The sequence below is a fragment of the Oncorhynchus masou genome, chromosome 11 (assembly GCF_036934945.1).
Source record: "Oncorhynchus masou masou isolate Uvic2021 chromosome 11, UVic_Omas_1.1, whole genome shotgun sequence".
NCBI classification, from domain to species: domain Eukaryota; kingdom Metazoa; phylum Chordata; class Actinopteri; order Salmoniformes; family Salmonidae; genus Oncorhynchus; species Oncorhynchus masou.
Genome location: NC_088222.1, coordinates 12,346,715 through 12,409,209, shown reverse-complemented (window position 1 = coordinate 12,409,209; position 62,495 = coordinate 12,346,715). Strand labels below are relative to the sequence as shown.

At 45.1% G+C, this 62,495-nt stretch overlaps 1 protein-coding gene across 1 annotated transcript; it reads right to left on the bottom strand.

The window, feature by feature from the left end:
* Positions 1 to 1,832: 1,832 nt before the first annotated feature.
* LOC135548118 (inactive tyrosine-protein kinase PRAG1-like) lies at positions 1,833 to 41,242 on the bottom strand. Its single transcript, XM_064977408.1, has 7 exons — positions 41,042 to 41,242; positions 37,111 to 37,467; positions 35,144 to 36,933; positions 14,530 to 14,696; positions 10,531 to 11,300; positions 6,548 to 6,817; positions 1,833 to 6,386 (listed from the first exon to the last, which is right to left on the bottom strand). The coding sequence occupies exons 2-7, from the start codon at positions 37,366 to 37,368 to the stop codon at positions 5,580 to 5,582; spliced, it is 4,062 nt and encodes a 1,353-aa protein (XP_064833480.1). The 5' UTR covers positions 37,369 to 37,467; positions 41,042 to 41,242; the 3' UTR covers positions 1,833 to 5,579.
* Positions 41,243 to 62,495: the final 21,253 nt, after the last annotated feature.

Sequence of the window (62,495 nt, the reverse complement as noted above, 5' to 3'; positions counted from 1 at the left end):
GAATGTTTAAAGATAACTATTCTGTAGAACTCTGGTATTTGCTGTGGAATGAGCCTCATGACCTGTGCTCATCGGAGGAAACAAAAGAAGAGGGGAGCATTCAATGTAGCTGCTGTCACTGGGGGGTTGTCTGTGGCACTCCACTCACTCACACCCCCTAACAGTGTTGTCTGTGGTACTCAGAGTTCCTGCTCCCCCAGACATGTAATTCCATTGGTCAGTGCACCATAGCAACACATTCCACCTATGACAAAGGAGCTGTGTTTTTGAGAGTGATATGAAGCAGAAAGCAACGGAGGATTGAAAGGCACACACACGCACAGTGTGTGTATTTGTTCCGAGACCCAAAACCTCCAGACTAATGTTCATCCCATTTCTGCTTCAAGTGCCTGTGCCCAAATCACTAAGGACTTAATGGTCCAAACAGTCACTAAGGTGACAGCACCTCTTCCCCCTCAGGATGTTAAAAAGATTTGGCATATGCCCTCAGATCCTCAAATAATTCTACAGCTGTACCATTGAGAGCATCTTGACTGGCTGCATCACTGCTTGGTATGGCAATAGCACCGCCCCTCGATCGCATGGCGCTACAGAGGGCGGTGCGGTCAGCCCAGACCATCTCTGGGGCTGAGCTCCCTGCTATCCAGGACCTCTATATCAGGCGGTGTAAAATAATTTGACTCCAGTCACCCAAGTCATAGACTGTTCTCTCTGCTGCTGCACAGCAAGTGGTACCAGTGCATCAAGTCTGACAACAACAGGCTCCTGAACAGTTTCTATCCCAAAGCCATAAGACTGCTAAATGGCTAACAAAATGGCTACACAGACTATCTGCACTGATCCTTCCATTTTATTTTTGTACTGTCTCTATGCACATTCTACACACACACACACACACAATCATCATGTACGCTGCTGCTACTCTGCTTATCATGCATCATGATGCCTAGTCACCTTACCCCTATACATATCTAACCCTACCACTCCAGTATCCCTGCACATTATAAATATGGTACTGGAACTGACTGTAAATAGCTTACTTACTTTCTCCTGTTCTTATTTCTAGTTCCTGTATTTGTTCTACTTAATTTTGTAATATGTTTTTAATATAGTACTGTTAGCATTGTTAGGAAAGAGCAGGCAAGAAAGGCATTTCACTGTACTAATGCACGTGACAAAAACATAACATGAGCTCTCCCACTCCAGGGTTAGATTGCAGTGGTCTTCCATGGAGTGAACTTGACTGGAATGTAAATAGCTAGACAGTAACCCCAGACAGACCTGTATTTCATCTGTAAAACTCTGTAGCATCTCTCACACTGCGGTACTGGGTTATATATTAGCTTTAAGCCAAGGACGAGACAGACAGGAATTTGATTTTGCAATGTGCTGCTGTGAACAATGTTGAAAAGGCAGAAACAGGGAGACATTTTTTTGTTCCATTGAACATTGACACCACCATGAAGGCATTTCATTTGCACAGAGTGCGCTGGTCCTCAAACGGTTTGTATGATCTCTGAATCTGGTCATTTGTTGTAGTTGTAAAATCCCCCAATTTGACTGAAAGCTCCTCCACATTGTGTAATGTACAAACAGGAATGTTAAACTATGTGGTGATGCTTTCACTGGAACTACTGTTTGGTACCACATTTACAACATGGGCTTTTACATGTCCTTATGGCTCTCTGACTAAGTCATTCTTCCATCCATTAGCAGATATCTTTAAAAGTGCAAACACCATCTCTCTCACACACACACACACACACACACACAGAAATTACATCCATTGATGCCGTTCACAAGCAAAAGACTGACGGAGCATGGTGTGCATGTGTGAAAACATATTTACAATTTATTGATGAATGCAGGTGAGGCTCACATTAATCAATGTGTTAGTGGTCACAGAGACCAGTATCTTTTCTATTCACATAATGATAACAGCAGTGGAATAGAACAGAATTTGGACTGTTTGCCTGCAGCCCCAGGCCATAATCAATGATTTATTCTTGGTGAAACAAGAATAAGTTGAAGCGTGTGTGTTCCAAATGGTACCCTTTTCCCTACACAGGGCTCTGGTCAGGAGTAGTGCACTACCCTACGCAGGCCTCTGGTCAGGAGTAGTGCACTACCCTACGCAGGCCTCTGGTCAGGAGTAGTGCACTACCCTACGCAGGCCTCTGGTCAGGAGTAGTGCACTACCCTACGCAGGCCTCTGGTCAGGAGTAGTGCACTACCCTACGCAGGCCTCTGGTCAGGAGTAGTGCACTACCCTACGCAGGCCTCTGGTCAGGAGTAGTGCACTACCCTACGCAGGCCTCTGGTCAGGAGTAGTGCACTACCCTACGCAGGCCTCTGGTCAGGAGTAGTGCACTACCCTACGCAGGCCTCTGGTCAGGAGTAGTGCACTACCCTACGCAGGGCTCTGGTCAGGAGTAGTGCACTACCCTACGCAGGGCTCTGGTCAGGAGTAGTGCACTACCCTACACAGGGCTCTGGTCAGGAGTAGTGCACTACCCTACACAGGCCTCTGGTCAGGAGTAGTGCACTACCCTACACAGGGCTCTGGTCAGGAGTAGTGCACTACCCTACACAGGCCTCTGGTCAGGAGTAGTGCACTACCCTACACAGGCCTCTGGTCAGGAGTAGTGCACTACCCTACACAGGCCTCTGGTCAGGAGTAGTGCACTACCCTACACAGGCCTCTGGTCAGGAGTAGTGCACTACCCTACACAGGCCTCTGGTCAGGAGTAGTGCACTACCCTACACAGGCCTCTGGTCAGGAGTAGTGCACTACCCTACACAGGGCTCTGGTCAGGAGTAGTGCACTACCCTACACAGGGCTCTGGTCAAGAGTAGTGCACGACCCTACACAGGGCTCTGGTCAGGAGTAGTGCACTACCCTACACAGGGCTCTGGTCAGGAGTAGTGCACTACCCTACACAGGGCTCTGGTCAGGAGTAGTGCACTACCCTACACAGGCCTCTGGTCAGGAGTAGTGCACTACCCTACACAGGGCTCTGGTCAGGAGTAGTGCACTACCCTACACAGGGCTCTGGTCAAGAGTAGTGCACGACCCTACACAGGGCTCTGGTCAGGAGTAGTGCACTACCCTACACAGGCCTCTGGTCAGGAGTAGTGCACTACCCTACACAGGCCTCTGGTCAGGAGTAGTGCACTACCCTACACAGGCCTCTGGTCAGGAGTAGTGCACTACCCTACATAGGCCTCTGGTCAGGAGTAGTGCACTACCCTACACAGGGCTCTGGTCAGGAGTAGTGCACTACCCTAAACAGGGCTCTGGTCAAGAGTAGTGCACGACCCTACACAGGGCTCTGGTCAGGAGTAGTGCACTACCCTACACAGGCCTCTGGTCAGGAGTAGTGCACTACCCTACACAGGGCTCTGGTCAGGAGTAGTGCACTACCCTACACAGGCCTCTGGTCAGGAGTAGTGCACTACCCTACACAGGCCTCTGGTCAGGAGTAGTGCACTACCCTACACAGGCCTCTGGTCAGGAGTAGTGCACTACCCTACACAGGGCTCTGGTCAGGAGTAGTGCACTACCCTACACAGGCCTCTGGTCAGGAGTAGTGCACTACCCTACACAGGGCTCTGGTCAGGAGTAGTGCACTACCCTACACAGGCCTCTGGTCAGGAGTAGTGCACTACCCTACACAGGGCTCTGGTCAAGAGTAGTGCACTATGAATGGAATAGGGCACTATTTAGGATGTAGAGAAAAACAGAAAATCCTTCCTCCAGTGACTACTATGGGTTAAACCGATTGGATATCATAGATACCTTTTCACTATGGATCTTATCCATTGCAATTATTAAGACCTGCTTGAGGTGGGGCTCGCTATTTGATCTACAACCTCTTTATGTACAAGTTCTGTCCGTCTCCAGACCATTCTGTGAAAATCCAGTTTCACGAATTACAGAGGGAGCATAGGGGTTAAGATTTACAATTAGGTTCTCAGTCACCATAACATGTATATGGAGAAGTAAAGGCACTGTAACAATTGATAATATCAAAAACAACAATTAAAGATGACATTAAAGACATGCTCCGGACTTTGGCAACTAAGAAAGTATGTTTTAAACCTCCCGCTTTGGGCTGGATGTGTCAATGAGTAGTTCATACAGAATTACTGTTATAACTCAATTAGCCACAAAATCCCGAGCTTGAAAGTGACTTTTATTGAAGCTGTTCCGGGCCATTTTTCCCACATAGCAATTTGAGTTATAGCCAATGAGTTTCAGCACTCTTGCATTTAAGTGACAGCTCGCAAGAGGCCTGCCCAGCATTATCCAATGAGGTTGCAGGGCAGGCCCAACAGCTCAGTGGACACAGCAGAGAGAGAGAGCAATGATGTGGTGCAAATACTGTATCTGCACATACGGTGACATAGTAAGCCATTTTCAGGGACCACTTTTAGCTCGTGAGCGCTACTTTCTGAACCACTGGCTAAAAGTATACAAAAGTACCGGAGTATCTCTTTAAAAAAGGTAAGTATTGGGGTAAGTGGGACCATAGCAGTGGTGGTACTGGCTGTCTTAGTATCGCTTAACTAATGATATGCATACTGTATTTTGTGGCATTAGGCAGTACACGTTTTAGATTGGTTCATGTCACATCATTTCCATGGTTACCATCCCATCTAGGCCAATCAAAACAGCTTTGGTTTCAAGATGGCCACCTTTCTAACCAATACATGTCCTCCTCGTGGATTAACAAGGAGAGATACAACACCAACCACTCTAAACTGAGCTGTAGACAAGGTAACCTTCAGGAACCAGTTCACTCAATTTCAACACACTGGTATGAATGTGTATGCACAATTCAATACACGCCAGTGTCAATGCCTGTGTGTAACATAAAACCAATGTGTGAAAGCAAATCAAAATTAGCTAGCTGCACAGGCACAATCAAACATTTGTCAAGAGTTGCTGGACATGGATAAATGAGGACGAGAGCCCTTGTTTGAAAGGGCAAGTAGTCCTATTGATAAGGACAACATAAAACATTAACACTTGAAACGTCTTGGCAGGTGTGTATACTGACTGTTCATCAATACTAAATAGGTAAGTAAATTGAGGTCTTCCTGCGTTAAGTCAACCCTCCATTCCATGCTTAGCTCTCACAGCTGCTGTGTCTGTGGTGGAACAGAGAGTGCTCGGATTCTGGCAAGAGAGACTCCTGTTCTGCCCATCGCTGGCCTGCTTGGGCTTTTGGGACGCTTCCTTGCCAGCGGGTTTGTGTCTTGGTCCATACAGTAAAGTAAAACAACAGCAGTCTTTAGACATACAGTATAAGTAGAAGCTGAATGGACAGGAAAGTAAGTGATGCCTTGTTACTTTCATGCATTTGAGTGAAGAGCAGACAGGTTCACATTGTGTCACTGTGTATCCTCCGAGACAGATACAGGGGAAACCCATGGCAGCTCATGGTCTCTACACACTAACACAGTCACCCCCAATCCCAAACCTATCCAATCATTTCAGATCTCCAGGAGTACCTAGGGGGTAGGCGTTTGGGGTTGATTTGGGATTCAGACAGTCTGTCTGGTCAGTGTGTCAGTCACTTGAGTGAGTAGAGCAGTTCAGCTGTATGACACAGAGACAGAGGATGAGCAGAGCTGAAGTACTGACAACACAGCCAGTCCTCTAACTCTGCGTTCCTCTCCGGCTCCAGAGACCTCTCTGCGAACTTCATCATCAGCAGCGCTCTCTTCACGTCCAACCAGTTGAGGAGGCCCTCGTGGCGGGGCCCTTCCCCGGGGCCCAGCCTGTCTCCCCACTGCTGTTGCTCCATCAGGTCTTTCCGGGGGCCCCACAGCAGGCTCTGCAGCACCCGCTTGGCCTCCTGAATGTGGATGCGTTTAATGGGGTCCGGCTGGAGGAGTAGCCGGGTTAGTCTCTGGAGTCCAGCGGAGTAGAGAGAGACTGGAGGGATGGGCGGCAGGTCCTCACAGCTGTAGTCCTGTTCTTTCAGTTTCGGGCTGACCTCAAACGGGTTCGGCTGGTGGAGGAGCTCATAGATTAGAATACCGGTTTGGAACTCGTCGAATTTCCGGTACTGGGCGGCTGAGACGATCTCCGGGGCCAGGCGGGCGTGGTTGCGTTTGAGGCGGGGGTCATTTTGGGCAGAGTCCTCAGTGTTCCGCTGCTTGGCCTTGGCGAAGCTGGAGATGACCAGGCGGGGGAGGTGCTTCTGGTCGTGTGGGGCATTGGGGTTGGCCTGCGGGGGGCGGCGGTGAGGGACCAGGAGGAGGTTCTCCAGACAAAGGTCTCGATGTGTCACCCCATGCTCCTTTAGATGGTCAAGACCGTCACACAGCTGCAGCAGGAGGAAGCAGACCCATCGCTCGTACACCTCCGGCTGGGCCTGTTGGGAAAACAAATACAAATGAGACGCTGGCAGGCAAAAGCAAAATTGCATCTTTCATTCCATGTCCACAATGGTGAACATCTCAACGTTCCACGCTGGGGGCCTTCCTCAAGATAAGATGCAATGAAATGAGATGTTTCAAACGGGCACAATCATACCTGGTGAACGGATGCCCACTCCTTGACAAAGTCTGCCGTAGTCTGCTGTGGCACCTCCCGGGTGATAACCACCACACGCTCCTTGTCCCCCTGCGTGGGGTTGGGACTGGGGGGCAGCGAGGCCTCATCAGCAGGGAGCATGCTCCGGGGCACGCAGGCTATGAAGTGGCCACAGTCCTGCTGGAGGTTGAAGTGGGGAGGGACGGTCTGCTGGACGGACAGGCTGTAGAGGTGACCCTGCTTGGCTTCTGAGGTCTGGCTCTTACAGATCTGGCGAGAGAAGAGGAGAGACACCATGGTTAGAATAGAAACACAGGTATAATCATGTGGAGGAAAATGTCTGCCTGGCTCTTAGATATCTGGAGGGGGCGGGTTAGAGCACAATGTACAGAGTGAGGAAATATTTCTTCCCTGGTTAAGTAAGAGACTAGAATATTATCCCCACTTGCTGTCAACAAGCTTTAAATCCTTCACTCATTTAGATCTTGTTTTCAATCCAGTAGTAGCAGACAGACAGTAATTTCATAAGTCTACCAGTCTAACTACAAGCAGCCATGGATGAGTTTCACCATGTTTAATACGAGTAAAGCCAAATACTGTGGTTATGTCGCAAATGACACCGTATTCCCTATAGAGTGCACTACTTTTGACCAGTCATACAGGCCCTAGTCAAAGGTAATGCACTATATTGGGAAGTGTGGCAGCCTGTCCATCTCTCCCACTTTTACAAACACAGCTGAGCCCTGATATGACACAGTCTATGTCCCAAACGGCACCCTTTCCCCCACTTAGTGCACTACTTTTGACGGGAGTCCTATAGGCCCTGGTCAAAAGTAGTACACTATAAAATGAATATAGTGATAATGAATACGGTTCCATTTGGAACGTAGCCATAATGATAATGAATATGGTTCCATTTGAGACGTAGCCATAGTGATAATGAATATGGTTCCATTTGAGACGTAGCCATAGTGATAATGAATATGGTTCCATTTGGGACGTAGCCATAGTGATAATGAATATGGTTCCATTTGAGACGTAGCCATAGTGATAATGAATATGGTTCATTTGAGACGTAGCCATAGTGATAATGAATATGGTTCCATTTGGGACGTAGCCATAGTGATAATGAATATGGTTCCATTTGAGACGTAGCCATAGTGATAATGAATATGGTTCCATTTGGGACGTAGCCATAGTGATAATGAATATGGTTCCATTTGGGAGCCATAGTGATAATGAATAGCCATAGTGATAATGAATAAGGTGCCATTTGGGACGTAGCCATAGTGATAATGAATATGGTTCCATTTGGGACGTAGCCATAGTGATAATGAATATGGTTCATTTGGGACGTAGCCATAGTGATAATGAATATGGTTCCATTTGGGATGTAGCCATAGTGATAATGAATATGGTTCATTTGAGATGTAGCCATAGTGATAATGAATATGGTTCATTTGAGACGTAGCCATAGTGATAATGAATATGGTTCTTTTGGGAAGTTGCCATAGTGATTTAACTGTAACACGACAGATTGATGATTTAATATGAGGACTGGATGATTTCATCACGCAGTCACATCACAGAGCTGCTGTCATGTGTGTTTGTGGGTAGTGTGTTTGTGTGAGAGAAAGAATGTGTGTGTAAGGATGGTTGTATGTAGGCCTTGACAACAGGGGTGTGTCTGGACTGTAAATCCTGGCTGGCATGAAAAGATTAATGGACCTAGAGGCATTAGGCAAGACTACAGAGCCTCAGGCAGCGAGGCCTCTTGACACACAGCTCTGGATTTACATGTTGCTTTTACACATTGCTAATGACTTTGGGACAAAGGTCAGTCAAAATGAATGCAGAGCACACCCTCTCTCTCTCTCTCTCTTCTCAGTACAGCAGGCTACAGTAACACCCTCCTCTCTCTCCTCAGTACAGCAGCCTACAGTACAGAACATGCCCTGGAGGAACACGAGAATGGTAGGACCTTCTATTCGATGTGAGAACAAACACAGGCTACGTCCCAAATTGCACCCTATTTCCTAGATGGTGCACTACGAGTCTATGGTCAAAAGTAGTACCCTATGTAGCGAATAGAATGCCATTTGGGACACACACCAACGTGGAGGGTCTGTGGCTCGGCTGAGGATCCCTTTGGTCTTCTGAGCAGTATAAGAGCTCGTTAAGGTTTTGGCTCGTTAAGATGTTGGCTTACTTCATTGTACAGGTTTTATTGTTTAACGAGGTAAGAGCATGACCTTGATTGAGGAGTAGAATGTACACCGTCCAATAAGAGTTTGGGAGTAAGGACCAATCAGGGAGTTTGAATTTGAGCTGCAGATTACAAAGACGTTCTTCTCACAGTAATTAGGGGAGATGCCTCTACTAGACATGTCTCTCATTGACTGACACATATTTCAACAGGTTTTTCCCCCCATTTGTTTAGTCTCCACACTTATTGCAATGTGAACATTAACCACCAGAGTCCTCTGACTTAGAATACGTGGACAACCACAAATACCTAGGTGTCTGGTTAGACTGTAAACTCTCCTTTCAGACTCACATTAAGCATCTCCAATCCAAAATTAAATCTAGAATTGGCTTCCTATATCGCAACAAAGCATGCTTCACTCATGCTGCCAAACATACCCTCGTAAAACTGACCATACTACCGATCCTCGACTTCGGTGATGTCATCTATAAAATAGCCTCCAACACTCTACTCAACAAACTGGATGCAGTCTATCAAAGTGCCATCCGTTTTGTCACCAAAGCCCCATACACTACCCACCATTGCGACCTGTACGCTCTCGTTGGTTGGCCCTCGCTTCATACTAGTCTCCAAACCCACTGCCTCCAGGTCATCTACAAGTCTCTGCTAGGTAAAGCTCCACCTTATATCAGCTCACTGGTCACCATAGCAGCACCCACTCATAGCACGCGCTCCAGCAGGTATATCTCACTGGTCATCCCCAAAGACAATTCCTCCTTTGGTCGTCTTTCCTTCCAGTTCTCTGCTGCCAATGACTGGAACGAACTGCAAAAATCTCTGAAGCTGGAGACTCATATCTCCCTCACTAGCTTTAAGCACCAGCTGTCAGAGCAGCTCACAGATCATTTATTTATTTTGCCCCCAGTATCTCTACTTGCACATTCATCTTCTGCACATCTACCATTCCAGTGTTTAAATTGCTATATTGTAATTACTTCGCCACCATGGCCTATTTATTGCCTTAACTCCCTTATCTTACCTCATTTGCACAAACTTTGTTTTCTTTTGTTCTACTGTATTATTGACTGTATGTTTTGTTTATTCCATGTGTAACTCTGTGTTGTTGTATGTGTTGAATTGCTACGCTTTATCTTGACCAGGTCGCAGTTGCAAATGAGAACTTGTTCTGAACTAGCTTACCTGGTTAAATAAAGGTGTTCTGAACTAGCCTACCTGGTTAAATAAAGGTGTTCTGAACTAGCTTACCTGGTTAAATAAAGGTGTTCTGAACTAGCTTACCTGGTTAAATAAAGGTGTTCTGAACTAGCTTACCTGGTTAAATAAAGGTGTTCTGAACTAGCTTACCTGGTTAAATAAAGGTGTTCTGAACTAGCTTACCTGGTTAAATAAAGGTGTTCTGAACTAGCTTACCTGGTTAAATAAAGGTGTTCTGAACTAGCCTACCTGGTTAAATAAAGGTGTTCTGAACTAGCCTACCTGGTTAAATAAAGGTGTTCTGAACTAGCCTACCTGGTTAAATAAAGGTGTTCTGAACTAGCTTACCTAGTTAAATAAAGGTGAAATAAATAAATAAATAAATAAAATAAATAAATAAATAAAAATATCAAAGCACTACATGACAGCCTTGGCCCCCAAAAAAATCAAGAAAACAGAGAGACAGGTCTCCATTGGGAAAGTGGTCTTCTAGCCTAAATGGGACTTCCTGGTTACATTAATAAAAGCTATAGAGATGAAAGGGAGCCAGTGTTCCAGTTACCTTGACTGCATAGGAGTTGGATGGGTCTGAGGCGCAGGCAGCAGAGTAGTAGACACCGTCTCCCGCATTACAGCTGGCCTTGTTACAGGTCAATTTGAACAGGGACCAGTTGCTCTCATCAAACCTCAGCGGGTTCTTCTGGCTGCGGGTGAAGTGGTCCTCACACTTCAGAGCCAGGCGGCGCAGCGATTCAGCATATAGGCCTCCCAGCTTGGAGTAGATCCCCTCTCTACTGTCTATGTTACTGAGCAGGGTCTGCAGCTGCAGGCCGGAGCCCTGGGTGGGTCCGGAGGCCGAGAGGTGGGGGGCGCTGAGCTGGGGGGAGGAGGAGGTGGTGATGCTGCCTCGGCTGTGACCCCCTAGTCGGCCCCGAACTTTCAGGGGTTCGTCCAGGGTCCGGGAGCGCAGGGGGTGTCCCAGAGGGGTGTGACAGCGCTCTAAGGACTCAGAGGAGGAATAAATGGCCCGAGGGTCCACAGGGGAGGATGGAAGGCTGGACAGGGATGGGACGTCAGGACGGGACACTTTACTCTCAGAGCCACCGTTGAAGGGGAAGCAGGGGTAGGCCCTGACTAAGGGTTTCCCGGCCATGTTGTCAGGGGCGGATACGGCGCGATTCACCATTTTCTTTTCGGGTAGGGGCGGTGGCTGCAGCTGGTTGGACAGGGTGTTGCTAGAGAACGGGTCAGCGTGAGGAGACCCTGGGGATGAGGCCATCGGGCTTCTGGGAAATGGCGAGGTGCACGACAGACGAGGGGCATCATGGGAACCTGCAGAGAGCGATGCAATACATCAGTATTCATGTTGAACATCACACTGACACGTAACACAGACACAAGAGAAGATATTACATTAAGAAAATGTTTTATATCCTGAAACACATGACTGGAGAACTACTAAAGGAATCAACACTTCTCTGCTCAAACAACTTCCCACACTTATATATATAAAAGAAGAAGCACAAATCAAATTGCCACAGCACAGATAAAACGTGTTCAAAATAATGCCCATCAGTCAGTTTAAGTGAACACACACACCATAAACAGGATTAGTATAGAACAGGTACAGTCGGTCACCGAGGGTTCAGGCTGATACAGACTGAGTGCAGAGGCAGTAATAAGCAGAGTGAGGAGATTACTAGCGACAGTTAAGTCAGTTACTGTTTAACTAGAAGACCTAGTGCCTCAGGTGCCTGTTCGGATTCTTATAAATGGGAGCGTTGTGTCCCAGTGCCTCTCTAGCCATAAAGCTATATTACCTCTTACCCACATAACTATAGTACATTACCTCTTACAAACATATAGTACATTACCCCTCACACATATAGTACATTACCCCCTACAAACATATAGTACATTACCCCCTACAAACATATAGTACATTACCCCCTACAAACATATAGTACATTACCCCCTACAAACATATAGTACATTACCCCTTACACATATAGTACATTACCCCTACAAACATATAGTACATTACCCCCTACAAGCATACAGTACATTACCCCTTACACATATAGTACATTACCCCCTACACATATAGTACATTACCCCCTACAGACATATAGTACATTACCCCCTACACATATAATACATTACCCCCTACAAACATATAGTACATTACCCCCTACAAACATATAGTACATTACCCCCTACAAACATATAGTACATTACCCCCTACAAACATATAGTACATTACCCCCTTACGCATATAGTACATTACCCCCTTACGCATATAGTACATTACCCCTTATGCATATAGTACATGACCCCTTACGCATATAGTACATTACCCCCTACACATATAGTACATTACCCCCTACAAACATATAGTACATTACCCCCTACAGACATATAGTACATTACCCCTTACACATATAGTACATTACCCCTCACCTGTAAACTATTATTAAGAGCTACTTACAAATCAGTGCATTCAATGAAGGTAGGTAAAACAACCACGTCAATCACTGAAGTAAAACTTTCTAAATAACCTTTGAAAATCACTGATAGTACCGATAAACAGTAAATACATTAGCATACCCTCTACCCATAAATCTACAGTACATTATCCACACCCCAACAGCATCTGACTGGGTGGCAGCAGCTCAGCAGGCTATTCGTAGTAGCTGCACCCATCCTGTCACCGTGGCCCTCCCTATAATGGCTTAGTCATATCAGTCAGCACACACACACACACACACACACACACACACACACACACACACACACACACACACACCCCATCTATTCAACGTTCCCTCGGAGGATGTAGTGACAAGTTTAGAGTGAGTTGGTGCACAATTTAAGGTTCAAGATGGTCACAGTGTCTGCCATGCTGTACCATTAGGAAATAGTGAATTAAAGAGTAGCCTATAAAGAATGTGAAACTCCACAGTCTTCCCCAGAGAGACAGATAATTGTGTGGTTGTTGACGGTAAAGGCTGCATAGATAGGCTGTGCTCCCAATGCGACACTAAATGAGTAGGTTTCCAGGGGGGAAATCTAAAGGAAAGATTGCATGCATGCATGGAGTGGCAAAAGCCCTTATTTTCCTAGTTATCACAGTCCCATAATTATCTCTTCAAACACTTCCCAGGAAGTGAGGCAATTACAGACTGTCTGGGAGTCACCGACTATGTCCCAATTCGCACCCTATTCCCTATGTAGTGCAATAGTTTTGAACAGAGCCGTATCGGGCCCTGGTCAAAAGAAGTGCACTAGATAGGGAATAGCGTGCCATTTGGGCCGCATCCACTGGGCTTTAGACCATATATGGAGAGATGAAGACGGGTGACGCCAAACCAAACGAAGGTGCGTCAGACCTCGGTCAGCAGCGTGCAGGGTCACACACACTCTTTGTGGAAAATGACACATCTCAAAACAAAGGCTGACAGACGTACACACACACACACACACACACAGTCTAAAAGAGGAAACTACTTATTTTACTATAACCTTTATAAACCTCATATCTGTTACTACGACCTCATATCGGGGCTGCAGGAAGCCTAGTGGTTAGAGCGTTGGGCCAGTAACCGAAAGTGTGCTAGATCAAATCCCCGAGCTGACGAGGTAAAACTCTGTCGCCTCTCTCAGCCTATTGCGGACAGTCTGAGCACTGATGGAAGGATTGTGCGTTCCTGGTGTAACTCGGGCAGTTGTTGTTGCCATCCTGTACCTGTCCCGCCGGTGTGATGTTCGGATGTACCGATCTTGTGCTGGTGTTACACGTGGTCTGCCACTGCGAGGATGATCAGCTGTCCATTCTGTCTCCCTGTAGCACTGACCTTGGCATCTCACAGTACGGACATTGCAATTTATTGCCCTGGCCACATCTGCAGTCCTCATGCCTCCTTGCAGCATGCCTGAGGCACGTTCACGCAGATGAGGGACCCTGGGCATCTTTCTTTTGGTGTTTTTCAGAGTCAGTAGAAAGGCCTCTTTAGTGTCCTAAGTTTTCATAACTGTGACCTTAATTGCCTACCGTCTGTAAGCTGTTAGTGTCGTAACCATTCCACAGGTGCATGTTCATTAATTCTTTATGGTTCATTGAACAAGCATGGAAAACAGTGTTTAAACCCTTTACAATGAAGATCTCACTTTCCACCTAGTTAGATGCTTCTAGTAGAACCATTTGACTGCCACAAATGGAAAATCAGGCAAATGTCAAACAACAACCAACCAATTCCTTCCTGTTGGTGGTGGTTGTTAAATGTAAGGCACAGTTTGTTTTTTCTGGTCAGGTCACATGGTGTAAGGGTACGTTTTTCCTTACCACATTTATCCCCCCCCCCCCGGACCAACTCTGGGGCACCAATACCAACAGCACCAGATATGATATGTGTAGTTGCTCTCAAAACAATGTTGTTTTCTCGCGGATCTCTTGGCCCTAGTTATATGTCCCGGCGGGTGGCTATAACAGTTACCAGAATCAGAGAGGGCTCTGTTGGAGTCTGCAGGCAAGCTGTTGAAGGAGGCTTTAACATTTACTCACCAGAATCAGAGAGGGCTCTGTTGGAGTCTCCAGGCAAGCTGTCGGTGGAGGCTGTAGGCAGGCTGCTGCTCCCCAGGCCACGGAGACTGTTGGTCAGGCTCTCGACAGAGCCCTGCTGGCTGCAGTGGTCCAGCTCCACACTGCTCTGGCTCATCTTACCAGACACCCTGCAGAGAGCGTAACAGAGGTTATTACTCTGGGGGAGGATGTTTGGTGCCTTATCTAATTTCCATAACCAGGAAGTTAACACAACAGCTTCCCACCATTAAAAACAAAGGACCACTGTTATGAAACCCGTCTGATGCTCACAAGGCTTACAAACACCTAACGAAATGTCTCTATTGCAGCTCTCAACAATAACAGACAGTGTTCGCTCTAACAACTTGTTAAACCGAACATGTTAGTTCTCGTGTAATTTCAGCGAACAGGGAGTGTGTGTGTGTGTGTGTGTGTGTGTGTGTGTGTGTTGTGCTGCCTGTCAGTTTTGCTTCAGGCTGAGAGACGGTTCTTCACAATCTATCATTGTCTCTGTGAGCCAAACATCTAGTTTCCCCTCCATCTCATCTAGATATCTCAACATATCTGGATGTAAATGAGATGGTTCAGCCACTACATGAGGTAAACTGCCTCCACTCTTCACAAGAACACATGAAATGTCAGATAGTCTCACTTCCTCTTCGGAGAGGAACACTCTTCTGGCTGAGTGAATGCTTGTAATTGCTGTGTTTCTTAAAGGAAAAATTCATCAAAAATCTTTTGGTATTTTGTTCATTCGTCCACTATCGATAGAGACAAAATGTTTTGGTATTTTGTTCATTCGTCCACTATCGATAGAGACAAAATGTTTTGGTATTTTGTTCATTCGTCCACTATCGATAGAGACAAAATGTTTTGGTATTCTGTTCATTCGTCCACTAATCGATAGAGACTAAATGTTTTGGTATTCTGTTCATTCGTCCACTAATCGATAGAGACAAAATGTTTTACAGGTCAGCAGTCAGGTTTTCAAGATATTGGACTTTCAAGAAGCAAAGTGTCACTTGTCAGATCATCATGAGATACATTTTGAGACTGTATCAACAGTGGACTAATGAAAAAAAATGACCAAAAAGATAGTTTGAGTGTAGTTTCCCTTTAAGATAAATAATAATAATAATAATAGTCTTCTCAGTGCCAAGTCATGAAAAAGAGACAATACATATACTTCCTGGAGCTAGGGAATAATAATGACGTTTTTGAAAATGTCTTCCACTTTTCCATTAGAGTAATTTCCCTGCCAACATCCTACACTGCACCCTAAACATATAGAGGAATCCATGTTTTGCTTTCCCATGCCATGATAACTCCTATCTGAATGAAAAGGAGCACCTGATACCCTCTGAGGGTAGTTTTCCTAATCATGGGGTACAATTAGGCTGAGTGACAGGCTAGGCAAATCTGAATCTCATTGCTATTCAATTGCTTCATTCTAGCTGGTTAATGGGTCAAACTGAGCATAGCCCCGGATCCTTCATCTCAGCTCAGATTGACTGTCTCTATTGCTCTATCCACTAGGTCTTTAAACTTCAATCACACCGTAAATCCCCTCAATAAACAGCAGTGCAGGTGTGTGTGTGTGTGTGTGTGTGTGTACCCTCATACATGAGCAGAGCAAAACCCACAACCATTTGTCAGACCAAACAAAGGCGTATGCTGATGAGACGGTGGAAATGAGACGGAGACATATGGTAATAGACAATGTTTTGTGTGTGTGTGTGTGTGTGTGTGTGTGTGTGTGTGTGTGTGGTCTCATTTGTATTGTAGGCTATAGCATAAATCACCTTCAAAAATAAAATTGCAGTGTATGGGGTAATCCATCTCCATTTGTTTGGAGCTCAGTACTTACAACTAATATGTAATAAGTAAACAACTGGAACTGTTGACACATATCATTTAAAGAAGCATCAGGGTTGAGGGGAGTGTGAGTTACGGGCTCACCAGCTTGATAAAAAAAACAACAAAATAATTCCTGAGTATATTTTTTCAAAACCTTGTTTCTTATCATTTATTTTTTTGACGGTCCTTTTTGACATTTATGAATGTGTTATTCAATGCGTTTATATGGGTTTTAGTTGTACATTTCTAAATATTTCCAATATTTGTTTTTTTCTTTTTTTTGATACCTAAAAGGGGTCCTAAAATTCAAAATCCAATAGCTAAATGATCCACAATGTCCTTTTTTTTTTTTTCATGTCAGCTTAGCACTCCCCCAACGTCTTAGACTCTAAAGAATGTTAAAGAGAATGGCTAGCTAGTACCTAGGTGACTTTAAAGTAGGCCGCAGTCTCCACCACCTCTCCTGTCTGATGGTCATGTGAATAATAGTTGATAAAAAAGGTTATTTTCCCAAACAATAACAATCTTTGAAACCTTGTTTATCATGGCATTGCTTCCATTAGATCTTCACGTAGATATCTTTCTGATAACTAGCCAGCGCCAGACTGTTTGAGTAATAGTGTACATTCACATCATCATCGCACGTTTGACATCAGATCAAGATAATATTAGCAGCTGTTTCATCTCTTTCAACCAGCACTATACTGTAACATACAGCATATACACTGAGTGTACAAAACATTAGGTACACCTTCCTAATATTGAGTTGCACTGCCTCAATTTGTTGGGGCATGGACTCTACAAGGTGTTGAAAGCGTTCCACAGGGATGCTGGCCCATGTTGACTCTAATTCCTCCCACAGTTGTGTCAAGTTGCCTGGATGTCCTTTGGGTGGTGGACCATTCTTGATACACACAGGAAACTGTTGAGCGTAAAAAACCCAGCAGTGTTGCAGTTCTTGACACAATCAAACCGGTGCGCCTGTCACCTACTACCAAACCACCTTCAAAGGCATCTTTTCTCCTGGCCATTCACCCTCTGAATGGCACACATTACACAATCCATGTCTCAATTGTCTCAAGGTTTAAAAATCCTTCTTTAACCGGTCTCCTCCCTTCATCTACACTGATTGAAGTGGATTTACCAAGTGACACCAATAAGTGATCATAGCTTTGACCAGTATTCAGCTGGTCAGTTTGTCATGGAAAGAGCAGGTGTTCCTAATGTTTTATAAATTCAGTTACTACCACTACTACTGGGTAACATATATTTAAAAAAACATTTCTCTCCCAGGTCATGAACATTTCCATTGAACAATAAAACAAAACAATTCAGACAATTGTATGCCTGAAAGAGGAAGTGGAATAGGGAATCGGACCAGGGAAGGACAGCTCTGGCTGAAATAGATTACTGAGAACATGATTTCTGTTTACAGAGAAAAGGGTGACCTTGGCAAGTAGCAAAGAGTGGTTGAGGATGATGAGGGTTAGATACAGAGTGGTTGAGGATGATGAGGGTTAGATACAGAGTGGTTGAGGATGATGAGGGTTAGATACAGAGTGGTTGAGGATGATGAGGGTTAGATACAGAGTGGTTGAGGATGATGAGGGTTAGATACAGAGTGGTTGAGGATGATGAGGGTTAGATACAGAGTGGTTGAGGATGATGATGAGTGGTTGAGGATGATGAGGGTTAGAGTGGTTGAGGATGATGAGGGTTAGATACAGAGTGGTTGAGGATGATGAGGGTTAGATACAGAGTGGTTGAGGATGATGAGGGTTAGATACAGAGTGGTTGAGGATGATGAGGGTTAGATACAGAGTGGTTGAGGATGATGAGGGTTAGATACAGAGTGGTTGAGGATGATGAGGGTTAGATACAGAGTGGTTGAGGATGATGAGGGTTAGATACAGAGTGGTTGAGGATGATGAAGATTAGATGAGTAATCAAGTACTCAAACAGACTTCAAAGCTCAATCTGTAACCATTGACTATTTGGTGGAATGTGCTTTGTGGCTGACCGAATAGGCAAGTGAAATTTAGTCTCAAAGACAACGTTAAATTGCTTTGTGTTCCGTTTGCACCAGGGGCGTAACCAGATGTTATTTTTTGGAGAGGCCTAGAAAAATTTGGATAGGCATTTTTTCTATTTGTTTATTACATTTATTTTGCGATGGGCACCATATATTATTTTGTAATATAATCATTGTATACTAGTGCATAGTACTTGGAGCAACCTAGTTACATATATAAATAATGACCTATCCCAGCATATTAAAATAAGACAGTTGCCAACAACATTAAACTCATCTTCAGGTGCACTTCAATCTTGATGGGCAAACAAGCCTATATTTGATGTTACCATTTATACCACAGCGGGCAGTAGTACCATAAAATGGTACCTTACCTTTAGTAGACATATCAATAAGTCATGACCTACATCACGACGGTGAGGCTTTGAGTTGAATATGGTGAGGATTTCATCATAATCCTATGGATCTGTCTGTTGACGCTCTAAAGACAGCAAACTGAAGTGGTTCAGTCGGGCGCTTGTCACTGATGTGTGATGATTTTTTTAAAATCCTAGTTGTTGAGAAAAGACTCTCCATACTGCATGATGTCATTGGAAGTGTGACAATGACCCTTAACAGAGAGTTTATATTAGGGAAAATATCATCATGGCAGCTGTCAAGTACACTCATTGTGGAGGAAAAGTCACTCTTTCCCATGTTCATTGTGCGACTCAACTGCTGAATAAAAACAGTGAATTCAGCATCCTCACTTGATTTTGCATAATGATCGCATGTGGTCTTCATCCGCTCTTTCAGGCCGCAGGTTTGGGATTCTTTGGAAAAGGAGGCTGCCGCTTGCATGATCCCACGTGTCTTCTTGAAATCTTGAGTTTAACTCCGTAATCTGTCGGTCTAGAATATTGTTCCATAGTTGCCTCAGGTCACTGTCACTCTTGATGCTGGATGTTTTCCCTAATGAAGTTGTGACTACACTGTCTGCCAATTTTACAGGCAGTTTTCAATGCCGTGACGCGCTCACATCCCAATATCTAATATCACGCTTAATCATCATCTCTTCAGTTTGATAAAGTTCTAGACTAAGTCTCCCCCTGAGTTATCTCTGAACGTAGAAAAGCTGCTTTTGAGGATTTCAATTAAACCAACAGTCCGTCACAGATAATGTAGAGCTTTGTAATCCCTTCGTAGCAAAATCACTAGTTTCAAACAATTTACTAAACGTGACTAACAGGAATAAAAACTTATTCTAGATTTGTTTTAAGAGGGCATCGGCTTCTAATGTGGTTTGTCCACAAGCCTCTGAAAAATTTGCAAGAACCTCTAAAAATTACACCTAGCTGTAACAGCACTTCACTCACAGACCCTAATTTTGAACTCCACCGTACATCCGTGGATCTTCCTAGCTCGATACATGGTCTATCGGGATGCAACTCTTTCTGTTCTTCTATGAATCCAGCATGTCTGTAGGATCCACTCATAAATGTGTGTCGCTGGTTTACTGTGTCAAACAAAAAAGGTACTGACATGTCCCGACACTTCTGCCACGGTGCACAGAACCAAATTCAAAACGGTGGGAGTTGAAATGCACATATATCGCTTGCTTAGAAGGTTTGCTTTAGTAGGACATGAACTCCTCCGTTTCCTGACATGACTGAAGCGCCAACGAAACATAAACCTACACAGAGTGGGATCCAACTCCAAGAGGTTGCAACACTTCCAAGTATTTTCAGACAAATTCCTTGTGTAGACAAATCAGCGGTTTCCATAAACCCAACAGCTCTATCTTTAAATCATTCCAGCATGAATGTATCGGATGCACACAGCAATAAGTTCAGGTTTAGATTGATCTTTATATTCATCTGCTGGTATGGAAAAATACGTGGGAAGGCGCAGAATGAACTTCATCTTTTCTCCTGCACAGTAACAATGATGCTGCACACTCCAGAAACTCGTTCTGAATTTCGGTGCTCATAAGCGTGGCATTGCGAGGTAGCTCATTAAGCCTGTTTTGTACATCTCCAGAGCATGATGCTGCCACTACCACCATGCTTCACCATAGGGATGGTACCAGGTTTCCTCCAGACGTGACGCTTGGCATTCAGGCCAAAGAAATCAATCTTTGTTTCATCAGACCAGAGAATCTTGTTTCTCATGGTCTGAGAGTCTTTAGGTGCCTTTTGGCAAACTCCAAGCGGGCTGTCATGTGCTTTTTAGTGGAGGGGCTTCCGTCTGGCAACTCTATCATAAAGGCCGCCTTGGTAGAGTGCTGCAGAGATGGTTGTCCTTCTGGAAGGTTCTCCCATCTCCACAGAGGAACTCTAGAGCTTTGTCAGAGTGACCATCGGGTTCTTGGTCACCTCCCTGACTAAGGCCCTTCTCCCTGATTGCTCAGTTTGGCTGGGATGCCGGCTATGGGAAGAGTCTTGGTGGTTCCAAACTTCTTTTATTTAAGAATGGAAAAACTGTGTTCTTGGGACCTTCAATGCTGCAAAAATGTTTTGGTAGCCTTCCCCAGATCTGTGCCTTGACACAATCCTGTCTCGGCACGCTACGGACAATTCCTTCAACCTCATGGCTTGGTTTTTGCTCTGACATGAACTGTCAACTGTGGGACCTTATATTGACAGGTGTATGCCTTTCTAAATCATGTCCAATCAATTGATTTTACCACAGGAGGACTCCAATCAAGTAGTAGAAACATTTCAAGGATGATCAATGGAAAACAGGAAGCACCTGAGCTCAATTTTGAGACTCACAGCAAAGGGTCTTAATACTTATGTAAATAAGGAACTTATGTGACTTGTTACAGCATTCAGAAGGTTGCTTGTTCAAATCCCCGAGCCGGCAAGGTGGAAAAATCTGCAGTTCTGCCCGTGGATGTCGATTAAGGCAGCTCCCCACACCTCTCTGATTCAGAGGAGTTAAATGCGGAAGCTGCATTCAGTTGTGCTACTTCCCTTTCCCCCAGAGTCCATGCAACTCATTATGGCAAATTTTACCATAACAAAGGGGTTGAATACTTACTGACTCAAGATATTTCAGCTTTTAATTTAATTAAATTGTAAACATTTCTAAAAATCTTAATTCCACTTTGATTTTATGGGGTATTATTGTGTGTAGTAGGTCAGTGACACAAAATCTCAACTTAATCCCCATTTAAAAATGTAGGCTGTAACAACATTTTTGTCAAAAAGTCAAGTGGTGTGAATACTTTCTGAACTGTAAATATTAATATCCATAGGAGATCTGTGCTGCTATAAACAGCAATAGAGAAGCCAACTCCTATAATTATACATAATGACATTATTATACAGAACATTCTAGCTAGGGTTCCTGTATTCATTAACGTCTCAGAAAATCCAATACATATCTAGAACTGACTGTTGTTAATCAATACAGGGAAAGCAGACTGAATGTTATGAAGTAGTAGTAGGAGCATAATCTGCATCATCTTCCTCCTCCAATATGCTACCCTCCCACTATTGACCTCAAAAAATAGGCTTCCTGTATCCTCCTCCCAAGCATCACTTCAGCAGCAACTAGCTAGGCTGTTAACTAAACAATCTATTTAGTCATTGTTACCTTCTGCACAGCCAGACAGTTTTTTTAACCTGGATAATACTCGCCAGTCTAGCTTCCCTGCCCCATCCACCGCTGCCCTCTGGACACTGATCACTTGGCTACATAGCTGATGCATGCTGGACTGTCCATTAATCACGGTACTCCATTCTGCTTGTTTATGTTTAATCTGTCGGCCCCAGCCGCACTCAGGCTCTGTGTGTAGTTAATCCGACTCTCTCTGCCTAGTCAACGCCATTTTACCTGCTGTTGTTGTGCTAGCTGATTAGCGGTTGTTGTCTCACCTACTGTTTTAGCTAGCTCTCCCAATTCAACACCTGTGATAACTGTATGCCTCGCTGTATGTCTCTCTCAAATGTCAATATGCCTTGTATACTGTTGTTCAGGTTAGTTATCATTGTTTTCGTTTACAATGGAGCCCCTAGTTCCACTCTTCATACCCCTGATACCTCCTTTGTCCCACCTCCCACACATGCGATGACCCAACCCATTACAACCAGCATGTCCAGAGATACAACCCCTCTCATCATCACCCAGTGCCTGGGCTTACCTCTGCTGTACCCGCACCCCACCATACCCCTGTCTGCGCATTATGCCCTGAATATATTCTACCATGCCCAGAAATCTGCTCCTTTTATTCTCTGTCCCCAACACTCTAGGCGACCAGTTGAGATAGCCTTTAGCCACACCCTCATACTACTCCTCCTCTGTTCCGCGGGTGATGTGGAGGTAAACCCAGGCCCTGCATGTCCCCAGGTACCCTCATTTGTTGACTTCTGTGATCGAAAAAGCCTTGGTTTCATGCATGTCAACATCAGAAGCCTCCTCCCTAAGTTTGTTTTACTCACTGCTTTAGCACACTCTGCTAACCCTGATGTCCTTGCCGTGTCTGAATCCTGGCTCAGGAAGGCCACCAAAAATTCTGAGATTTCCATACCCAACTATAACATTTTCCGTCAAGATAGAACTGCCAAAGGGGGAGGAGTTGCAGTCTACTGCAGAGAGAGCCTGCAAAGAAATGTCATACTTTCCAGGTCCATACCCAAACAGTTCGAACTACTAATTTTAAAAATTACTCTCTCCAGAAATAAAGTCTCTCACTGTTGCCGCCTGCTACCGACCCCCTCAGCTCCCAGCTGTGCCCTGGACACCATTTGTGAATTGATTGCCCCCCATCTAGCTTCAGAGTTTGTTCTGTTAGGTGACCTAAACTGGGATATGCTTAACACCCCGGCAGTCCTACAATCTAAGCTAGATGCCCTAAATCTCACACAAATCATCAAGGAACCCACCAGGTACAACCCTAAATCTGTAAACAAGGGCACCCTCATAGACGTCATCCTTACCAACTGGCCCTCCAAATACACCTCTGCTGTCTTCAACCAGGATCTCAGCGATAACTGCCTCATTGCCTGTATCCACTACGGAGCCGCAGTCAAACGAACACCCCTCATCACTGTCAAACGCTCCCAAAAACACTTCTGTGAGCAGGCATTTCTAATCGACCTGGCCCAGGTATCATGGAAGGACATTGACATCATCCCGTCAGTTGAGGATGCCTGGTCATTCTTTAAAAGTAACTTCCTCACCATTTTAGATAAGCATGCTCCGTTCAAAAAATGCAGAACTAAGAACAGATATAGCCCTTGGTTCACTCCAGACCTGACTGCCCTCGACCAGCACAAAAACATCCTGTGGCAGACTGCAATAGCATCAAATAGTCCCCGCGATATGCAACTGTTCAGGGAAGTCAGGAACCAATACACAGTCAGTCAGGAAAGCTAAGGCCAGCTTCTTCAGGCAGAAATTTGCATCCTGTAGCATCAACTCCAAAAAGTTCTGGGACACTAAAGTCCATGGAGAACAAGAGGACCTCCTCCCAGCTGCCCACTGCACTGAGGCTAGGTAACACGGTCACCACCGATAAATCCATGATTATCGAAAACTTCAACAAGAATTTCTCAACGGCTGGCCATGCCTTCCGCCTGGCTACTCCAACCTCGGCCAACAGCTACGCCCCCGCAGCTCCTCGCCCAAGCCTCTCCTTTACCCAAATCCAGATAACAGATGTTCTGAAAGAGCTGCAAAACCTGGACCCGTACAAATCAGCTAGGCTTGACAATCTGGACCCTCTATTTCTGAAACTATCCGCCGCCATTGTCGCAACCCCTATTACCAGCCTGTTCAACCTCTCTTTCATATCGTCTGAGATCCCCAAGGATTGGAAAGCTGCCGCAGTCATCCCCCTCTTCAAAGAGCGAGACACCCTGTACCCAAACTGTTACAGACCTATATCCATCCTGCCCTGCCTATCTAAGGTCTTCGAAAGCCAAGTCAACAAACAGGTCACTGACCATCTCGAATCCCACCGTACCTTCTCCGCTGTGCAATCTGGTTTCCGAGCCGGTCACGGGTGCACCTCAGCCACGCTCAAGGTACTAAACGATATCATAACCGCCATCGATAAAAGACATTACTGTGCAGCTGTCTTCATCGACCTTGCCAAGTCTTTCGACTCTGTCAATCACCATATTCTTATCGGCAGACTCAGTAGCCTCGGTTTTTCTGATGACTGCCGTGCCTGGTTCACCAACTACTTTGCAGACAGAGTTCAGGAGGGCATGCAGTCTGGTCCTCTGGCAGTCTCTATGGGGGTGCCACAGGGTTCAACAAATCCTCCTTCACACACGCCGCCAAACTTACCCTAGTAATACTGACTATCCTACCGATCCTCGACTTCGGCGATGCCATCTACAAGATAGCTGAGTAGAGTGTTGGAAGCTAACTGGATGCAGTTTATCACAAGGCCATCCGTTTTGTCACTAAAGCACCTTATACCACCCACCACTGCGACCTGTATGCTCTAGTCGGCTGGCCCTCGCTACATTTTCGTCGCCAGACCCACTGGCTCCAGGTCATCTACAAGTCCATGCTAGGTAAAGCTCCGCCTTATCTCAGTTCACTGGTCACGATGGCAACACCCACCCGTAGCACGCGCTCCAGCAGGTGTATCTCACTGATCATCCCTAAAGCCAACACCTCATTTGGCCGCCTTTCGTTCCAGTTCTCTGCTGCCTGTGACTGGAACAAATTTCAAAAATCGCTGAAGTTGGAGAATTTTATCTCCCTCACCAACTTCAAACATCTGCTATCTGAGCAGCTAACCGATCGCTGCAGCTGTACATAGTCTATCGGTAAATAGCCCACCCATTTTTACCTCCATCATCCCCATACTGTTTTTATTGATTTACTTTTCTGCTCTTTTGCACACCAATATCTCTACCTGTACATGACCATCTGATCATTTATCACTCCAGTGTTAATCTGCAAAATTGTAATTATTCGCCTACCTCCTCATGCTTTTTGCACACAATGTATATAGACTCGTTTTTTTCTACTGTGTTATTGGCTTGCTAATTGTTTACTCCATGTGTAACTCTGTGTTGTCTGTTCACACTGCTATGCTTTATCTTGGCCAGGTCGCAGTTGCAAATGAGAACTTGTTCTCAACTTGCCTACCTGGTTAAATAAAAGGTGAAAAAAATGGTGTTAGGCTAGAACAGTGGTTCCTAAACTTTTTATAGTCCCGTACCCCTTACAACATTCATCCTTCAGCTACATACCCCCTCTAGCACCAGGGTCAGCACACTCTCAAATGTTGTTTTTTGCCGTCATTGTAACCCCCCCCACACTATACATTTATTAAACATAAGAATGAGTGTGAGTTGCCGTCACAACCTGACTCGTAGGAAATGACAAAGAGCTCTTATAGGACGAATAACTCACCACAGGTTAATGAGAAGGGTGTGCTTGAAAGAATGCACATAACTCTTCAATGTTGGGTCATATTGGAGAGAGCCTCAGTCTTAAATTATTTTCCACACACAGTCTGTGCCTGTATTTAGTTTTCATGCTAGTGAGGGCCGAGAATCTAACAGTGCGATTTTCCAAGACAGGATACTCTGAGCGCAGCCCAATCCAGAAATCTAGCAGTGGCTTCTGATTAAATTCAAATTTCAGAGAACCGCTTATTGCAATTTCGATGAGGCTCTCTTGTTCAGATATCGGGAAGTGGACTGGAGGCAGAGCATGAAAAGGGATAACGAATCCAGTTTGTGTCCTCCGTTTTGGGAAAGTTCCTGAGTAATTGCGCACCCAACTCACTCAGGTGCTTTGCTGTATCACATTTGACATTGCCCATAAGCTTGAGTTCATTTGCACCCAAAAAGTATACAATGATGGAAAGACCTGTGTGTTGTCCTTGTTAATGCAGACAGAGAAGAACTCCAACTTCTTAATCATAGCCTTAATTTTGTCCCGCGCATTGAATATAGTTGCAGAGTGTCCCTGTAATCCTAGATTCAGATCATTCAGGCAAAAAAAACATCACCCCAGATAGGCCAGTCGTGTGAGAAACTCATCATCATGCAAGCGGTCAGACAAGTGAAAATGATTGTCAGTAATGAAAGCTTTAAGCTAGTCTCTCATTTCAAAGAAATTGAGTCAATAGTTTGCCCCTTGACAACCAGCGCACTTCTGTATGTTGTCAAAGCATTACATGGGCGCTGCCCATATCATTGCATAATGCAGAAAAAACACGAGTTCAGGGGCCTTGCTTTAACAAAAGTTAACCATTTTTACTTTAGTGTCCAAAACGTCTTTCAAGCTGTCAGGTATTCCCTTGGCAGCAAGAGCCTCTGGGTGGATGCTGCAGTGTACCTAAGTGGCGTCGGGAGCAACTGCTTGCATGCGCGTTACCACTCCACTATGTCTCCCTGTCATGGCTTTTGCACCATCAGTACAGACAACAACATGAGCAGCAGCTACGTTTGGCTACATACGGACCGTTAGCGGAATTACCGTGAGAGAGTAACGGTGAATGTGATTGGATGTTAATTATTTGACTAGGCTACCTGTATTTGACATTGTGTTGTTATTTTGCTGAACACTAGATGGTTTCATTTTATTTTTGGCAGTGAAACGAGGCTACTCAGGCGAGAAAATATAAAAATGGCCTGTTTGAAAATGTGAAAAAAATAAATGTGAATCACATTTTTATTTGTTGTACCCCCAACGGCATTGCGCGTACGTACCCCAGTTTGGGAATACCTGGGCTAAAGGATAGAAATACAACGTTAACACAGCCTAATGAGCGTTACCTGCTGTGGAGAGTACTGAACTGCACAGTGACACAGTACTGATCCGCACAGTACTGAATCACAGTGACACAGTACTGAACCGCACAGTACTGAATCAGTGACACAGCACTGAACCGCACAGTACTGAATCACAGTGACACAGCACTGAACCGCACAGTACTGAATCACAGTGACACAGCACTGAACCGCACAGTACTGAATCACAGTGACACAGTACTGAACCAGTGACACAGTAAATCTTAAATCAAATCAAAGTTTGTCACGTGCGCCGACTACAACAGGTGAAATACAGTGAAATGCTTACTTACAGGCCCTAACCAAGAGTGCAATTTTTAAGTAAAAAATACGTATTAGGTGAACAATAGATAAGTAGAGAAATAAAAACAACAGTAAATACAGTTAAAATAAGTAGCTTATTACAGAAATAAAAACAACAGTAAATACAGTTAAAATAACGGTAGCGAGGCTTATTACAGTAGCGAGGCTCTATACAGGCACGGGTTAGTCGGGCTAATTGAGTACTGAACCGCACAGTGACACAGTACTGAACCGCACAGTACTGAACCACACAGCACTGCTCGCACACTTTCTTTTTATAGCCGAGGGGCTCTATTCAGTCTATTCAATCATTTCAAAAAAGGGCGCTCCTATAGGTTACCCGCGCACGTTTGTCCCCTCATAAAATAATTCCAGCATCAAAACAGTGCACTGTGCATCCGCAGTCGGATGAATAGAAAGAGACATCTGTTACAAAAGACCTAAATGTGTATTATGTCATTCATACACAATTGATGCATCCACTGCTGTCCCCGCGCGTCTTGGCCACTCATCCTCTGCCTTGGCAAAGTGTTCTCGTCAAACCACAATGCAATTTGGAGCATGTGCTACCCTGGCCTCAAGTCAATTCACACATTTTTCATACAGCTGACATGTGGTAATGTTAATAGTGTAATATAGTTATTGGCATTTTCTGTTAGTAATTGTGATCAAGTTTTACTGGTACGGCGTACCCCCAGTATTTATTTTGCCAGGAAGCCGTACAGGACCGGCTTACTTTCACCCGTACAAATGCGGATTCTCTTGCTGTTGCATGCAGGGTAGTTATTATACTATGGTAGAAGAATAGTGACCATTGTTTCATCAACGGGCGGGTCACATGGACAGGGGGCGGGTCACATGGACAGGGGGCGGGTCACATGGACAGGGGCGGGTCACATGGACAGGGGGCGGGTCACATGGACAGGGGGCGGGTCACATGGACAAGGGGCGGGTCACATGGACAAGGGGCGGGTCACATGGATAAGGGGCGGGTCACATGGACAAGGGGCGGGTCACATGGACAAGGGGCGGGTCACATGGACAAGGGGCGGGTCACATGGACAAGGGCGGGTCACATGGACAAGGGGCGGGTCACATGGACAACATCCTTGCTGCCAAGGATATTAACGTACAGGGCTCTCCTTCCTTCCCTCTTTCTCCCTCCCGATTTCGGAGTTCTCAAGGACTAGTCATGCTACCCAGATGGATATATCCCATTGAACATTCAGATACACCCCTACATCCTTCACCCCATCACCTCCAGCTCATCAGATGACTAGGGCTGATCCCAAATGGTACCCTATTCCCTAACCCTGGGCTCTGGTCAAAAGTAGTGCACTATAAAGGGTATAGGGTGCCATAGGGCTCTGGTCAAAAGTAGTGCACGATAAAGGGAATAGGGTACCATAGGGCTCTGGTCAAAAGTAGTGCACTATAAAGGGAATAGGGTGCCATAGGGCTCTGGTCTAAAGTAGTGCACTATAAAGGGAATAGGGAACCATAGGGCCCTGGTCAAAAGTAGTGCACTATAAAGGGAATAGGGAACCATAGGGCCCTGGTCAAAAGTAGTGCACTATAAAGGGAATAGGGTGCCATTTGGGAAGCAACCTGTAAGCTCCACATCCACAAGCCATGGAGGAATAAACCTGAGAGGGAGGGGTGATGGCAGTGATGTAAATCAGACAGGAGATGCCTGTATCTATCTGGGCAGCTGGCAGAAGGACATGGTTTCACACACAGTGCTGGAGGGCCAGGAGTCAGAGAGGAGAGAGGCTGCCTGACCTATGAGGAACTTCAACACTTTTCTGATGCATTGCAGTCACTTCAAATCAATACGTCCTTCAACTTGAAAAACTGTCATCGCATTAAAAAAGTAAACATTGGCCGTTGATTACATCACTGAGTGAGGTCGCAGATTATTATTTTAAAAAATTATAGCAAAATGGGGTCGCAGAGAAAAACAGTTTGGGAACACCTATTGTAGACAGTCAGCACCATATAAGCTTCTGTAAATTACAACCACTATGCAATACACAGTACTTGCTACTTGGCACTAAATCACTGTCTACTCTCGAGCAAGTCAAAAGCAGTAGACAGAAGGTCAGGCTAAAAGGTGTCAATATTAGTTGGTTCAAAAGCTCTGTAAAAGGATTCAGCTAAAAGTCTCGTACAGGACCTCACACTGAAGTACCAGCGCAGGTATGATGGACATCTGACATGATCCCAGATCTGACGGTCGCTTTCAGTCCATGAAGTAACAACTCTCTCTCTTAACAAGAGACAAGTGTATTTAAAGTGTCTCGCCACAGGAAAAGCAATGTCACCTCCTTGCCAGGGACAGTTTGGTAGTTGCCCCGGGCAACAATCTGCTCTTCCACTACCCCACTGAAAACACCCTCGTCCTAGAATATTGGTGCTAAGCGAATAGTGCTTTTTGAAGTCGGTTTGGATTCGTTTAAATTATTACAAAATAATCATGGTTTTCCATTTCAATTACTTAAAAAAAAAAGCACTGTGCATTGTGGGTTGAATGCTGGAAAACAGAAGAAAACAATGAATAAAAGTAGGGACTGCCCATTACTGCTTATCACTTATTAACCATCATTTATTCACATTAATCAAATATATTTCAGTTGTGCATTTTACATTTGTTTTATTTGATGAATGCATTATTTAATTCCAAGTCATCAGCTCATCTCTATAGAGCTGCTGTCTGACAAAATCACTATTTAGTAGTTCATCAAAGTAAATAAGGCTGAATACCAACTATCAATCACTCAGATCATGTATTTTCAGGTAGCGATACCTCACGAAGCAATTGCCGGATAAGTAGGCGTGCAATGGATTATGGTCATTGTAGTTAGTTTAGCACAGAAAACGTGGTAATTACGTAAAATATTGGCCTACATCGCACAGTTCAGGATTGATACAATTTATCTCTAGAAAAACAGATAAAAACAGAATGAAATGGAATTCAAATTATTGAACCAACATGGTCCAACAAAAAATAACCAACATTTCCGTTAAATGCTCAGCACTACATAATAAACACACTATTTGGGGTAAGACTGTAGGCCACTCAAACGGTTTGGACCAACTGTCACTAAGGACAAAAGGACTGGTTCAAAAGTATCACCTAACAGGAGGATCTCACTGCGACCATGTTTGTTTGGTTCCTCGCCATGATCAAAAGAACTGTGATACAGCCATGAGAAGGACAGATTTCTGAACCATCTGTTTCTTTAAATGATTCATTACACAAAAAGCTGCCTCGTTTGTGTTTGGTTTGCCCGTTTTCCTCCTTCACATCCCTGTGGAAATGCCACCGTATCACTAGTTGAGTCTTTTCCCTATATAGTGCACTAAATTTGACCAGAGCACTATGGGGCACTGATCAAAAGTAGTGCACTATATAGGGGGGGACAGTGCCATTTGGGACACACAACACGGTATGTTTGTCTTCTACTTCCCTGTGTTACACTGTTCTCAAAGGCTTTTCTAAGACACTGTCTTTTTGGGATTTAGGTCTGTTCAAGATGTTTCCTGAATGTATTATGTTGACTGTGAGGTTGAATCTGCTGCCATGTTAAAAGGACAATTCACTGTAGTCTACGTGAGGGCTGAAGCAGCTCCAGGGCGTTTGTTTAAAGACGATAAGCTTTCTGGCTTGGCCCAGGCAGGTCAGACCAAGACTTCAGTATTACCCTCAACAGTTAAGCTCTGGGAAAACAAATAAGATCAGACAACCCAAAAGCAGGACATCGCTAGGGCATGTTCCCACATGAGTCTCTAAAAAGTGTATTACTACAAGCGCAGCAGCATGCTAGCAATGTCATGATATCAAATGGGAGAGATGCTTACTGGTATTACAACCCAAATAAAGGTCTGGGAAACACCGTCGGAAACAGAGGTGACAGTGTTCCCTACAGCCAGCCAAACAGAGGTGACAGTGTTCCCTACAGCCAGCCAAACAGAGGTGACAGTGTTCCCTACAGCCAGCCAAACAGAGGTGACAGTGTTCCCTACAGCCAGCCAAACAGAGGTGACAGTGTTCCCTACAGCCAGCCAAACAGAGGTGACAGTGTTCCCTACAGCCAGCCAAACAGAAGTGACAGAGTTCCCTACAGCCAGCCAAACAGAGGTGACAGTGTTCCCTACAGCCAGCCAATCAGAGGTGACAGTGTTCCCTTCAGCCAGCCAAACAGAGGTGACAGTGTTCCCTTCAGCCAGCCAAACAGAAGTGACAGAGTTCCCTACAGCCAGCCAAACAGAGGTGACAGTGTTCCCTACAGCCAGCCAAAACAGGAGCTGTTGCCAAGACCAATTAATTTAGTTTCTAATGTCAAATAATTAAAAGGAAAAGTCACTGGGATTTTTTTGATTGGGATCATCTTGATGCCTGAAATGATCTTACTCCCCAAGGACTTATATAGCATTAGGCTAAGTTAGACATATTGTAACACCCACAAGAATAGCACCACTACAGCTTCCCTGCAGGTTAAAACAAAGACATTATATGTTGTTGAGATAGTAATCTACACAGCGAACCAGCACAGCCTTGTTGATCAAACGCCTGCATCTCTGAAAGGACTTGAGGAATACACAGTTGTATTCTAATCCCTACAACATACCCGATAAAGCAAGGCTTATTTTTAAAAGTGCCCATTTGTAGTCAACATGCTGGCAAACTATTTGTCTCCTTCTGGTTTAGGTCTATGAGTCACAAAGCTTAACGTGTAGTAGTGATCTGAAGCCCTATGGTCTAAACAGTACAGGGGGAAATGTCACTAGGTTATTCTATACAGTCATGTCTGTGCATAGATAGGCCACAACTTTCTCACAGTGTCAAAGATATTATAAAGTGAATTACAATCTAAGATACATTAACATCTTAGTTAAATGCAGATCATTGACAAGGTTATCTTTGTGTGTGTGCCTGTCAGTGTCAATGGGACAAAAGCACAAGGACTCTTTTACCAGTCCCATCTATTGTGTGATGTACAATGTGACAAGGAATATTTTTTACAGCCCATGATGTTCTTGAAATGACAGTGAAAAGTTAAGACTACTACAAATGGAACAAGGAATGCATTGAGACTGGTTCCGGAACAGTCTGAATGATCCTTAGGGTTCTAGACTGAGAATGGAGGCTGATACCAGCTGAATAATCTCACTATGAAAGGAGAGATCACAGTAGCCAGTCAGCCCTCAAGTTGCATCACTGCAAAAACAAGGGAGCATCGTTTAATCATCACACACAGAGAGAGAGAGATACAGAGAAGAGTTAGCGAGCGAGAGAAGTGTTAGCGAGCGAGAGAAGTGTTAGCGAGCGAGAGAAGTGTTAGCGAGCGAGAGAAGTGTTAGCGAGCGAGAGAGAGGTTTATTTGTTCTCCCTTTTGTTTATTTAATTTGCTTTAGCACACGTTTTCCATGCCAATAAAGGCCCCTTTATTTTTATTTATAATAATGACAATTACAACAATACTGAATGAACACTTATTTTAACTTAATATAATACATCAATAAAATCAATTTAGCCTCAAATAAATAATGAAACATGTTCAATTTGGTTTAAATAATGCAAAAACAAAGTGTTGGAGAAGAAAGTATAAGTGCAATATGTGCTATGTAAGAAAGCGAACGTTTCAGTTCCTTGCTCAGAACATGAGAACATATGAAAGCTGGTGGTTCCTTTTAACATGAGTCTTCAATATTCCCAGGTAAGAAGTTTTAGGTTGTAGTTATTATAGAAATTATAGGACTATTTCCCTCTATACCATTTGTATTTCATTAACCTTTGACTATTGGATGTTCTTATAGGCACTTTAGTATTGCCAGTGTAACAGTATGGCTTCCATCCCTCTCCTCACTCCTCCCTGGGCTCGAACCAGAAACACAACGACAACAGCCACCCTTGAAGCAGCGTTAGCAAGGGAAACAACCACAGGCTCAGAGCGAGTGACGTTTGAAACGCTATTAGCGCGCGCTAACTAGCTAGCCATTTCACTTCGGTTACACCAGCCTCATCTCAGGAGTTGATAGGCTTGAAGTCATAAACAGCACTCATAAACAGCGCAATGCTTGACGCACAACGAAGAGCTGCTGGCAAAATGCACGAAAGTGCTGTTTGAATGAATGTTTACGCGCCTGCTTCTGCCTACCACCGCTCAGTCAGATACTTAGATACTTGTATGCTCAGTCAGATTATATGCAACGCAGGACACGCTAGATAATATCTAGTAATATCATCAACCATGTGTAGTTAACTAGTGATTATGATTGATTGATTGTTTTTATAAGATAAGTTTAATGCTAACTAGCAACTTACCTTGGCTTACAGCCTGTTACGCGAATGTTGCAAGGTTGGTTCCCAGGGCTGACACTGAAAATCTGTCGTTCTGCCCCTGAACGAGGCAGTTAACCCACCGTTCCTAGGCCGTCATTGAAAATAAGAATGTGTTCTTAACTGATATGCCTAGTTAAATAAAGGTGTAAATAAAATAAACTTTAAAAAATAAATAAATAAATAGGCAAAAATCGGTGTCCAAAAAGATCGATTTCCGATTGTTATGAAAACTTGAAATCGGCCCTAATTAAAATCGGCCATTCCGATTTAATCGGTCGACCTCTAAAAGAAATAGACAGTCAAGACAGACACAACAAGGGCATCAAGCATGTGGCTGCTAAGCTGAAAATATTCATCAAAACACAGTTGAGATTCCCCAAATAGTCAGTGAATTCTTAATAAATCAAACAGCAAAAATGTTTAGAGTACAAGGAACATCTAAAATGTCCACACTACATTAACCAAGTGTTGATGCCTTATTTTATACAGCCTTGCATGACTGTATCCACCGGTGGAATAGTAGCTGTAGTGAGTGACTGGGACCTGGTGGCAGGTTAAGTGACCGAAAGGTTGCTGGTTCAAATCCCCGAGCTGACTATGTGACAGATAGGCCGATGTGCCCTTGAGCAAGGCACTTACATTAACCCTAATTACTCCTGTAAGTCACTCTGGATAAGAGTGTCCTGTTAAATGTAAATCACATCTAAAGGATGAAATACCCTTTGAAGTTGAACAGAAATACATTTCCCCCATTAGGAAATAAGAATCCAATTCATGATGGATGAAGTTCATTACTGTCGTGCTATAAAGAATTACGATTGCTGGCAAGCAGCACCATGCAGTACACTGGGTAAGAGAGGAGTCTAAAAACCCAATAATGAACATTACAAATTAAAGTTATTTCTGTCATGATACATTACGTTCACTTAAAATATTGTATGGAGGAGCCATCCATTTCCAACTGAAATCACTGAACTTAATGACAACACTGTAGATTAAATGGGCAAACTATAAAGACAAGCAAACCTACTTTGTTAAGATTGAAGTGAACTTCCAAAAGCCCATTCATTTTCAATTTGTTATACATGGCCTTTCTGTTTCTCAACATCATTCATGCTACACTCTCAGGAATAAAATACAGGTATAAAATACAGGTACTGTATATCACAAAAGAGTGACTAAACTACAAAGAATCACAAAACTAATTCACTACAGTAGAATGACTGATGTTCATTCTACACTGTCTGGAATGCCATCCATAGCCCGTAGCTCAGTCAGTGTTTAAAACCAAAAGGCCCAGGTTCTTACCTGTAGTGTTTCTTAGGGGGAGGGGGTGGTGGAGTGGGGTCATGGCTTGAACTCTTCCCCTCTGCTGAGAGCTGCTCCGTGCTGGAGAGAGACGACGGAGTCGACTTGGCCAACATGCTCCCGCTATGTTTGCCCTCCTCCGCGCTGCTGCAGCCTGACTGCTTCTGACTGGCACTATTGTTGGCCGCGGTGCCTGGTAGGGTCTGGGTGCTGCCCTGCTGGCCCTCACTGCCCTGTGTCACCCCCGTGGGTCTCCAGTCACTGGCGTCTCTCCAGACAGCCGCCCTATTGATGAGCCCTGTCACCCTGCTCTGAGAGGCACTCTCCTGAGCATGGCCCTCCTCTGTCTCCTCCTCCTCCTCCTCGATCCGGCCCTCCCAGTTCCAGGGAGTGGTATGGAGCTTGTGCCTCCGGACCTCAGACGAGGCTGAGCTGTGGGGCTCCATCTGGGACTTCACCTGCACCTGGACGTCTCTGGAAGACGGTGATAAAACCAGAGTCTGTATGCTGAGCTCAGGCACCGGGGAGATGCTGGAGGTCCCTGGGAACGGTTTGGGCGATCGGTTGTTCCTCTTGGGCGGTATAGGGGGGCTGTTCTGGGGTTTGGGCTGGAGGGAAGCAGGGAAACCTGGGGATGATGTCTCTGTTACAGAGGAGCTGGAGGGCCACTTGAAAGCTGGGCTTCCGGGGTTGCTGAGGGCCGTGGGGCTGAAGTCAGGCCACTGGGTGCTGACGGCCGAGTCCGGGCTGCTCAGATAGAATGTCCGGTTGTTCTCCTCAGTATGAGCAGCCCGGACGGTTATCTTGGCCCTCTGGTTCTGACCCTCTTCTGTGTGCTCCACCTCCAGCTCGGAGTGCTGTTTTTGGGCATGGACCTTCCCGTTCCCTCCTCCAGCACTCTGAGGCCTCCTCTTCCTCTTGGTGCTCTCAGCATAGATGGGTTCTGACGACAGCGTCTGTCCGTCTGAGGGAGAGCTGGCTGACGAGGCTGAGAGGCTCTGAGGAGTGGGACTATCTGGCCCAGCCAGTCCGAAGCCATCCGGCCCTGTGAGAGAGTCTGTGCTGCTGCGATAGGAGCAAGAGTCTGACAGAGACAGAGTACCAGTCTCGGAGACGAAGGAGCCGGTTCGGCCTCCTCCACAGGACAGGAGGTTGTGCCCAAGAGACCCCGGAGATGCCCCTGAGCCCAGGGTGGTTAAAGATGGGACGGGAGAAGTACTGGACTGGTTGGTGTTCCCAGACGTAAGGCCCCCATTACTAGGGGCGGTTGTGGTGGTGATAAGACCGTTACAGATGCCATTCCCAGCCGTCGTTGTTACAGTGGCAATGATGTTGATAGCAATACCCAGAGGTGCTTTCACTTCCTGGATGGCCTGGACTGTGGAAGACCCTCTAGTGGTGGTCACCATGCGGACGCCGTGCCCGTTGCAAGTACTCTTGGTGGTTTTGGTAGTCTTGGTGATCTGTTGCCTGTTGGACGAATCACTGTTGCTATTCCCTTTCTCCTTCAGACTGTGAGGCCCTCGGCTGTGTCCGTCCTCCTGGGTCACTAAGACACTGCTGATGATCATACTAGAGTCCTTCTGGAGGGCTGACGGGGACAGAGAAGACTGGGGGCTGATAGGACCGGGGGGAAAACGGCTGCAGGGGTAGTCTATCTTCTCAGGGGTTGTAGTACTCTGTAGTACGGCCTCTCTCAGGGCCTTGTTACAACCTTTACTGTCTATGTAGATAGGGGACAGGCCCAACATCTTAAGTCCCAGTCGTTCTACTGGATTCTTCACATTGTCCTGAGGGGAAACAAATTGAGGGGAAATATAATTAATGGTTATAGAAAGCATACAGGCATTATTGAATCACTTCATATTAAGTGACTCTAAAACCTACGGGTTTAATTCTAGATGTACTTAGTTAAATGCAAAGGCATACAGTGTCATACATTTGTATTTGAGTTAGTGAGATCTAACCTGTTCTATGTTGAGGTCTGCCAGCATCTCGCTGGAGTCAGGGAGCATCATGGTGGGGCGAACGGCGATGGTGGGTTTGGAGTAGGGCACGGTTACTCCCTCCTCCTCTTCTTCCTCCACTCCCCCCAGACTGGTCCTCAGGGCACCACAGGGCACTATGCTGCCCCCGCTGGCACGGTGGGCGCTACGCGGATGGAAGCAGTTCTTACACGAGCCGGGTTTCCACACGTGTTCTGAAAACTCACCGCAGGCCGACATATTTGTCCGAAACGTATAGTTGATGTCAATGTAGGTGGGAGATGGGATGATTCGACATGGTTCGTAGTTGTACAGAGAAGCCTGGTATCACATGAAACCCTGCAGAGAGGAGAAATCAGAATAACAATGTGTATAGAATTGTATTTACTGTGGCGATTCTCATTTTAAAAGCACTGTTTCTTATCTGAATTCCTTGAGTTAATCAATAACTATCATAATGCTATTGAGAGCACACATTGTTTGAGCTGAACATAACAGTGGTGGTTATGAACAAGACAAGTTCATTCCCCAATAGGTGGTCCAATGGAACAATTTGCCCCGGAGGTGATTTTATTTATACCATTTTTAATATTGGACATAGAAGACTAAAAATCACCAGGAAATCAGGTCAAAGTGATTCTTATTTAAGAAATCTGTTCCCAAGTATTCCCACTCATAAATAAAGCAATATGTGATCGTAATTAAGGTTTGAAATTATTCTGTTTTTGTCAAATACTATATTGGTTGGGATTCTTGCGGTCAATTTGCAGTGTACATGTCCGCCCCCCTCCCCGACCATCCGCTCAAGGATGAATCGGCCTGAAGCTGGATGTAATTTGGGACTCATAGTTTACAGTCTCTCCTGTACACATTTCAACTTCAACAGATTTGTCAACCTGGAATCCCAGATCCCCTACAGGTACACACCGAGACAACAGTCAGACAATCAGTCACCTTTCTAGACTTTAACCCTCAACATTACACCATTCAGATCTGTTGAATTACGAAATACAACTTCATTCATATCAACGCAATAAAAATATCACTTTTAAGGAAAAGGTATTTGAGAGTTGGTTGTGGTGTTGCATAATGATCAGTACTTGACACCCACTGACCCACTATTCCTAGGCCGTCATTGAAAATAAGATTTTTTTGTTCTTAACTGACTTGCCAGTGTGTGTTCCCCAATAATATTCTCTGGATTTAATTTTCCCAGTGATTCTAACAAATTACTTATGGCCAAATCCATCAAGTGTCTGAATTTGTGTAGTCATGTGTTGCCAGGAAGTTTAAACTATACCAGGCTTTAACCTCTGTAGTAAACTCAACACGCTCCACCACTATCACTACACTGCAGTGTTCTTTGTAACTTCAGATGCCTCTGAGCTCTGTCCTCGTTCCCAGGCGTCCTAAATTAGAGGGTCCTACTTTCTGTTGAGCCCACGTGACCCCCAGGAACATAAAGGCGTTTAGAATGCAGTCTCCTGTTGTAGAATGCCTCAAACATCCCAGAGGTCAGAATGCCTGGAATGTGGAGAGGCGCATTGTGTCAGACCACCACACCAGCAGCTCTTAACACCTCTCCCTGTGCAATTCATGTTAGAGACTGGAGGACGGTGAGAGAATCAACATGACTAGAGGGTTTGTCTGTCTTGTTTCTCCTCGGTGTCCCCCTCTGTCTTCACACAGAGCTAAATACCCAGAGACAAGCCTTGGAAATGGCACACAGCAGTACATATCCCCACCACCTAAAGTCATTAATAAAGCAATACAGGGGATGTAGCCTTATATGAAAGCTGGTGGAATAACACAGATTACTCATTCAATTTCAAACACCAGAAACTGGTATTGATTTTGTAGCATTATAATATCTAGGGACAAACTATAGACATGGGTTGTAGAAGGGGGGGAGTTTCTTGACTTAGTGAGAGGCATGTTTACACCTACAGCATAATCTGATATTCTTTTGTTGTTGTTTCTCTGACACAATAACTATCTGGAAACAGCACTGATTGTTGTTTTAACTGTAGCCTATATTAAAATGTATGACTGATAGATGTATGTTACATGGTCTACTTCTGAATGGTAGAGACAAATATGATCTTTTCCATTTTCTCATCAGCTTGGGTATCTACCCACAGTGCACTTGGAAAGCATTTAGACCCTTTACTGAACACTTATGTAAATTAGATATTTCTGTTTTTTTATTCCTAAAAACCTGTTTTTGCTTTGTCATTATGGGGTATTGTGTGTAGATTGATGAGGGGAAAAATATATATATTTTAGAATAAGGCTGTAACTGTGGAAAAGGTCCAGGGGTTTCAATATTTTCCCAAATGCGCTGTAACACCCAAAACAAAAACAAGCCTGGACATGTGGCGAGAAGGAGTTTCATTTGAGGCTGATGTCCATTTCTCCAGCTCCATCACCTCCAGAAATGAACACGACCAAATCCTCACACAGATTCTGAGTGTAGCCTACGCTCTTTCTTCCTCAGTAAAAAAAAAAACAACCTTTCTATGTAGGCCTAGTCCTGTACTCTGAGACTAACATCTATATACACGAGTACGGCCAGATGGTCAAGAGTCATGACACAAATTCAAGTCTGGGCTTTCTGTCATATAGCTGTTAAGAAATTCAGAAGTCAAAATGGGAAAACAATGGAAAAAAGTGATCAGCAGCGCAAAGGTGACCTGCTGCAAGGGTCTGGGTCAACTTTGTCCTCAAACTTTGTGTCATTCCGCATCTTGGGGACATAATAAAAACCATCTTTGTCTCTCTGAGTGCCAGTGTGTAATCAACTAGTGTTGCCTCTGCGCTGTAGTCTACCCCCTGCTGTCTCGCCCTGGCATGCAATAACAGAACAGTGTCTGGAAGCAAAACTGCCTGACTCCTGTCGCCCTAACAACACAACACTACTGACCACACACAATGTATTATTTGCTCAGGGCTAGCCTGATGCAGGGGGAATGCAATCTGTGTGACAATGTTTAAACTCAGGGGCAACATTTTGACAGTCATGTGCAGATAACGACAGAGGGGCAGGGCTTTGTCAAAGAAAGAACAGCTGAAAAAAACGGAATTATTGGTTGACTTTTACACTTCCAAGTTCAATGTAGCCATAAGATAATTAAGACAATACTGATATTATGTGACCAGTAATTCAAGCCTTAGCACGCACGCGCACATATGGTGGTGGGGGGTGTCTATGGATCGATACTCCTTACATTCCTCGACTGTCTAATAAACGGAACAAAAACGATATATTAACAAATAGAGTCATACATTCTCAACTCGATCACGGACGACATACACCGAATTATCGTAAGGATCTACAAGGCATTGCCACGCAGTGTTTGTTTGACGCGATTAATTCATTCCTGTGCTGAAGCGCCTGGTTGAACATCGAGACAGAATTTCCCATTCAGCTGATCGAGCATTCGAACACATTGCTCCAGTCTCTGGAATACCTTCTCATTCGAACCGCGACTCCTGAAGGTATCATTCATTCCATTTCTGAAACAAGTGGGATGCCTTAGCCTCCTAGAGGACGTGCCTCGTTCCTGAGAATATCTATAGATATATGTTGACATTTTCAAGCTCCTTATCCTTGCTCAGCCATGGTCTCAAATAACATGTTTCACTTGTAGTATCTAAATGCGTCCTCCTGGACTATGGTCACAGGCTAAGCATTATCACCTGTGACATATTCCTACCCAATAAGGGGGTTCTTAGCCTGGTTATAAGGATGAAAACACTAAATAGACGGACAGCTATATGTTCAACAACCTATATACATTAAACAAACAACGTTACTGGCTTAAATAAACATAACTGTATATGCGAATCTATTGGTCGGAGAAAAGATAAACGCCTGCCAGTTCTGTGGAAAGTGTCAAATGTTTTTGCTTACCTGAGGACTTCTCCCGTTCTTGACTTGCCTGGCAACCCCTTCTCCCTCCCCAAAAAACTCAAAACAATGTAGGTCCCAAAAACAAAGTTATATGTTATTTATCCCACATCCGAGGCGCCGATAGGTAGCTGGGAAAATGTGTGGAGTCCCAGCAGGCAGCTTTGATCCGCGGCTCTTGAAACGCACAGCGAGGTGAACTGGTGGAGGAACGGGCGAATAGTGAGCATGAAGCCCTTCAGCGAGGGGCGGAGCTTCCTACTCTAAACGAATCAACTACTCGTTGAGTTGCAGACCAGTCCGGTCGCATTCAAGTGGATGTAAAGTGGTTTCGGATACTATTCAATTTCATTCAAAGGGGTTTTATTGGCATTTGAGACATATGTTTACATTGTCAAACAACAAACAAATGTGTGAAGAAACACAAAACAACATCAACTTTTTATTTGAATTTTATTTTAAATGTACAGTTTTAACATCGCAGTACAACGAGCTCACCTTCTGCTCTCAACCTCTGCGGAGCAACAGTAGCGAATTTAATTGAGAGAGGAGAGAAAGACAGCTGGGAGGAGCGGCCGACCCCCGCTGATCCTCATTATGACCGCATTATGACCCGGGCCAAAGGAAGCCCAACTCCGCATTGCCAGTACCATTCAGTATAATCCCATTCCACAACTGAAACATCACTGTCACCTCCCCGAACAGAGCTTCCAACCACACCTGCACACCTTTTTTTATTTAACACACACACACACACACACACACACACACACACACACACACACACACACACACACACACACAGAGTTGAGTTGACAACTCTCGCCTCAGGGCAGGCATACCCAAAAGGGACCTGTCTTGTCTGTGAATTGTTTTCGTCTGAGCAACACATGATTACCCTAATATGCTGATAGGGGATTATTCATTATTAACTTTCAATGCAAATTGAAAACACTTGCCTTCACCCTTTTTTCCTGATCAACAGGGATGGCAGGTAGTCTAGTGGTTTGAACGTTGGGCCAGTAACTGTAAAGGTTGCTGTGTTGAATCCCTGAGCTGACAAGGTAAAAATCTGTTGTTCTGCCCCTGAACAAGGCAGTTAACCCACTGTTCCCCAGTAGGCTGTCATCATAAATAAGAATTTGTTCTTAACTGACTTGCCTAGGTAAATAAACAAAACATCTAATTATGATCCTACACCTGTAGCACCATCATTGCCTATGAAGGTCTAATGTAAGGGCTGGAGAGAAGAAGAAGAGGTAAAGAGGAGAGGACATGTACTGGCATGTTCACCAACACGCCAGCTTTATCTACCCAGTCAGTTAAGGGTTGGGAAGTCCAATTCTATGTTATTGTCTTCCTTTTATGGGACACAACCTGAAAACCCAATACACACACACACACACACTTTTACACTCATAATATGCTGCTGCTACGCTGTTCTTTATTTGACTATCCTGATCTATCCTGATGTCTAGTCACTTTACCCTGCCTTGATGTACATATCTACCTCAAATACCTTATTATTATCTATCCTGATGACTAGTCACTTTACCCTGCCTTCATGTACATATCTACTTCAAATACCGTATTATTATCTATCCTGATGTCTAGTCACTTTACCCTGCCTTGATGTACATATCTACCTTATTATTATCAATCCTGATGAAATACCCTGCCTTCATGTACATATCTACTTCAAATATTATTATCTATCCTGATGTCTAGTCACTTTACCCTGCCTTCATGTACATATCTACTTCAAATACCGTATTATTATCTATCCTGATGTCTAGTCACTTTACCCTGCCTTGATGTACATATCTACCTCAAATACCTTATTACTATCTATCCTGATGTCTAGTCACTTTACCCTGCCTTCATGTACATATCTACCTCAAATACCTTATTACTATCTATCCTGATGTCTAGTCACTTTACCCTGCCTTCATGTACATATCTACCTCAAATACCTTATTATTATCTAGCCTGATGCCTAGTCACTTTACCCTGCCTTCATGTACATATCTACCTCAAATACCTTATTACTATCTATCCTGATGTCTAGTCACTTTACCCTGCCTTCATGTACATATCTACCTCAAATACCTTATTACTATCTATCCTGATGTCTAGTCACTTTACCCTGCCTTCATGTACATATCTACCTCAAATACCTTATTATTATCTAGCCTGATGCCTAGTCACTTTACCCTGCCTTCATGTACATATCTACCTCAAATACCTTATTACTATCTATCCTGTTGCCTACCCTGCCTTCATGTACATATCTACCTCAAATACCTTATTATTATCTATCCTGATACCTAGTCACTTTACCCTGCCTTCATGTACATATCTACCTCAAATACCTTATTATTATCTATCCTGATGTCTAGTCACTTTACCCTGCCTTCACATATCCGCATAAAATACCTTATTATTATCTATCCTGATGCTAAGTCACTTTACCCTGCCTTCATGTACATATCTACTTCAAACACCTTATTATTATCTATCCTGATGCCTAGTCACTTTACCCTGCCTTCATGTATATTGAACAACAAAATAAAAGAAACATATAGCCATTTCAAAGATTTACAGTTAATATAACGAAATATTAGGAAATCAGTCAATTTAAATAAATTCATTCGGCCCTAATCTATAGATTTCACATGACTGGGAATACAGACTTGCATCTGTTAGTCACAGACACATTTTTTTTAAAGGATGCCGTGGATCAGAAAACCAGTCAGTCTTCTTTGCATAGAGTTGATCAGGCTGTTGATTGTGGCCTGTGGAATGTTGTCCCACTCCTCTTCAATGGCTGTGCGAAGAGCTGGATATTGTCGGGAATTGGAAAACTCTGTTGTACACGTCAATGCAGAGCATCCCAAACATGCTCAATGGGTGAAATATCTGGTGAGTATGCAAGCAAAGGAAGAAGTGGGACATTTTCAGCCTCCAGGAATTGTGTACAGATCCTTGCGACACGGGGCCATGCATTATCATGCTGAAACATAATGTGATTTGGGGCGTATGAATGGCACGACAATGGGCCTCAGGATCTTGTCACGGTATCTCTGTGCATTCAAATTGCCATCGCTAAAATTCAATTGTGTTCAATATCCTCAGCTTATGCCTGCCCATACCATAACCCCACAGCCACCAGGGCACTCTGTTCACAACGTTGACATCAACAAAGCGGTCGCCCACACAATGCCATACACATTATCTGTGGTTGTGAGGCCGGTTGGATATACTGTCAAATGATCTAAAATTATGTTGGAGGCCGCTTATGGTAGAGAAATTAACATTCAGTTCTCTACCTTGTCAACAGCTCTGGTGGACATTCCTGCAGACAGCATGCCAATTGCACGCTCCTTCAAAACTTGAGACATCTGTGGCATTGTGTTTTATTCCACACCTGTCAGGTGGATGGATTATCTTGGCAAAGGAGAAATGCTCACTAACAGGCATGTCAATACATTTGAGAGAAATACGTTTTTTGTGCGGATGGAACATTTCTGGGATCTTTTATTTCACCTCCTGGATCATGGGACCAACATTTTAAAGTGGATTTAAAGTTTGATTTGATTTAGTCCTATTCTTGAACTTTGATTTTTGGTTGAAATGGAGATGTGAATCCAACATATCAATTATTCATTTGTAGATGAACTGGAGTTCAAGCCAGACTCAGTTGCACAGATGGAGCTATCCAAGCAGAAGATACATCTCCTTCAGATGTTGAGGCTGTCTTACAAATCTTACAAACTAATGTAACAGTATTTATTAAACCTTAAAATGATTAACACATCTTGAGGTTACTGTAGTAATAAATGTCTTCTTATGTAATCATAGAAGGCGTGCATGTTCATGGTCGCAGGTCGGTGGAAATCTTTACAATTGCTAAAATAATCTGCACAGAATCTCAGATTCTGATGCACAACCAAATTGTGTTACTTGTAACAGTAAAATGAGTCTCTGACTTGTAATGACGTGGAAACAACTGTGATTCAACCAGTACAGACCATCCACACAATGTGTGAGAGAGAGAGGAAGAGACAGAGGGAGAGATAGAGAGAGTGAGAGATACTATGGGCTCGATTCAATCCGTATTGCGCAAATGAAATTGAAAGAAAATGTTCATGCGTTGGACTCAATCAGAAATTTGGGGTGGCAGGGTAGCCTAGTGTTTAGAGTGTTGGACTAGTAACCGGAAGGTTGCAAGTTCAAATCCCCGAGCTGACAAGGTACAAATCTGTCGTTATGCCCCTGAACAGGCAGTTAAACCCACTGTTCCTAGGCCGTCATTGAAAATAAAAATTTGTTCTTAACTGACTTGCCTGGTTAAATAAAGGTTAAAAAGAATGTATTATTATTATTTATTTTTTACCTTGATTGAATGGAGCCCTATGGTTTCAGTGAGGCGCCAGAGAGGATGGTTGACCTACACTGCATCTGCATCTCAAATGGCACCCGCTTCCTTATAAGCATATAGTGAACTACTTTTTACCATGGCCGGACAGGGGTCTCCAACGGTATATATCATCATCGTCGCCCGGTATTACTAGAGCTGTGTTGTTAACCATGACATTTCTTTTCCAACAAACAGCGACTCCACTATGTAGGGAATAGGGTACTATGTTGGACGCAGCACATGCTGCTGCCCCTGCTTCCAACACGAGGAAGCCCATGATGCCGCCCCTTGCTTCCAACACGAGGAAGCCCATGCTGCCGTCCCTGCTTCCAACACGAGGAAGCCCATGCTGTCGCCCCTGCTTCCAACACGAGGAAGCCCATGCTGTCGCCCCTGCTCCCAACACGAGGAAGCCCATGCTGTCGCCCTTGCTTCCAACACGAGGAAGCCCATGCTGCCGCCCCTTGCTTCCAACACGAGGAAGCCCATGCTGCCACCCCTTGCTTCCAACACGAGTAATCCCATGCTGCCCCCCCCTGCTTCCAACATGAGGAAGCCCATGCTGCCCCCCCCTGCTTCCAACACGAGGAAGCCCATGAGGGAGAAGCCATGCCTGCCAGTGCAAAGCATCCCTCCCACTGCCTATCTATGAATTATTAAAGGAAAGATCATCTTGAATTAAGGTCAGCCAAGGGAAAATGGGTTTTAATGTGTCAGAAGAAAAAAGTGCAGGGTTCAGACTTGATGGGAGGAGTTACATAGGTCTGTTTGGGCCAATAGGAGTCATGGTGTAACCTCCAGGCAGATCGCTCAAGAGTGACTTCAAAATTGGACGTCTATCCATGAAGCGCCTTCAGAACTGACCACCATGGGCAACAGTGAGAGCCATTACCATCAATTAGGTTTAGGTGTTGCTAGGTGTGGATGGATGAGTGTAATCCCATAACTCTGGATCCAGTGGTGGACACTTATTTGACATGTTTTATTTTAACACCATCCAAAACCTTAACCCTTATCTTAACCATTTGGAATGAGTGCCTTAACTTAAGGTTTTAACCCTATCCAAAGCCTTAACTATTAACCTTCTAAATTTGACGTTTAGAGCAACTTCAGAGTCAACCCATGCTGTCAAAAACACTTAAAATGTGATGTTTGGAGATACGTAGATAAACATCTAGTTCTGCAGTGAGACAACGAGAGCTTGTTGGTAACCTCACCCCAGAGTTGTTATTGGTGTGTGTGTGTGTGTGTATGTGTGTGAGAGTGAAAAAGAGATGGGGGTAACCAGAGTCCTTGTAGTTGGGGTGGAGACTGGGGATTGGGTAGGGACTACTGAGCAGGGAGATACTGTATATAACAACGATTATGTCAAAGCTTCTGACTAATTCTTCTTACTGCATATCTGTTGGACCAATCCCCCGGAGTGGTTTAATAATCTGCATATCTGTTGGACCAATCCCCCGGAGTGGTTTAATAATCTGCATATCTGTTGGACCAATCCCCCGGAGTGGTTTAATAATCTGCATATCTGTTGGACCAATCCCCCGGAGTGGTTTAATAATCTGCATATCTGTTGGACCAATCCCCCGGAGTGGTTTAATAATCTGCATATCTGTTGGACCAATCCCCCGGAGTGGTTTAATAATCTGCATATCTGTTGGACCAATCCCCCGGAGTGGTTTAATAATCTGGATTTTGTTCGGTGTCAAAAAAGGCACCAATCCCCAACCCTGCACATCTTCTATCTACGCTTCTATCTACGCTTCTATCTCGGCTTCTCATTAGTTTCTCAATGCCTCTTTCACATTACTTTGCAATATATAAAAGGGAAATCTGCATTTGAAACAATAACATAGTGAACTCCCAACCACTGTTTTGATAAAAAGTTGAGGGATGGGGCTGGAGAAATGTAACTACTCTCAAATTCATAGACAGAGCTATTGATGCAAGAACTGACCATCCATGATATCGAAATTAGATGCAATACAGTGTTTGTTTACATTTACTTTGTTTGACTAACGTTGGTGTCCCGCCTGCCCTGCATTACGCACTAATGCCACCATCATTTAAACACACCTGCCTTCCCTCGTAACGCGCTTCAGCGATAGTGGACTCACTCAATCACCTGTTTATTTCCTCCCCTATATTTGTCAGTTCCCCAGCTCTGTTCCCCACTGCTGTATTGACTGTCATATGTCCGTGTTTCCCGTGTGCTGCCGCTGTTCCTGGCTTGTTCTACGTCTGTTCCCGAATAAATGTCTGACTCCCCGTACCTGCTTCTCCTGTCCGGTGTCGGCCTTTAAAGTTGGAGTAAAACAAGCTTATATTGTGGGTTCTGATGGGGAACAACAGTTGAACTAAGCCCATGAGGCATTTATAAATTATATTCTCCAAGAATCAATGGGTACATATCATTCATTTACAAGACCAAAAAATGGGTTGATCAACTGCCGATTGCCCCTTTAAGGTTGGCATTGGCAAATAGTTGACTAAGGTTGGCATTGGCAAATAGTTGACGCTTTTGAAGGCAATACTTTACCTGGTGGTTAGTTGGTTATGGTCACACAAACCTCCATTTTTGTATGGTAACGTAAGACTTAAGGGTACGTACTGGTCAGACATGACTTCAAATCAAATTGTATTTGTTACATGCACCGAATACAACAGGTGTAGACTTTACAGGGTGGCAGTTAGCCTCGTGGTTAGAGTTTTGGGCCAGTAACTGAATCCCCGAATCCCCGAAAAAAAAATCTGTCGTTCTGCCCCTGAACAAGGCAGTTCAGGGGCAGAACCCACTCTTCCTAGGCTGTCATTATAAATAACAATCTGTTCGTAACTGACATGTCTAGTTAAATAAAATAAATACAGTGACATTTTGATTTACAAGCCCTTAACCAACCATGCAGTTGTAAGAAAAATGTGTTAAGTAAAAAAATAAGAAATAAAAGTAACAAATAATTAAAGAGCAGCAGTAAAATAACAGTAGTGATGCTACAGTTGAAGTCGGAAGATTACATGCACTTTAGCAAAATGCATTTAAACTCAGTTTTTCACAATTCCTGACATTTAATCCTAGTAAAAATTCACTGTTTTAGGTCAGTTAGGATCACCACTTTATTTTAAGAATGTGAAATGTCAGAACAATAGTAGAGAGAATAATTTATTTCAGCTTTTATTTCTTTCATCACATTCCCAGTGGGCCAGAAGTTTATATACACTCAATTAGTATTTGGTAGCATTGCCTTTAAATTGTTTAACATGGGTCAAATGTTTCGGGTAGCCTTCCACAAGCTTCCCACAATAAGTTGGGTGAATTTTGGCCCATTCCTCCTGACAGAGCTGGTGTAACTGAGTCAGGTTTGTAGGCCTCCTTGCTTGCATACACTTTTTCAGTTGGGCCCTCAAATTTTCTACAGGATTGAGGTCAGGGCTTTGTTATGGCCACTCCAATATCTTGACCTTGTTATCCTTAAGCCATTTTGCCACAACTTTGGAAGTATGCTTGGGGTCATTGTCCATTTGGAAGACCCATTTGCGACCAAGCTTTAACTTCCTAACTGATGTCTTGAGATGTTGCTTCAATATATCCACATCATTTTCCTACCTCACGATGCCATTTATTTTGTGAAGTGCACTAGTCCCTCCTGCAGCAAAACACCCCCACAACATGATGCTGCCACCCTCGTGCTTCACGGTTGGGATGGTGTTCTGTGGCTTGCAAGCCTCCCCCTTTTTCCTCCAAATATAACGATGGTCATTATGGCCAAACAGTTCTATTTTCATTTCATCAGACCAGAGGATATTTCTCCAAAAGGTATGATTTTTGTCCCCATGTGCAGTTGCAAACCGTAGTCTGGCTTTTTTATGGCGGTTTTGGAGCAGTGGCTTCTTCCTTGCTGAGCAGCCTTTCAGGTTACGTCGATATAGGACTCGTTATACTGTGGATTTAGATACTTTTGTCCCTGTTTCCTCCAGCAATTTCACAAGGTCTTTTGCTGTTGTTCTGGGGATTGATTTGCACTTTTCGCACCAAAGTACGTTCATCTCTAGGAGACAGAACGTGTCTCCTTCCTGAGCGGTATTTGGTGTTTGGAAATGGCTCCCCTAGGATGAACCAGACTTGTGGAGGTCTACATTTTTTTCTGAGGTCTTGGCTGACTTCTTTTGATTTTCTCATGATGTCCAAGAGAGGCACTGAGTTTGAAGGTAGGCCTTGAAATACATCCACAGGTACACCTCCAATTGACTCAAATGATGTCAATTAGCCAGAAGCTTCTAAAGCCATGACATACTTTTCTGGAATTTTCCAAGCTGTTTAAAGGCACAGTCAATTTAGTGTATGTAAACTTCTGACCCAATGGAATTGTGATACAGTGAATCATAAGTGAAATAATCACAGTTCTTGTCATCATTTTGACCCCACGGGGTGAGATCTTGCATGGAGCCCCAGATCGAGGGAGATTATCAGTAGTCTTGTATGTCTTCCATTTCCTAATAATTGCTCCCACAGTTGATTTCTTCAAACCAAGCTGCTTACCTATTGCAGGTTCAGTCTTCCCAGCCTGGTGCAGGTCTACAATTTTGTTTCTGGTGTCCTTTGACAGCTCTTTGGTCTTGGCCATAGTGGAGTTTGGAGTGTGACTGTTTGAGGTTGTGGACAGGTGTCTTTTATACTGATAACAAGTTCAAACAGGTGCCATTAATACAGGTAACGAGTGGAGGACAGAGGAGCCTCTTAAAGAAAAAGTTACAGGTTTGTGAGAGCCAGAAATCTTGCTTGTTTGTTTACGACCAAATACTTATACTTACTTTTCCACCATAATTTGCAAATAAATTCATTAAAAATCCTACAATGTGATTTTCTGGATTTTTTTTCTCTCATTTTGTCTGTCATTGTTGAAGTGTACCTATGATGAAAATTACAGGCCTCTCTCATCTGTTCAAGTGGGAGAACTTGCACAATTGGTGGCTGACTAAATACTTTTTTGCCCCACTGTAAGTGTATGTAAACTTCTGACTTCAACTGTAAATACAGAGGTACCGATACAGAGTCAATCAATGTGCGGGGGTACCGGTTAGTCGAGGTAATTAAGGTAATATGTACATGTAGGTAGAATTAAAGTGTCACTCCCAGGGGATGAGTTATAAAGGCTTATGAAGGGACAGGAAGTCTGTGTGTTCCTGTGAATACATTACACCTCTCTGGTCAACAATGCACTTAGCAATGAAGGGACAGGAAGTCTGTGTGTTCCTGTGAATACATTACACCTCTCTGGTCAACAATGCACTTAGCAATGAAGGGACAGGAAGTCTGTGTGTTCCTGTGAATACATTACACCTCTCTGGTCAACAATGCACTTAGCAATGAAGGGACAGGAAGTCTGTGTGTTCCTGTGAATGCATTACACCTCTCTGGTCAACAATGCACTTAGCAATGCGACTAAGAGTACATGTTGCATGGGTACAATGTACTGAGGTTCCCTTTATTAGTTTGTCTATGTTTATCTGTCTGTGGGTGATGCTGTGATTTGTACTCTTACTGCTTAATGTACCACTGTGTAGTGTAGAACATAAAAGGAAGGAATGTTGTTAATTTTATCATGCCCTCAGATAGGCTGGTCCCAATAAGCAGGTTGGTTCTGTCTTCAGATGCCTGGTAGGCTGGTCCCAATAAGCAGGTTGGTTCTGTCTTCAGATGCCTGGTAGGATGGTCCCAGTTAGCAGGTTGGTTCTGTCCTCAGATGCCTGGTAGGCTGGTCCCAGTAAGTGGGTTGGTTCTGTCCTCAGATGCCTGGTAGGCTGGTCCCAGTTAGCAGGTTGGTTCTGTCTTCAGATGCCTGGTAGGCTGGTCCCAGTAAGCAGGTTGGTTCTGTCTTCAGATGCCTGGTAGGCTGGTCCCAGTTAGCAGGTTGGTTCTGTCTTCAGATGCCTGGTAGGCTGGTCCCAGTAAGCAGGTTGGTTCTGTCCTCAGATGCCTGGTAGGCTGGTCCCAGTAAGCAGGTTGGTTCTGTCCTCAGATGCCTGGTGGGCTGGTCCTAGTAAACAGGTCATTTCTTTCCTCAGATGCCTGGTAGGTTGGTCCCAGTAAACAGGTTGGTTTTGGTTGGCTGGTCCCAGTAAAAAGCTTGGTTTTGTCCTCAGATGCCTGGCTGGATGGTCCCAGTAAACAGGTTGGTTTTGGTTGGCTGGTCCCAGGAAAGATCTTGGTTTTGTCCACAGATGCCGGTTGGATGGTCCCAGTAAACAGGTTGGTTTTGGTTGGCTGGTCCCAGTAAAAAGCTTGGTTTTGTCCTCAGATGCCATGCTGGCTGGTCCCAGTATGACAACTGTCATATAACCCTTCCACTCCCTTCCCCTTGTAAAAGCCATTCATTTACCACACCAGAAGGCTACCCCTGCTCTGTGAAAGGACTTTCACCTAGTTACAGTGTGGTAAAGGAATGGTACAGTGGTTGTATACTAAACCCTTTAAGTTCAGTTCAACCATTATCCTTCTGGAATGTGTTTTTTGATTGGAGTCAAACAGGTTGACTGAACAAGATCCGACAATAAGGTTTCAGGAAATGCCCATCCGGGTCAGAGTCGTCTCTTGTGAAAGACTGTTAACATAAATGTTCTGGTTTCTGAGATTAGGGTCAGGGCATTGTATTGTATTCACCCAGTCTGCATCCCAAATGGCACCCTATTCCCTATATAGTACACTACTTTTGACTAAGGGTAGTGTACTATTAAGGAAATAGTGCACTATAAAGGAAATAGTGTGTCATTTGAGACATACGGCCAGTGTGAGAAACGTTTTCTCAGCAAACAAACCTCCACTCTCTCAGGTGCATCGTAAACCGGTGTAACCATTTCAAAGGTTCCCCTTCTGTGTAACTGTATGCCTCTGGGAGTCCAGACGCTAAAACAGAAATTAAAGACCGGTGTGTGTGTGTGTCTGTGTGTATGTATGTATGTATGTGTGTATGTGTGTGTGTATGTGTGTATGTGTGTATGTATGTATGTATGTATGTATGTATGTATGTATGTATGTATGTATGTATGTATGTATGTATGTATGTATGTATGTATGTATGTATGTATGTATGTATGTATGTATGTATGTATGCATGTATGTGTATGTGTGTCTGTGTCTGTGTGTCTGTGTGTGTCTGTGTGCTTGCCTGTGTGTTTGTATGTGCGTGCGTGTGCCTGCGTGTGTGCTCTCACGCTGTGTGCGTGTCTATGGCAGGAAGTTAAAGACAGAGAGGTGGGTGTCAGTTTCAGCAGTGTCTTTTTCCATCTGTGTTGCCGTGGCAGCAGTGTTTAAATAAAAGGGTAGGTGTAGTTTGGAATGCAACGATAACGAGGCCGGCGCTGCCTGTGTATGTGTGTGTGTGTGTGTACGTGCTGGCTATAAGTGCCACACCTTGCCGCCCATGGTTAAACACACTGTACACAAGCCCACCCTGAGTACTTTAATGCGTAGCCTCTCTCAATTACTCACTGCCATGACGAGATTTCTCCACTGCCATTTATTGAAGCGTTCCTCAACATGTTGCGACAGATCTTCTGCCTCCCTGTTAGTTATGAAACATAAAGAAATCCCAAAACACGAAGACATATAAATCACACTTCAGAGTGTCTGAGAACTTCACAGAACATACAGATATGAAAACTAATGTAGACAAATTACATACTGTAAAAACGTTTAAAAAATGATCATTAGTAAAACCTTTTCTATATTGTACATTTAGCAATGGTTTTCACAGTTTAGTCATTTGAAATACATTAATTTATCCCGCTTCCAGAGGAACATTAGATGCCCCGTTGCAAACTTACTGAGCAGTATGTGAAGTCACCAGACAAGCCCACTGAGCAGTATGTGAAGTCACCAGACAAGCCCACTGAGCAGTATGTGAAGTCACCAGACAAGCCCACTGAGCAGTATGTGAAGTCACCAGACAAGCCCACTGAGCAGTATGTGAAGTCACCAGACAAGCCCACTGAGCAGTATGTGAAGTCACCAGACAAGCCCACTGAGCAGTATGTGAAGTCACCAGACAAAAATGTGAGCATCAGCTGGTAAACGTTTGGCAGTGGTGTTTCAGTGATTTGGCCGCTCTCTCTCTTTCTCGGTCTCTCTCTCTCCAACCAAACATATATATATGTATATGTATATGTATATCTCCAACTAACCAACCAACCAACCAACCAACCAACCAACCAAATGTATCTCTCCCTCCCTCTGTCTCTCTCTCCAACCAAACTAATGTATCTCCCTCTCTCTGTCTCTCTCTCCAACCAACCAAATGTATCTCTCCCTCTCTCTGTCTCTCTCTCCAACCAAACTAATGTATCTCCCTCTCTCTGTCTCTCTCTCCAACCAAACTAATGTATCTCTCCCTCTCTCTGTCTCTCTCTCCAACCAAACTAATGTATCTCTCCCTCTCTCTGTCTCTCTCTCCAACCAAACGAATGTATCTCTCCCTCTCTCTGTCTCTCTCTCCAACCAAACTAATGTATCTCCCTCTCTCTGTCTCTCTCTCCAACCAAACTAATGTATCTCTCCCTCTCTCTGTCTCTCTCTCCAACCAAACTAATGTATCTCCCTCTCTCTGTCTCTCACTCCAACCAAACTAATGTATCTCTCCCTCTCTCTGTCTCTCTCTCCAACCAAACTAATGTATCTCCCTCTCTCTGTCTCTCTCTCCAACCAAACTAATGTATCTCTCCCTCTCTCTGTCTCTCTCCAACCAAACTAATGTATCTCCCTCTCTCTCCAACCAAACTAATGTATCTCCTCTCCAACCAAACTAATGTATCTCCCTCTCTCTGTCTCTCTCTCCAACCCAACTAATGTATCTCTCCCTCTCTCTGTCTCTCTCTCCAACCAAACTAATGTATCTCCCTCTCTCTGTCTCTCTCTCCAACCAAACTAATGTATCTCCCTCTCTCTGTCTCTCTCTCCAACCAAACTAATGTATCTCTCCCTCTCTCTGTCTCTCTCTCCAACCAAACTAATGTATCTCCCTCACTCTGTCTCTCTCTCCAACCAAACTAATGTATCTCCCACACTCTGTCTCTCTCTCAAACCAAACTAATGTATCTCCCTCACTCTGTCTCTCTCTCCAACCAAACTAATGTATCTCCCACACTCTGTCTCTCTCTCCTATGTTTCTGGTGTATTGCTGTTCTTCCACTTAAGCCACACAGTTGCTACGTTCGACTGTAACATGTTACACTAGTCTACACACTCATATGGTATAGCATAATAGGGAAATTGTGTTTCCTATAGCTAGGGCTGGCAGTGAGGACTTGTGAAGAGCAGAACAAACAACCTCTGCATAATCAAAAGTTACTTTGGGATTAAAAACAAACAAGTATTGTAAAATATACTGTGTCAGTTAAATGTATATAAACTCAGAAAAAAAGAAACACCCCTTTTCAGGACCCTGTATTTCAAAGATAATTTGTAAAAATACAAATAACTTCACAGCTCTTCATTGTAAAGGGTTTAAACACTGTTTTCCATGCTTGTTCAATGAACCATAAACAATTAATGAACATGCACCTGTGGAAAGGTCGTTAAGACAGTAACAGCTTACAGACGGTAAACTTAGGACACTAAAGAGGCCGTTCTACTGACTCTGAAAAACACCAAAAACAAAGATGGGTCCCTGCTCATCTGCGTGAACGTGCTTTAGGCATGCTGCATGGAGGTATGAGGACTGCAGATGTGGCCATGGCAATAAATTGCAATGTCTGTACTGTGAGACGCCTCAGACAGTGCTACAGGGAGACAGGACAGACAGCTGATCGTCCTCGCAGTGGCAGACCACGTGTAACAACACCTGCACAGGATCGGTTCATCCGAACATCACACCTGTGGGACAGGTACAGGCAACCCGAGTTACACCAATAATGCACAATCCCTCCATCAGTGCTCAGACTGTCCGCAATAGGCTGAGAGAGGCTAGACTGAGGCCTTGAAGCCCTGTTGTAAGGTAGGCCCTCACCAGACATCACTGGCAACAACGTCGCCTATGGGCACAAACCCACCGTCGCTGGACCAGACAGGACTAGCAAAAAGTGCTCTTCACTGACGAGTCGCGTTTTTGTCTCACCAGGGGTGATGGTCAGATTCGCGTTTATCATTGAAGGAATGAGCGTTACACTGAGGCCTGTACTCTGGAGCGGGATTGATTTGGAGGTGGAGGGTCATGGTCTGGGGCGGTGTGTCACAGCATCATCTGACTGAGTTTGTTGTCATTGCAGGCAATCTCAACTCTGTGCGTTACAGGGAAGACATCCTCCCCCCTCATGTGGTACCCTTCCTGCAGGCTCATCCTGACATGACCCTCCAGCATGACAATGCCACCAGCCATACTGTTCGTTCTGTGTGTGATTTCCTACAAGACAGGAATATTAGTGTTCTGCCATGGCCAGCGAAGAGCCCGGACCTCAAACCCAATCCCATTGAGTACATCTGGGACCTGTTGGAGGGTGAGGGCTAGGGCCATTCCCCCCAGAAATGTCCGGGAACTTGCAGGTGCCTTGGTGGAAGACATTTACATTTCATTTAAGTCATTTGGCAGACGCTCTTATCCAGAGCGACTTACAAATTGGTGAATTCACCTTATGACATCCAGTGGAACAGCCACTTTACAATAGTTCATCTAAATCATTTAAGGGGGGGTGAGAAGGATTACTTTGTCCTATCCTAGGTATTCCTTAAAGAGGTGGGGTTTCAGGTGTCTCCGGAAGGTGGTGATTGACTCCGCTGTCCTGGCGTCGTGAGGGAGTTTGTTCCACCATTGGGGGGCCAGAGCAGCGAACAGTTTTGACTGGGCTGAGCGGGAACTGTACTTCCTCAGTGGTAGGGAGGCGAGCAGGCCAGAGGTGGATGAACGCAGTGCCCTTGTTTGGGTGTAGGGCCTGATCAGAGCCTGGAGGTACTGCGGTGCCGTTCCCCTCACAGCTCCGTAGGCAAGCACCATGGTCTTGTAGCGGATGCGAGCTTCAACTGGAAGCCAGTGGAGAGAGCGGAGGAGCGGGGTGACGTGAGAGAACTTGGGAAGGTTGAACACCAGACGGGCTGCGGCGTTCTGGATGAGTTGTAGGGGTTTAATGGCACAGGCAGGGAGCCCAGCCAACAGCGAGTTGCAGTAATCCAGACGGGAGATGACAAGTGCCTGGATTAGGACCTGCGCCGCTTCCTGTATGAGGCAGGGTCGTACTCTGCGGATGTTGTAGAGCATGAACCTACAGGAACGGGCCACCGCCTTGATGTTAGTTGAGAACGACAGGGTGTTGTCCAGGATCACGCCAAGGTTCTTAGCGCTCTGGGAGGAGGACACAATGGAGTTGTCAACCGTGATGGCGAGATCATGGAACGGGCAGTCCTTCCCCGGGAGGAAGAGCAGCTCCGTCTTGCCGAGGTTCAGCTTGAGGTGGTGATCCGTCATCCACACTGATATGTCTGCCAGACATGCAGAGATGTGATTCGCCACCTGGTCATCAGAAGGGGAAAGGAGAAGATTAATTGTGTGTCGTCTGCATAGCAATGATAGGAGAGACCATGTGAGGTTATGACAGAGCCAAGTGACTTGGTGTATAGCGAGAATAGGAGAGGGCCTAGAACAGAGCCCTGGGGGACACCAGTGGTGAGCGCGTGGTGAGGAGACAGATTCTCGCCACGCCACCTGGTAGGAGCGACCTGTCAGGTAGGACGCAATCAAGCGTGGGCCGCGCCGGAGATGCCCAACTCGGAGAGGGTGGAGAGGAGGATCTGATGGTTCACAGTATCGAAGGCAGCCGATAGGTCTAGAAGGATGAGAGCAGAGGAGAGAGAGTTAGCTTTAGCAGTGCGGAGCGCCTCCGTGATACAGAGAAGAGCAGTCTCAGTTGAATGACTAGTCTTGAAACCTGACTGATTTGGATCAAGAAGGTCATTCTGAGAGAGATAGCGGGAGAGCTGGCCAAGGACGGCACGTTCAAGAGTTTTGGAGAGAAAAGAAAGAAGGGATACTGGTCTGTAGTTGTTGACATCGGAGGGATCGAGTGTAGGTCTTTTCAGAAGGGGTGCAACTCTCGCTCTCTTGAAGACGGAAGGGACGTAGCCAGCGGTCAGGGATGAGTTGATGAGCGAGGTGAGGTAAGGGAGAAGGTCTCCGGAAATGGTCTGGAGAAGAGAGGAGGGGATAGGGTCAAGCGGGCAGGTTGTTGGGCGGCCGGCCGTCACAAGAAGCGAGATTTCATCTGGAGAGAGAGGGGAGAAAGAGGTCAGAGCACAGGGTAGGGCAGTGTGAGCAGAACCAGCGGTGTCGTTTGACTTAGCAAACGAGGATCGGATGTCGTCGACCTTCTTTTCAAAATGGTTGACGAAGTCATCTGCAGAGAGGGAGGAGGGGGAGGGGGAGGAGGATTCAGGAGGGAGGAGAAGGTGGCAAAGAGCTTCCTAGGGTTAGAGGCAGATGCTTGGAATTTAGAGTGGTAGAAAGTGGCTTTAGCAGCAGAGACAGAGGAGGAAAATGTAGAGAGGAGGGAGTGAAAGGATGCCAGGTCCGCAGGGAGGCGAGTTTTCCTCCATTTCCGCTCGGCTGCCCGGAGCCCTGTTCTGTGAGCTTGCAATGAGTCGTCGAGCCACGGAGCGGGAGGGGAGGACCGAGCCGGCATGGAGGATAGGGGACATAGAGAGTCAAAGGATGCAGAAAGGGAAGAGAGGAGGGTTGAGGAGGCAGAATCAGGAGATAGGTTGGAGAAGGTTTGAGCAGAGGGAAGAGATGATAGGATGGAAGAGAAGAGAGTAGCGGGGGAGAGAGAGCGAAGGTTGGGACGGCGCGATACCATCCGAGTAGGGGCAGTGTGGGAAGTGTTGGATGAGAGCGAGAGGGAAAAGGATACAAGACAAGGTAGTGGTCGGAGACTTGTAGGGGAGTTGCAATGAGGTTAGTGGAAGAACAGCATCTAGTAAAGATGAGGTCGGAAGGTGGTGATTGACTCCGCTGTCCTGGCGTATTGCCTGCCTTGTGAGTAGAGGGGGAAGGTGAGAGGGCCTGATCAGGTGAGGTCAGCTCCGTAAAGAGGAGAGGAGTGGAAAGAAGGAGGCAGAGAGGAATGAGTCAAAGGTAGAGGCGAATGGGGAGGTTAAAGTCGCCCAGGACTGTGAGAGGTGAGCCGTCCTCAGGAAAGGAGCTTATCAAGGCATCAAGCTCATTGATGAACTCTCCGAGGAACCTGGAGGGCGATAAATGATAAGGATGTTAAGCTTGAAAGGGCTGGTAACTGTGACAGCATGGAATTCAAAGGAGGCGATAGACAGATGGGTAAGGGGAGAAAGAGAGAATGACCACTTGGGAGAGATGAGGATCCCGGTGCCACCACCCCGCTGACCAGAAGCTCTCGGGGTGTGCGAGAACACGTGGGCGGACGAAGAGAGAGCAGTAGGAGTAGCAGTGTTATCTGTGGTGATCCATGTTTCCGTCAGTGCCAAGAAGTCGAGGGACTGGAGGGAGGCATAGGCTGAGATGAACTCTGCCTTGTTGGCCGCAGATCGGCAGTTCCAGAGGCTACCGGAGACCTGGAACTCCACGTGGGTCGTGCGTGCTGGGACCACCAGATTAGGGTGGCCGCGGCCACGCGGTGTGGAGCGTTTGTATGGTCTGTGCAGAGAGGAGAGAACAGGGATAGATAGACACATAGTTGACAGGCTACAGAAGAGGCTACGCTAATGCAAAGGAGATTGGAATGACAAGTGGACTACACGTCTCGAATGTTCAGAAAGTTAAGCTTACGTAGCAAGAATCTTATTGACTAAAATGATTGAAATGATACAGTACTGCTGGAGTAGGCTAGCTGGCAGTGGCTGCGTTGTTGACACTACACTAATCAAGTCGTTCCGTTGAGTGTAATAGTTTCTACAGTGCTGCTACTCGGGGGCTAGCTGGCTAGCTAGCAGTGTTGATTACGTTACGTTACGTTAAAAGAACGACAATAGCTGGCTAGCTAACCTAGAAAATCGCTCTAGACTACACAATTGTCTTTGATACAAAGACGGCTATGTAGCTAGCTAGCTATGATCAAACAAATCAAACCGTTGTACTGCAATGAAGTGAAATGAAAATGTGATACTACCTGTGGAGCGAAGCGGAATGTTGAAAAGTGGGGTAACATCTCACAGCAAGAACGGGCAAATCTGGTTCAGTCCATGAGGAGGAGATGCACTGCAGTACTTAATGCAGCTGGTGGCCACACCAGATACTGACTGTTACTTTTGATTTTGACCCCCCCTTTGTTCAGGGGCACATTATTCCATTTCTGTTAGTCACATGTCTGTGAAACTTGTTCACTTTATGTCTCAGTTGTTGAATATTGTTATGTTCATGCAAATATTTACACATGTTAAGTTTGCTGAAAATAAACGCAGTTGACAGTGAGAGGACATTTCTTTTTTTGCTGAGTTTAGTATGTACAGTTGAAGTCAGAAGTTTACATACACCTTAGCAAACTAAATTTAAACTCAGTTTTTCACAATTCCTGACATTTAATCCTCGTAAAAAAATCCTGTTTTAGGTCAGTTAGGATCACCACTTTATTTTAAGAATGTGAAATGTCAGAATAATAGTAGAGAGAATGATTTATTTCAGCTTGATTTCTTTCATCACATTCCCAGGTAGTCAGAAGTTTACATACACTCAATTGGTATTTGGTAGAATTGCCTTTAAATTGTTTAAAAAGGGTCAAATGTTTCGGGTAGCTTTCCACTGTCACGCGGGACGAGGTGCGTGAGGACGGAATCAGGCGCAGAGAGTTGCACTGGGAAAAGGTGCACTTTAATGTGGCACAAAAAAACAACAAGCCCACAACACAGGGCGCGGACAATAAAGTGGACCACCCAAAACACAGGGTGCCAGGTCCAGAAACACGAACACCTCTACCTAACGCGTAACATAAATACAATCCCACACAAAACAAGGGCGGGTACACGTACTTTAAATAAGGAAGTCCATTAAGCCATACAACAGGACACAGGTGAAACTAATAAGACAAAACAAACAGACAACGAAAAAGGGATCGGTGGCGGCTAGGAGGCCGGTGACGACGACCGCCGAGCACCGCCCGAACAGGCAGGGGAGCCAACTTCTAGTAGGCCGGTGACGACGACCGCCGAGCACCGCCCGAACAGGCAGGGGAGCCAACTTCTAGTAGGCCGGTGACGACGACCGCCGAGCACCGCCCGAACAGGCAGGGGAGCCAACTTCTAGTAGGCCGGTGACGACGACCGCCGAGCACCGCCCGAACAGGCAGGGGAGCCAACTTCTAGTAGGCCGGTGACGACGACCGCCGAGCACCGCCCGAACAGGCAGGGGAGCCAACTTCTAGTAGGACGGTGACGACGACCGCCCGAACAGGCAGGGGAGCCAACTTCTAGTAGGACAGTGACGACGACCGCCCGAACAGGCAAGGGAGCCAACTTCTAGTAGGCCGGTGACGACGACCGCCGAGCACCGCCCGAACAGGCAGGGGAGCCAACTTCTAGTAGGACGGTGACGACGACCGCCCGAACAGGCAGGGGAGCCGACTTCTAGTAGGCCGGTGACGACGACCGCCCGAACAGGCAGGGGAGCCAACTTCTAGTAGGCCGGTGACGACGACCGCCCGAACAGGCAGGGGAGCCAACTTCTAGTAGGCCGCCCGAACAGGCAGGGGAGCCAACTTCTAGTAGGCCGGTGACGACGACCGCCCGAACAGGCAGGGGAGCCAACTTCTAGTAGGCCGGTGACGACGACCGCCCGAACAGGCAGGGGAGCCAACTTCTAGTAGGCGGTGAAGACGACCGCCCAAACAGGCAGGGGAGACAACTTCTAGTAGGCCGGTGACGACGACCGCCCGAGCAGGCAGGGGAGCCAACTTCTAGTAGGCCGGTGACGACGACCGCCCGAGCAGGCAGGGGAGCCAACTTCTAGTAGGCCGGTGACGACGACCGCCGAGCAGGCAGGGGAGCCAACTTCTAGTAGGCCGGTGACGACGACCGCCGAGCAGGCAGGGGAGCCAACTTCTAGTAGGCCGGTGACGACGACCGCCCGAACAGGCAGGGGAGCCAACTTCTAGTAGGCCGGTGACGACGACCGCCCGAACAGGCAGGGGAGCCAACTTCGGCGGAAGTCGTGACATCCACAAGCTTCCCACAATAAGTTGGGTGAATTTTGGCCCATTCCTCCTGACAGAGCTGGTGTAAAGGAGTCAGGTTTGTAAGCCTTCTTGCTCGCACACACTTTTTCAGTTCTGCCCTCAAATTTTCTATAGGATTGAGGTCAGAGTTTTGTTATGGCCACTCCAATACCTTGACTTTGTTGTCCTTAAGCCATTTTGCCACAACTTTGGAAGTATGCTTGGGTTCATTGTCCATTTGGAAGACCCATTTGCGACCAAGTTTTAACTTCCTGACTGATGTCTTGAGATGTTGCTTCAATATATCCACATCATTTTCCTACCTCATGATGCCATTTATTTTGTGAAGTGCACTAGTTTTGGTCCACTAGTCCCTTCTGCAGCAAAGCACCCCCACAACATGATGCTGCCACCCCCGGGCTTCACGATTGGGATGGTGTTCTTTGGCTTGCAAGCCTCCAAAAAGTACGATCTTTGTCCCCATGTGCAGTTGCAAACCGTAGTCTGGCTTTTTTATGGCGGTTTTGGAGCAGTGGCTTCTTCCTTGCTGAGCGGCCTTTCAGGTTATGTCAGTATAGGACTCATTTTACTGTGGATATAGATACTTTTGTACCTGTTTCCTCCAGCATTTCACAAAGTCTTTTGCTGTTGATTTGCACTTTTCTCACCAAAGTACATTCATCTCTAGGAGACAGAACGCGTCTCCTTCCTGAGCAGTATGACGGCTGCGTAGGATCCCATGGTGTTTATGCTTGCGTACTATTGTTTGTACAGATGAACGTGGTACTTTCAGGCATTTGGAAATTGCTCCCAAGGATGAACCAGGCTTGTGGAGGTCTACAATTTTTTGGGGAGGTCTTGGCTGATTTATTTTGATTTTCCCAT

Coding starts and splice junctions, on each gene's coding strand:
- LOC135548118 (XM_064977408.1), bottom strand. CDS start 37,368: ATGTCGGCCTGCGGTGAGTTTTCAGAACACGTGTGGAAACCCGGCTCG. Junction 14,697..35,143: donor CCCCCTAAGAAACACTACAG/GTAAGAACCTGG, acceptor CGCTCTCTGCAG/GGTGTCTGGTAAGATGAGCC. Junction 6,387..6,547: donor AGTGGGCATCCGTTCACCAG/GTATGATTGTGC, acceptor TTTTCCCAACAG/GCCCAGCCGGAGGTGTACGA.